At 41.9% G+C, this 72,089-nt stretch overlaps 1 protein-coding gene across 1 annotated transcript; it reads right to left on the bottom strand.

The window, feature by feature from the left end:
- Window positions 1–20,841: 20,841 nt before the first annotated feature.
- LOC132885962 (carcinoembryonic antigen-related cell adhesion molecule 1-like) lies at window positions 20,842–58,864 on the bottom strand. Its single transcript, XM_060920489.1, has 11 exons — window positions 58,671–58,864; window positions 57,994–58,308; window positions 56,800–57,078; window positions 56,402–56,668; window positions 45,721–45,996; window positions 45,382–45,636; window positions 43,287–43,413; window positions 42,512–42,549; window positions 42,058–42,077; window positions 33,389–33,487; window positions 20,842–22,371 (listed from the first exon to the last, which is right to left on the bottom strand). Exons 1-11 carry the CDS (start codon window positions 58,717–58,719, stop codon window positions 22,318–22,320), a joined length of 1,779 nt encoding a protein of 592 aa, XP_060776472.1. The 5' UTR covers window positions 58,720–58,864; the 3' UTR covers window positions 20,842–22,317.
- Window positions 58,865–72,089: the final 13,225 nt, after the last annotated feature.

Here is a 72,089-nt window from a genome sequence, read left to right as displayed (position 1 = left end):
TGTTGATGCCAGAGGTCAGAGGAGAATGGCCAGACTGGTTCGAGCTGATAGAAAGGCAACAGTGACTCAAATAACCACCCGTTACAACCAAGGTAGGCAGAAGAGCATCTCTGAACGCACAGTACGTCGAACTTTGAGGCAGATGGGCTACAGCAGCAGAAGACCACGCCGGGTGCCACTCCTTTCAGCTAAGAACAGGAAACTGAGGCTACAATTTGCACAAGCTCATCGAAATTGGACAATAGAAGATTGGAAAAACATTGCCTGGTCTGATGAGTCTCGATTTCTGCTGCGACATTCGAATGGTAGGGTCAGAATTTGGCGTCAACAACATGAAAGCATGGATCCATCCTGCCTTGTATCAACGGTTCAGGCTGGTGGTGGTGGTGTAATGGTGTGGGGAATATTTTCTTGGCACTCTTTGGGCCCCTTGGTACCAATTGAGCATCGTTGCAACGCCACAGCCTACCTGAGTATTGTTGCTGACCATGTCCATCCCTTTATGACCACAATGTACCCAACTTCTGATGGCTACTTTCAGCAGGATAATGCGCCATGTCATAAAGCTGGAATCATCTCAGACTGGTTTCTTGAACATGACAATGAGTTCACTGTACTCAAATGGCCTCCACAGTCACCAGATCTCAATCCAATAGAGCATCTTTGGGATGTGGTGGAACGGGAGATTCGCATCATGGATGTACAGCCGACAAATCTGCGCCAACTGTGTGATGCCATCATGTCAATATGGACCAAACTCTCTGAGGAATGCTTCCAGCACCTTGTTGAATCTATGCCACGAAGAATTGAGGCAGTTCTGAAGGCAAAAGGGGGTCCAACCCGTTACTAGCATGGTGTACCTAATAAAGTGGCCGGTGAGTGTATATTATACACACTACCGTTCAAAAGTTTGGGGTCACCCAGACAATTTTGTGTTTTCCATGAAAAGTCACACTTTTATTTACCACCATAAGTTGTAAAATGAATAGAAAATATAGTCAAGACATTTTTCTGGCCATTTTGAGCATTTAATCGACCCCACAAATGTGATGCTCCAGAAACTCAATCTGCTCAAAGGAAGGTCAGTTTTATAGCTTCTCTAAAGAGCTAAACTGTTTTCAGCTGTGCTAACATGATTGTACAAGGGTTTTCTAATCATCCATTAGCCTTCTGAGGCAATGAGCAAACACATTGTACCATTAGAACACTGGAGTGAGAGTTGCTGGAAATGGGCCTCTATACACCTATGGAGATATTGCACCAAAAACCAGACATTTGCAGCTAGAATAGTCATTTAGCACATTAGCAATGTATAGAGTGTATTTCTGATTAGTTTATTTTCTTTCAAAAATAAGGACATTTCAAAGTGACCCCAAACTTTTGAACGGTAGTGTGTGTATATATATATATATATATATATATATATATATATATATATATATATAATTTATTTAACTGATTTGGTGTTCAACTTTCACAGTTATAATAAAGCAGTGTATCTCTGTCACCTTCATAACCTCACTTGGCACAAAGCTAAATATGGCAATAAATAGGCACTTACACTGTCAGTGCTGCAGGAGTGGGTGGCGCATTGCGCCTTACGCATTGTGCACAGCGAGCGCGCAGCAGCTAGGAATTTGTTAGGATTCACCTCCAAAACTAAGTTGCTCATAAAACTACAACCTTTTCTGGTTCTAACAGTACCATTTAGTGCCATGTAGACAGAGGTGGAAAGAGTACTAAAATATTATACTCAAGTACAAGTACTGTTACTCTGATGAAATTTTACTTAAGTACAAGTAAAGTTACCAGACTGTGGCAGCGGGGGCGTGGTCAAGCACCGGTCTGTGACAGGAGGGCGGAGTCAGGGAAGGTAAGTGGCAGATTCACTTCACCTGAGAGCAATTAACGTGTTTGTGTGTCTTCCCAGGGACCGCGCCCTATTTAGGGAGGGAGAGCGAGAGCAGAGGAGATCTCTCCCGAACCAGACACCTGATGTGTGTGTGTGCGCGTGTGTCTGTGTTAAGCAGATTGTGTTCCCTGAAAAGTGGAAACAATAAAACGATTTGTTGAACCTGATCTCTGTCCTGCCGTCCTCTGTGCTCCACCCACACCTAGGGAAAGCTACAGTGGTGCCGAAACCCGGGAAATGGAGCACCAACCCAGCAGCCCCATGGAATCCTCCCCGTTCACCGACCTGGTCCACGCCCTCGCCACGGCTCAGCAAAGCCAGCACCAGGCGCTCGTCACACTCCGAAAGGAACAAGAGCGGCGCTTCGATGCCCTGGTGCTGGCCCAGCAAGAAGATCGCAAGGCGTTCCGGCGTCTCCTCGCGTCGGCGGGGCCCACCAGTGCTCCGGCCGCGGGCCCGTCTCCCCTCACCCTAACTAAGATGGGCCCGCAGGATGACCCCGAGGCTTTCTTCACGTTATTCGAGCAGGTCGCTGAAGCCTCGGGGTGGCCGATGGAGCAGCGCGCGGCGCGCCTCCTCCCCCTCCTGACGGGAGAGGCGCAGCTGGCTGCACTACAGCTCCCCGCCGATCGCCGGCTGGCCTACGCCGACCTTCGCCGGGCTGTCCTTCAGCGCGTGGGGCGCACGCCGGAGCAGCAGCGCCAGCGCTTCCGCGCGCTGCGGATGGAGGAAGTCGGCAGCCCGTTCGCGTTCGGCCAGCAGCTCCGGGACGCCTGCTGGCGGTGGCTGAGGGCCGAAGATCGCGACGCCGAGGGAATCGTCGATCAGGTGGTACTGGAACAGTTCATCGCCCGCTTACCAGCAGGAGCCGCAGAGTGGGTCCAGTGCCACCGCCCGGCGTCGCTGGATCAGGCAGTCGAGCTGGCGGAGGATCATCTGGCGGCTGTCTCGGCGGCAGGACAGCAGATGTCGACATCTCTTCTCTCCTCTTCCCTTTCTCTCTCTCTCTCTCCTCCTTCTGTGTCCCGTCCTCGCCCCATTCCCCCACCGCGGAGGCGGGGGCCGGCACCACCCCTGCCGGCCCGCCGCACCCGCGGTGCCCTCCCGTTTCTCCCTTCTGTGTCTGTCTCTCCCCCACCTCAGGTGAGTGAGCCCCAGAGCACCGGTGCAGAGGGGAAGCCCGGGCCGGTTTGCTGGCGCTGCGGGGAACCGGACCACCTTCAACAGCAGTGCACAGCAATGGAAGTGGGCGCGGTGGTTCGGATCCCCGACGCGCCAGAGGCCGCCCTCGATCGGGCCGGAGCGTATCGCATACCGGTGAGTATCCAAGGGGCTACATATCAGGCATTGGTGGATTCTGGTTGTAATCAGACCTCAATTCGCCAAAGCCTGGTTCAAAACGAGGCATTGGGGGGAGCACAAGGGGTGAAGGTTTTGTGTGTGCATGGGGATGTTCACAGCTACCCTTTGGTGTCGGTCCATATTATTTTCAGAGGGGAAAAATTTATAGTGAAGGCGGCGGTTAATCCTCGCCTTACCCACTCGTTAATTTTGGGGACTGATTGGCCGGGATTTCGGGGTTTAATGACGCGCCTAGTAGAGAGTGGGTCCTGCCAGTTGACAGGGGGAGGTCCCGGTGTCGTTTTGGCGGGAGCAGCTGTCGCAGAGCCGTCTACGTCATCTCCGCGTCAGAGTGAGGAGCCGCCGGCTCCTCCTCTCTCTATTGGGGAATCCCTCGCGGATTTCCCATTAGAGCAGTCGCGAGACGAGACTCTGCGGCATGCGTTTGACCAAGTGAGAGTAATCGATGGTCAAACGCTCCCGCCGAACGCCACCCCGTCCTTCCCCTACTTCGCGATTATGAAGGATAGGTTATACCGAGTGACGCAGGACACTCAAACTAAAGAGCGAGTCACGCAGCTTTTGATTCCAAAGAGCCGCCGGGAATTGGTATTCCAGGCGGCTCACTTTAATCCCATGGCTGGACACTTAGGGCAGGATAAAACACTAGCCCGAATAATGGCCCGATTCTATTGGCCGGGGATTCGCGGCGATGTCCGTAGGTGGTGTACGGCATGCCGCGAATGCCAGTTAGTAAATCCAGCGGCCATTCCAAAAGCGCCATTGCGCCCTCTACCGTTAATCGAGACCCCGTTTGAAAGAATTGGGATGGATCTCGTCGGGCCATTAGATCGGTCAGCACGAGGGTACCGCTTTATATTAGTTCTAGTGGACTATGCAACGCGGTACCCGGAAGCAGTGCCTCTGCGCAATATCTCAGCACGCAGTATTGCAGAGGCACTCTTCCGCGTCATCTCCCGAGTTGGAATCCCGAAAGAGATTCTGACTGATCAAGGCACTACGTTTATGTCACGAACACTACGCGAACTGTATGGGTTATTGGGGATTAAGCCGATCCGCACCAGTGTGTATCACCCACAAACGGACGGTTTAGTAGAACGGTTCAACCGCACCCTCAAAAATATCATTAAGAAATTCGTAAGTGAGGACGCACGTAATTGGGATAAGTGGCTCGAACCCTTGCTGTTCTCAGTGCGAGAGGTCCCTCAAGCCTCCACGGGGTTCTCCCCGTTCGAATTATTATATGGGCGTAAGCCGCGCGGCATCCTGGACGTGCTGCGGGAAAATTGGGAGGAGGGACCTTCACAAAGTAAGAATGAAATTCAGTACGTTATGGACCTGCGCGCAAAACTCCACACGCTCACCCACCTAACTCAGGAGAATTTGCGGCAGGCCCAGGAACGGCAAGCCCGCCTGTACAACAAGGGTACGCGCCTTAGAGAGTTCACACCGGGAGATAAAGTACTCGTACTCTTGCCCACGTCGAGCTCCAAATTAATCGGCAAGTGGCAAGGACCCTTTGAGGTCACACGGCGAGTCGGGGACGTCGACTATGAGGTGAGGCGAACAGACAGGGGTGGGGCGCTACAGATTTACCACCTCAATCTGCTCAAACTCTGGAACGAGGAGGTCCCCGTGGCGTTGGTGTCGGTAGTTCCGGAGAAGGCGGAGCTGGGGCCGGAGGTTCAAAAAGGGAATTTGGCATCACGTACCTCTCCGGTCCCCTGTGGAGACCACCTCTCCCCGACCCAACTCACGGAGGTCGCCCAGTTGCAGGCCGAGTTTTCGGATGTGTTCTCGCCCCTGCCCGGTCGCACGAACCTCATAGAACACCACATAGAGACACCCCCGGGGGTGGTAGTGCGTAGCCGCCCTTATAGACTACCCGAACACAAAAAAAAGGTGGTTCGGGAAGAACTTCAGGCCATGCTCGAAATGGGCATCGTCGAGGAGTCCCACAGCGACTGGAGCAGCCCGGTGGTCTTGGTTCCCAAGGCCGACGGCTCGGTCCGGTTCTGTGTGGACTATAGAAAAGTCAACGCGGTGTCTAAATTCGACGCGTACCCAATGCCTCGTATTGATGAGCTGCTCGATCGACTAGGCACGGCTCGCTTTTACTCGACACTGGATTTAACGAAGGGATATTGGCAGATCCCCTTGACTCCATTATCCCGGGAGAAAACGGCCTTTTCCACACCGTTCGGCTTACACCAGTTCGTCACACTTCCGTTTGGGCTGTTTGGGGCGCCCGCTACGTTTCAGCGGCTGATGGACCGGGTCCTCCGGCCCCACGCCACCTATGCGGCCGCCTACCTGGACGACATTATCGTTTATAGTAACGACTGGCAGCGGCACCTGCAACACCTGAGGGCCGTCCTTAGGTCGCTGAGACGGGCGGGACTCACGGCCAACCCAAAGAAGTGTGCGATTGGGCGGGTGGAAGTACGGTATCTGGGCTTCCACTTGGGCAACGGGCAGGTGCGTCCCCAAATTAATAAGACAGCAGCGATTGCGGCCTGCCCGAGGCCCAAGACCAAAAAGGGGGTGAGACAGTTCCTGGGGCTGGCTGGCTACTATCGTAGGTTTATACCTAATTATTCGGACGTCACCAGCCCGCTGACTGACCTCACTAAAAAGGGGGCGCCAGATCCGGTCCAGTGGACGGAGCAGTGCCAGCGGGCTTTCTCGGAGGTAAAGGCTGCACTGTGTGGGGGGCCACTTTTACACTCCCCTGACTTCTCTCTCCCTTTTATGTTACAGACGGATGCGTCGGACAGAGGGCTGGGGGCCGTTTTGTCCCAGCAGGTGGAGGGGGAGGATCGCCCGGTCCTATACATCAGCCGGAAGCTGTCAGTGCGTGAGGGGCGCTACAGCACGATTGAAAAGGAGTGCCTGGCGATCAAATGGGTGGTCCTCGCCCTCCGGTACTACCTGCTGGGGCGCTCTTTCACCCTCTGTTCGGACCACGCGCCCCTCCAGTGGCTCCACCGCATGAAAGATGCCAACGCGCGGATCACCCGTTGGTATCTGGCGCTCCAACCCTTTAATTTCAAGGTGGTCCACAGGCCGGGGGCGCAGATGGTCGTGGCGGACTTCCTCTCCCGTCAAGGGGGGGGGGAGTCGGCTGCGGGCCGGACGGCTGCCCGGCCTGAGTCGGGCGGTGGGGGTATGTGGCAGCGGGGGCGTGGTCAAGCACCGGTCTGTGACAGGAGGGCGGAGTCAGGGAAGGTAAGTGGCAGATTCACTTCACCTGAGAGCAATTAACGTGTTTGTGTGTCTTCCCAGGGACCGCGCCCTATTTAGGGAGGGAGAGCGAGAGCAGAGGAGATCTCTCCCGAACCAGACACCTGATGTGTGTGTGTGCGCGTGTGTCTGTGTTAAGCAGATTGTGTTCCCTGAAAAGTGGAAACAATAAAACGATTTGTTGAACCTGATCTCTGTCCTGCCGTCCTCTGTGCTCCACCCACACCTAGGGAAAGCTACACAGACAAAAAATCTACTCAAGTAAAAGTAAAAAGTAGATCATTTAAAATGTACTTTGAGTAAAAGTAAAACGTTACTTTTAACAATGGGTGTTTTCTGCCTCCATTGTGTTGTGCAAAAATGAAAAAGAAGAGGAAACAAGGATATATGTACATCTCAACCCAGATGTTTTATTTAAAGGAAGTGTATCAAATTGAATGCTTAGGATAATGCTGCATTAAAACTGAGACAAACAAAAAAGGTCAATACATACAGTCATGTCGTTTACATCTCCCTGACCACACACAAAGCATTGTACACGAAATATGAAAGTGAAATGTTGCACCGAAATCTCGTAGCTTGCCTGTGTGCACTGTGTGTTATTGAACAATTCAATTCAAACATTATTTGTTTTGCTTAGTATTCCTTTCTGGCCTGTTGGATGTAGAATGGGAGGAGGACTGATCATGTCAGGTTGGCGAGCTAACTTGCTTGCATGATTAGCCAACCGAATAACAGACTAGTTACCGTTATGTTACAGTACCAACAGGTTGCTACTTCAACATTAGCAATGCCATCCACTATTTTTGGAATATAACCAGCCTATTGTCGGTTTTACTATGGAAAGGAAACATTATGATCAGGGGCGCAGATATGTTTTTTGAACGGGGGGGGGGAACTGGGGGGGACAAAGCTGCCAGCAAACCAACCCCAACCCCGATATGCCTGTCAAACTTGTTGTGGGTAACCGTAGCAAGCAAGCTCGAGCTCGCAACCTGTGCAGTCTGCGCAGCGCAACCAACTGAATATCAGTCTTTGTTTTGTTTTATGTGAGTTGTTGCAACTATGTATGTACTGCTGTGCACCTCAATAAACCGAATGGTAATTAGTCTGTTGATTTTTCCGTGAGGTTTGCCTTATGCAAAGAAAGACAGCATAGACTTTTTTCCTCCCTATAAGTGGGGGGGACCGAACGAGGTGAATTAAATCTGGGTGGGACGAATCCCACCCATCCCACCCTCTATCTGCGCCCGTGATTATGATGCCAATGACAATACTTACCTCAACATGCTTGCGCAGATTAGACGTCGAATTTTTGTATGCCGCAATGGTTGTCTTCTTGGGCACACATAATCTGCATTGCATAATGAAACTGTCACCCCTTTTCTCTACGAAGCTGAAGTGATCACGTATGTAGGGCCAGGGGTGCACTTCATTACTGGAAGAAATTGCGTTTTCTGCAGGGTCGTCCACCACAAGTTCCTCGGTCTCCTCCATGTCCGCAGGGGCGCTTTATCAACACCCGTGGCCCAGGGGCTAGGCCCCTCATAGGCTACCTGTCAACCCTACCCTTACCGTTGGCCAGGAAAACACTCTTATTTTATTTGCAATACGTGTCAAGCATTTACAGTGTAAGCGCGTAATTAGCCTAGAAGCCTACAATAGGTTACGTTTGGCTCAGCGTAGCTGCGCAAGGCCCACGCTCACATCGCTCAACACATCCGACCACAGAGGGAGAGAAGAACGCGCGCATTATCATTACAGAGCCGGTTCTGATTATTACCACGGACAGGACAGTGATATTGCATAACTTTCACGCAGGGGCATGGCCAGAGATAACCACACAAGCGCGCGTGCGCTAATGTAGACCTATGTGTTGTAAACATAAAACACACACACCTACAGACAAGTCCTTTAAAAAAATAAAATACATAAAAATAGCTCGGCGGCATGAAAACAAACATTCACTGCAAGACAAAGTGCCCTAGAATCGCCATCAGTTTTTAATATCTATATGGACTTTGTTGTCAGGATTGCACAGCATGAGATATCAAAACTGTACCCAGATACAGGCTTCAAGTTCAGATATTGCATTCCAAATGAGGTATCCACAAGAGAAATGCGTACGAAAGCATGAGCATCAGGAGAGGGTTGCATAACAGAGATTCTATACGCAGATGATCAGGCCATACTCGCTGGATCCATCGAGGAGCTTCAGAATATTCTTCAGTTGTATGATAAGACCTACACCTGCTTTGGTTTACAAATATCATATGTCAAAACAGAAACAATGGCTTTTAATGTCAATGAGGATATCAAATGTAAACCAAGTATCATTTCCCTTGACGGCACTAATATTAAAAATGTCCGCACCTTTAAATATCTTGGTTATAATGTCAGCAACTGTGATGAATCCTCACACTTCCTGCATGCTAGGATAAGTGCTGCATTCATGAAATGGAATGAACTGAAACACGTTCTAACCGACCACCGAATACTACTAAAAACCCGTATAAAGTTCCTAGTGGCATGCGTTCGATCTCGCCTCATGTACAGCACACAGGCATGGCAACTATCATCCAGTGAAATTCACAAAATTGAGGTAGTGTGGCACGGCTTCCTAAGGAAAATGATTAAAGGTGGATATGAACAAAAGAATGCCCCTGACCAAAAGAACACTACAAATGAAGATATAGACTGGAGCTACAAGATGTCCAATGCTGACCTCCGGAAACTGACAGGAACCCAGGATATAAAACTATCCTGCTACATACAACAACTAAAATATATTGCTCACGTTTGCTGGATGGGCAATAACCAAGTGCAAAAGCAGCTCCTGTTTGACAAAAATGGTTACAAATGGACGAAATAGGAAAATCTGCTGGGCATAGACACCCAACAGATAAGACGTATGATGATGGACAAATCAAACTTTGAGCAACTGCTGCAACTGCTACAGCAGAAGCACCCCCAGAGAGTTTAACTTTTGACAGGGGAACATGATGATGATGATGAAGGTACTTGGCTCGGCGGCCACATGAAACATAAACACCATGGACAGCGGCCAAACTCATAACTCTACAGACCGAAATACACGAAACCGAGTCCTACTAGGGTCTATTTTACCAATCTATGTTCAAGCATCATGCAAGTCTTCCTTCTCCTTGAATAAGACCATGCATTCAACTGCCTTTTTGACATGACTGCATCGAAATACCACTCAACAATATTTCACGCACTCCATCAAGAAAAAAGTTAAACATGATGAACACGGGCATACTGTTTTGAGCATACGATTTTTTAAAAAGAAACTAGCTACATCAAAGTCCTTCAATAAACCCATCCTTTAGCGCAAATGAGCTTAACCCAGTTCAAAGCATGACGCTAGCAGTAGCTGCATAAGGCAAAATCATGTGGGCCTTTCGTCAACAACAAGCCACGGCGGGCAAACATTAATAATCAAGCGTCCTTACCTTAAAACATTGTCTTGACCACAGAACTTCTCAAGTATTTCACTTAAATCCACACGGGTTAACAACACACCCAACACAGCTAGCGAGAAATGTGGATATGCGCTAGCTTTGTATTGCTATTCCCCTCAGTATGCTTACTCTGTCTGCTGCCCGAACTGTGAACATTATAGCCTACAATCTTTTCATCAGTTTCTTCAGTAGATGCCGTTTTAGACATTTTATTATCCCCATCGAAATATGCTATTATACTAACAGGATTATAACTCAAATCACACGACACGTATTCAAATCACAACTGATTTATTTTACTGTTGGACAGATCATAGCACATCTAGCCTAGCTGCACATAGCCTAGCTGCTGGTAGGCTGATAACTGATAAGTAGCTGATATTCTGAACAGATTGGTGATCCTTACCTTAAAAAGTCTGTGACTTTAGGCAACGATTCTATCATTACCTGCATCTCTCTCTTTTTTTCCTTTTATGCGCCCCACTAACATGTGAACGGTTCATCTTTCAAAGCCTCTAAATTTGTGTCTCAGTAGTCTGCAGTTTTTGGCGCGCTTTCGTGCGTGACGTTACATTTTGTTACATTTTATTCTGGTACAGTTGTGGGTGTTCGTTTCGCGAACCACATCCACCATGTCTCTTACAGCAGGCTACTGTGCGCTCATTTATTTCTAACCTTATTTCTATCCATACATTAATGTAGGCCCACGATTCCGACAGTTTATTATTTTATTAATATTACAAGGCCCCTGATTGGCTGTGGCCCAGGGGCTTGAGCCCCCTGAAGCCCCCCCCAAATCGCCGGTGCATGTCCGCCATCGTCTGTGTGAGACTCGCGCGCGTGACAACTGTCCTTCCCGTGATTCATTTCCAGAACGCATTTCCCCTTCTCCGTTTTAGCCTTTTTTAAATTTATTTATTTATTTTTACTCAGTAACGGTTGTGATGTAAAATGCACTGAAGTACACTACTTAAAAGAAAACATACTTAAGTAAAAGTAAAAGTACACTCTTTAAAAATTACTTGAAAAAGTATAAGTACACAAAAAAGCTACTCAAGTACAGTAACGCGAGTAATGTAATTCGTTACTTTCCACCTCTGCATGTAGACCCTTTCTATTTTGTGCTACAACGTTAAGTAGAGGTGTGTGTGTGTGTGTGTGTGGGGGGGGGGGGGGGGGGGGGGGTGTCCAGCACACAATTACCTTTTTTTTTTTAAGTTCAAGTTTAGGTTTTTTATAAAGCCCTTTAAAAACAACAACAGTTGACCAAAGTGCTGTACAGTCCATCTGAGATAAGAGTAATTAAATAGATAAATAAATAAGTAAGAATGACGTGAATATACATAAAAATCATATATAAGACCTAAAAGCAGATAAAGGACAGAGACATAAGATCACACATAGACCCTAAAAGCAAATCATGGACAACAGAAATGGATCTTCACTATACCAAGTCACATAACATCACACCACTCAGAGAGTCAAACGCCAGGGAGAAAAAGTGTGTTTTCAGGCGGGACTTGAAGATGGGCACTGAGGGGGCAAGCCTTACATGCAGTGGGAGTTCATTCCATAGTTTGGGGCCTATAACTGCAAAAGCACAATCCCCCCTACTCTTTAATCTAGAGGGTGGGACAGTTAGCAGTAGTTGGTCAGAGGACCTCAGTGATCTCAAGAGTGTATGATGATGAAGGAGGTCTGCTATGTAGGATGGGACTAAATGTTTCAGAGACTTAAAAACAAACAACAGAATTTTAAAATGTATCCTGAAACGCACAGGGAGCCAATGGAGAGCCTTCAGAACAGGTGTGATGTGCTCACGCTTGCGTGTTCTGGTCAGGAACCGTGCCGCAGCATTCTGAACTAGTTGGAGCCTTGACAAGGAAAAGCAGCTAAGACCAGCATACAAAGCATTACAGTAATCAAGGCGGGACGTAATAAAAGCATGTATAGCAGTCTCCAAATTACTAGGAGATAGAAAAGGTTTGACCTTTGATAGGAGTCTTAAATGGAAGAAACTAGATTTGACAACAGTATTTATTTGTTTCTCCATTTTGAAGTCTGAGTCAAAAATTACACCTAGATTTCTTACTGAATCTTTGACAAAAAGACTCAGAGGGCCAAGGTCCAAGTTATTTTTGCAGGCCTTGCTGGGTTTACAGAGTAAAACCTCAGTTTTGTTTTCATTTACTAAAAACTTTTTTTTTACTAAAATCATCATATCTCTGCAACCATAAAATATATTTTTTTCAAAGTTCCAAAACCTATGATCTTCTAACAGTGTCCCTTTACAGAGAGCTGATTTAAGGTGAATTGAACCTGTTTGAAATTTTAAGGTAAAGTCCCTACATTAATCACAGAATTGGCATGAAGGAAAAGGCCACTGCAAGATTAATTTATAACCACTCTGTGATAAACTTCCCTGTGTACTTCTGAATCTTATCATTGCTTTTTTGTCCACTGAAACATGTGCGACGTTATATTACATCTAAAAACATAATTTCAATATGAAATGAATGGACACGCCATCCTGTTAGATCTCTGTCAACTAAATCATTGTTGTTTTTTTCTGTATTTATAGGCTTTGAAAGAGATTCTCTCACAACATGAAGAACATGTATGCTGTTCAATTAATACTATATCTTCAGGTACTAGTAACACATCATATCCATCAAATACTGCCTGTAAACAAAAACTGTAAACAACCACTCTCTTCTCCTTTCAGTATTTCATCTGAGTGTGCTATAGCCAAAACAGCCCAAGCATCTGTGTCTACTGTTGTACAAATAGCAGCTCCTCCTCCTTCAAATACTGCATCAGGAACAAACAGAAACAGCCTTTCCACCCTCTCGTTCAACTACGGCATCGGAATTTTAGTAAAAAATCAATAACGCTGATTGCACGCTGACCCCCCGCCACCACACACACATCCAGAGATGCCTACCCCAAATTTTGAATTTCAGTATTCTTGAAAACATTTTTCAGTATTTTGGAATGACTTTCAGTAACATTAATTTATGCGCATTTCCATTATAAGAGGTGTATATACCAATATGTTTAACATTTAAATTATTAAAAATTACTGTTTTGTGTGAATTGAATAAACAAAACACGAGCAGCCATCTCAATTGAATTTCCACTCAACAAATTTCTAGAGCATACAATATATCACATTTTTCTAAATACAATAGTGTTCCCTGTTTGCAGACATTACGGTTGACTACCAATCATTGGTATTGAATGTAACTCCTCAAAAGTATTATATTATATTGCCTGGCAAAATGTTCTACCTGTTAATGGATTCTAATGAAATTTTAAAAAATTCTTATTTCATGCCAAAGAGAGTCCGACATTGTTATCTTAATGTCCCAATATATAAATACTTCAGCATAATGCTTCAGAAGAGACGCTGAATAAAATGACATTTGTAATTGTATTTAAAACAGTGGAATGATCAATTTTTTGCCACAATCCCAACAGCACTAATCATAAAATTCTGTTTTTGATCATACTACATGTACATTTGTACTTGCAACACTGAAAAAACTTTGAATTAAAGCCAGTGTTTGATATTTCAGTGAATAAAAATCATACATGTAAAAAGAAACTGAATAAGTTTAACTCACATTTCATGGCACTAATTGGCAAGTTCAACTCCAAGCATAGGTCAACCATCACTGCTTCAGCACGTGTCACGTTCCGTGTCTTTTCATCCACAGATTTCGTAAAAAACTGCTGGATACCCCCAGATTTACTTTCCGCCTGACTCGCCATTTCAGCATACTCCATATGTTTTTTGTAGTTGACATGCCGCCTGCAGTCATCGCGACCACCATGTTAATGTCAGTTCTACACAGTTTGCAGTGCGCGTATCCATTGCCCTTTTGACTGGGTGTAATGCACGGCCATTCTACCGTATATCGTGGGAGGAACACCTGAGACCTGTGCTTCACTTGTCCTGATACTGAGCGTTTTATTTCCACTATTGAGAAGCAGCACCATGCGTGTGTGATGCCGAGCGAAAATAGCGCGAACAAATGTGCGGTATCTGCGCATGTCACGCACAGCATGTGCGGTTGTCATAAAAATAAATGGCCGTGAATCGCGCATGGATTGAAAAAGTCGCTTGGACATTTAAAAACAACTCACTGGAATTTTTTAAGACTTTATAATAATTCCGTACAGAATAACACTGTTTGCCGTAACATCGTATTTACGTAACTTTTCCGTACAAAATACGGCCAATCCGTACTAGTAGGCATCTCTGCACATCTCTACTTAACGTTGTAGCACAAAAGGGTCTACATGGTCCGAATTGGTACTGTTAGAACCAGAAAAGGTTGTAGTTTTATGAGCAACTTAGCTTTGGTTGTGAACCCTTATAGCTGCTGTGTGCTTGCTGCACACAATACATATGGCACAATGTGCCACCGCCTGCTCAAGCACTAAAAGTGAAACTACAGTAAGTGCCTAATTACTGCCATTATTTAGCCTTGTATAAAACTTCAAAACTGCTATCAGTTAAGCAGTCCCCCCAGGATTTCGCGGGCCTTTTTTGTGATTGTTGCGGGCTAAAATGTCTGATGTTGCGGGGTTTTTTTTCCAAAAAATTGCGATGAAAGTTGTGGTGTTTTTTAGGTTTTTGTTGCGATTACATTGCGGGAGGAAGTGAAAGTTGTGAGAAATTGTTGCGATTTTCTCTTTTTGTGATTAAAATTGATATGTTAAATATTAAGTTATTACTGAAAAACTATTGAAAAAACAAAGACACTGAGAAATGGTCCTATAAACAACTTTACCAATATAAAAGATTACCAGGACTACAAAAATGCAGAAAAATAGGCTTTACTTATCCAAATGCACCTGTTGGTTCAAAAGTTAAAGTGCATAGAACCTCACAGCACAACATGAAGTTACCTTAAAATATAATATAAATGCCTCAGCTTTCATGTAAGAAAAAAAAAACTATTAATAGTACTGTGTGCAGGCAGTCTCTCCTGAAGACTAAATTAAACAATAATTATAAACTAATAAAATAAATGGCTCAGGCTTCATAGAAGAAAAAAAACAATTTGAACAGAATCTCACAGTATGATGCTGAAGCTGCCTAAACAATGGAAAATAAAATGCCATTTTGGCAAAAATGTTGGCATCCATTAATTTCTTGTATTAAGTAAAAAAAAATAAAGTGCACACAGTCCTTCACTGTAAACATCACACACTTTCAGTAACAGAATTTAAGCCTATATAAACACTGACTCGCACATGCAGTGTTGCCAGATACTGCTGACGTTTTCCAGCCCAAAATATGTTCAAAGCCTGCCAAAATGCACTTAAAACCGCCCAATCTAGCAACACTGCGCGCATGCTGCTTCTCTTGAACGTATACACGGAAGTAAGGCGGAAGGTAGTTTGTTGACGTCACCTCAAGACGACGCCAACAATTGGTCAAATTTGCGGGAAAGTTGCGGTGATTGGATATAATTGCAACACCGCCCTGAATTCGCGGGGATTGGTTGAATTTGCGGTGAAGTTGCAAATCGCAACATCCTGGAGGGTCTGGTTAAAAGGATAAAAGACTAAGGACAACTAATAAATTCAAGCAACAGGCTAAACCCAAGCTTCACACTTCCTGTGCAGCGGTGAGATCTTTGGGATGGCGCTTCTGACTTTTGTTTTCAGATTCTAGGAACTGCTCCACATACCAGACGTCGCTCAAATCCTTCTATGTGTATCTGCCTCACAAATGTATCTTTTTCAAAATGTCTGGAGCAGACACCAAACCATCCTGTAGGCTTGAAGTTACCTCTCTTTGTCCGTACAAATTGAACCCAGTCATTCCGTAAGTGTCCTGCCGACTTTGGGCTACAAAGGATCGAAATTCCGCTTTTTTTAAATCGGCTATACTTGACCAGCCTTGAACGACACACCTCTTAGGAGGCATGCTTTGGTTTTAGTTTTGTTGTGGAATAAAAAAATAAAATAAAATTGTTAAAAACGTGCTACACTTTGCAAAGCAGACAAAGCCAGAAATGTTACAAACTTTCAAGTGTTGCACATATGACGTCACTTACAATTAACAATAACTCACCAGTTACGCATTTGTGTAATGGCGGACTCAAAGAGATAAACTTTACCGGCTAAATAGAACATGTTCCCGGTCTCGCATTAAAATACAATTTAGACAGTAAACTATTTAATGTGTCTAGTTTTATAAGGTATAATTTCCAGGGGTTGTGTCATTTTTCACAAGACTAGCTCTTTAATGATAAAAGTGACAACTGGAGTGTATTTATTATTGTCTCACATGGAAATGCTTCTACAGTTTATTATTTATAATTTTATTTTACAGAACAGAAAGATATCCATAAGACATACAGGCAGACAGATAAGTAGGTAGACAGACAGGTAGGAAGACAGACACACAAATAAGTAAGTAGACAGACACATCAACTCACTTGCAGTAATCACCTGCACAAGCCCTGAAATAAAACACAATTTCTTCATTAGTTTTTCCAGAATTAATGATTGAACAATACACTAATAAAAATAAAGTGCCAGATCTACTTAAAAAAAACTGAGGCAACTTTTGGCATAATTTATTTATGTAGATCACACCAGATTATTCTTTGTATAAACTACTCATTTGTTTTTGTACATGAAAAAAAATAATCTAAGTAATATGAACTTAATTTTGTTGTTTAGCTTCAACAAAGTTAGTCTTTGTATGAATTACTTATTTTTTATGTTATAAATGAAATTTGCAAATAAAACCAACTTGGTTTTATTATGTAGATCAAACAAAACTATTTTCTTTAAAAAAACTTCAATTTTTTGACATAGTTAATGACATTTGCATGTAAGATCAACTTTATTTTATGTACATCAAACATAATATTAAAAATATAAATTACTTTTTTATATTTAAAATAAAATCTGCAAGTTAACTGGTGTTTATTGTAGATACAGCTTAATTAGTTATATCAAGAACTTTCCTTACATATATGTGGGATATACCAGTTATTATTCAAACATGCTAGAGTTATTTTTAACTTACTATTTATGGTACATGTGCATTCCCATGCCAATAGCAATACCAGTGGACAAGCACAAAGCCATTACCTGGTGTTCCTGGGGCTGTGGATACTACAGCATAATAGTAAAAGTGGGGGGAAAAAAACTGTCAACGAGTCTCACTTTATGATGCACCACATCTTGCTTTATTATTTAGAAAAAAAATATGACAAAAACTGGCTTGGATACAAAATATGAGCGACCACTTCAAAGTTAAATTTAACTGAAAGCAAATAACAACAATAAATAAAAAATTAAAATTAAAATTTTTAAAATATCTTAACAGCATAGCCCAGCCAAAAATCAAACTTTATTAGCTGTTTCCTTCCTCTGATGGAACCGAATTAACAGGACCTTTTCACAACACTTCACTTGTGCAAAGTCCAATGCCTAAATGCATAGAACATAGAAACATACTAGTTTATACCGTCACACTCAATTACAATTATACAACAATAACTAGCCTACAATTAGAGACTATTTCATCATTTTTCTGTTGCTGATGTCTCTTACCTTTCCTTTTCTGCTTTGAATGGCAGGTCTATTTGCAGCTGTAACTAGTTTTTAATCTTGTTCTTTATCCAATTATTATCATATGATTATGTGTTTCCTGAAGAGTGACATCTCATGTCAAGTTGAACATTTTATTCGCATATTCATATGCTTAAAGGATATATGCAGAATCTTTATTTTTAAATAAATTTCTGAGTGGATAGTATCTCCATCCTTGACTCTTGTATGCTGCATAAATGGGAATTTAAAAAAATATATATTTCTGAGAGTTAAAATCGACCACAAAGCTGGCATTCGGGCTGCCCCGCTTAGCCAGCCAGCCCTGAGTGCGTGACGTCACAACAGGAACCGGTTTTAAGGCCAAGGCCTTTTACAGCTATAGACCAACGTCATATAAATAAAAATTTATGGTGAAAGTAAGAAATACCGTTACCGACTTGCTCAACTAAGACTGATTTGACTTCATTGATTGTGGGTTGTGTTAGGACTGGGACTGTTTTGGCCTCTAGAGGCCGCTGTTATGTTTATCTTGTCATGTTTGTTTTGGTCTCTAGAGGCCGCCACTGTGTTTGTCTTGATTGCCTGTTTCCTGCCCCGCCCTGTTCCTTAATTAGTTTGTGTATAAATACCCCTCTGTTTGTTCCCTTGTCACGAAGTCTTTGTGCTGTAATGCTTTTTGTTAGAACCTCTGTCCCGTGTCCTTGCTTTTGCCCTTGTGTTTTTGGCCTTTTGGTTTCTTGTTGGATTTTTCACTTAACCTTTGGTATCTTCTGAGTGTTTACATTTTTTGCCTTTTTCTTATTTGGTCATTGAACTTTTGGATTTTCTTTTTTTGATCTGAGTGTTTTGCATTTTGGATTATACTTTTTGTTTTTTGCCCCAGAACCTCTGGATTATACTTTTTATTTTTGCCCTGGATTGTAAATAGTGTATATAGTGTAAATAAACTGTTTTTGATACTCTACTTTCGCCTCACGCCTCTGCACTTGCATCATCCCCCTGGTGGCCTAGTGGGGGTTTGCTGGGTTAGTACACCAGCGAACCACGTTCGAATCCCAGCAAAACCCTAACAGGTTGACTCTCATTAAAACAGGATAGGTGTTATAACTTAAGCAATGTACATGCATACATTTTCACTGATAAAACATAAAAGGATAATTAAATAATCAAGTGAACTGAGAATCACATTCTGAAGCAAATTAAATAATCTTATACCGGTAACAAACACACAATACAAGTTACATGTATTAATCTAAATGCAGGTAAACGTGTTTTTTTTTTTAATCCAAATGAGAGTCAGAGCTTACCCGTCTGCGTTCTCGCTTCTTGAAGGCCGATCTTGTGGCTGATTGTTTGAAACAATCTGACTTTCAGTCGTTCCTTCAGTTCTCCGTTCATTCGCTTCTTCCATGTAAAGGCGAGATGGCAACAATATACAGTTCAGAAATAAGATGGCTGCTCCACTCTTTCCCCATTCTGTCCATTACGGAGTACTCCGCCATTACTGCTTGGCTCAGGCAATTACTAAAACCTGGGACAGAACAGGATGTCACCAGTTTTAGCAACAACTGTGGGGAGGTCACTGCTAGAGCGATATGTCCCGTCCCATTCCGTCCCGGGTTTTAGCAACAATCCTCAGCTCACTCCAGGAAAACTGGTGCAACTAAACTCACTTTCCTTTTAAAATAAATAAATACTTTCCTTTTCTTGTAGTTTTATTTAATTGTTGATACTGTACCCTCTTTCAATACAGGCTTATAGCAATGCTCCTCAACAGATCAGAGGTCTCGTACGAGTCTTCAGTAAAATGTGCAGAGGAGAGAACACTTCATAGGTGCCCAATGTGTCTGTGAACTTCTCACAAAACACATCCAAATCTTTGCAGTTTGAACATTCTTGGGTCATGAATGCAATGTAAATCCACCTTCTGTCGTGTTGCTGCACCCACCAGCAACACATCTACGTGGCATGGCGATAAATTAGCTCAAAATGGAGGATTGGAATTGCAGTCTGTTTTAGTATAGCAGAAATGGCGATGAGACCGATAGACTTCCTGCTGTGACGTTACGGACATCAAGGTCATTCACTCAGACTGCTACCTATATAAATCACTTTAATTGTAAAAATTACTATATTAGATTTATTGTTAGCGCTTAAAACTATTCCTGTGCCATTCTTGAGGTCTCAAGGCATTTATAAACGAAAGTGAGGCCATGGCTCTGCATATATGCTTTAAACTTTCACCACACTTTATTCAAACCTTTACAGAAGGCCCATTAATATATTTAATTCCAGAGTCACTCAGTTGCTCAGCTCTGTACTTTATACTGTATTACTGTTCTCTTAGCTAGCTCTTGAATTGCACAACGACTTCCTCCAGGAGATGGGTTTCCTTTTGCGCAAGAAATTACAAGACCAACACTTAAGCAACAGGTCATTAAAACAGTACAGTGTTCTTTTGTGAATATATTATGTTGCAATGACGTCTTATTGCAACTATGGAACTTCTCTAACAGGTAATACATTACAGCTAATACATGCGACACTCCCTAAAAAAATGTTAGAATCATCTCATAGCCATCAGCTCTGATTATCAGCACATGCCAGTTATCGTGTCCAAAAATGGCGTTGGCATCTGACATGGTTAAATAAAACAGTGGTTTTACTGAGATAATGCCCCATTATTGTCGACTTCATGATATTTCAAGGCATTTTTAGGATTTTGTTTGGGTTTAAGTACCACAGGCAACAATAAGGGTTTGGGATTGCATACTGCATTGTCTGGCAACATTCACTTTTTGGGGGGGTTTGCTTCTTTTGAATGAGTTATGAAAACAATGGTAGATTATAAAATACTAAATATTATTTTATGCATTTCAAAAACGTGATCAGTCATCAATATTATATCCTGTGACGCCAACATTTTACCATAAAAAAGAAAACATGACCTGCAACTGTTGTAGAACAGCACAATGGCAAGATACTTAAATATTTTTAAATGAGCGTAATTTTGAATTCATATTAAATATTTTCAGCAGAGGAATATAATGACAAAAATGACAGTTAGATTCTTGAAATTAAAATGATCTTTATTGATTTTCACAGTTTAGTCACAGTTATTTTATGAATAATAACCAGAAATGTCTAAATCATGAGAAATTAAATTGTATGAATTTATATAAACTGTGACCATTAACTTAGTCATTTAAATAAAAATGTATTTAAAAATGTAAACAATTATATTCAGACATTTTGGATAAAATTACATACACTACCGTTCAAAAGTTTGGGGTCACTTTGAAATTTCCTTATTTTTGAAAGAAAAGCACTGCTCTTTTCAATGAAGATCACTAAACTAATCAGAAATACACTCTATACATTGCTAATGTGGTAAATGACTATTCTAGCTGCAAATGTCTGTTTTTTGGTGCAATATCTCCATAGGTGTATAGAGGCCCATTTCCAGCAACTCTCACTCCAGTGTTCTAATGGTACAGTGTGTTTGCTCATTGCCTCAGAAGGCTAATGGATGATTAGAAAACCCTTGTACAATCATGTTAGCACAGCTGAAAACAGTTGAGCTCTTTAGAGAAGCTATAAAACTGACCTTCCTTTGAGCAGATTGAGTTTCTGGAGCATCACATTTGTGGGGTCGATTAAATGCTCAAAATGGCCAGAAAAATGTCTTGACTATATTTTCTATTCATTTTACAACTTATGGTGGGAAATAAAAGTGTGACTTTTCATGGAAAACACAAAATTGTCTGGGTGACCCCAAACTTTTGAACGGTAGTGTAGGTCTAGATGAAACACAAAAATACAGTAGGTTAACAAAAATGTTAGCTTTTTTTTTAATTAGTACAGAATGTTAAAGAAAAGTATCTGATGTTCATGAGACGGTTATATTGATTACAAATGATTATATGGTTTTATGTTTTTACCCATTGCACTTCTTTTAACTGAACATCCAGTAAATGTCAGTTTTATTACTTCCTCATTTTAGTTCCCTGAGTAACAAAGTAAAGCAGGTCCAAAGGTTAAAAACACAGTCTGGGTTTGTCTCTGAGAGGTTAGTCTCTGAGAGGTTCTAATACAGTTAACCAGCACAAATGTCTTATGACATTCTTTTGAAATGCCCTTTGCCCTAATACCAGTCATATTTAATAGACATATTTCTAATTAAAGGTTGTATAGAGGACATAAATGGCATTTTGATTCATGTATTGTAATTAACTTGTTACAGCCTGGGGAATTTGATTTCAGAGTTCTCAACCAATTATTTAGATTGCATCTAATATAATATATGAACTACTACTATTACATTTATACTGTATATATTTATACATTTTTCTTATATAATTTTTCAATTTAATGTCCAATATACAACATTGTTTGATGGGGAAATGCACATTCAATCTCATTGTACTTTGTTGTAATTTGTATTCATAAGTACTATCTTACGTTTTAATACATTTGTACTATATATAATATTAAGAGCAAGAAAATCTAAGGATTAAATACAGACATCACTGAAGGTCACATTGAAATAGCCAATGATACCTATTTCTATTCAAGCAGAATCTGCAGAGAAAACATTTAGTTACTTCAAGATCTTGGACTCATGATTTTCTCTTCCACAACAGGTTGATCAAATTCACAAATGTCTCTTGCAGAATTGCTTAATTGTCACGCTTGTTCAGTGTGGTCCACTTCTAATGCTGTTGCCTCACTCTATAACTTCCTCACATCAGAATAAATGGTTTGCATCCCAGGATTAGATGTTGTCTGGAAAAGATGAAATGTCAGTTATGCTGCAGGGTACAGTCCCACTAATCTTCTCACAAATTATTTGTGTGATTTAGGTTTATAAAAGCTATCTTTTTCAGCATATACCACCTTTACTTTCATCATTATGATCCTTTAAAGGTCATTCTTAACAATTATCTAGCTGAGGACATATGACTTTTGGATTTTCTCAGTACTGAAATTGAAATGTGCACGTACTCTTGTTTTTGGCATGTTCATGTGTGACTGGATTTAACAAACCATGAAATAGGTCGAAACTATTCAGTTAATAATTAAGCTACAATGTGTGAATCATACTGTGTGCACTGAAAAATCCTGCTTGATTTGCTGAGCTTCAAGCTGCTGTTGCTGTCAGTTGATAAATTATTTTCCAGCTTCATCACAAGTTGATCAATTTATTAAGATTTTCTAAGTGCCTTATTATTTTGTTATTTGTATAGGTAATTGTATGGGGCCGAGTAAAATTAAGGATCAATTTCACTCGTGATTTTGAAGTTTGCGACGAGGGCAATTTCAAAACTTCGAAATCACGAGTGAAATTGATCCTTAATTTTACGAGGACCCATACAATTACTTGTTTATAATATATAGGGCCAAATTCATACTTCAGAAGCCATTCAAGTTCACAACATTTGTCATTCATGCTTTCTGAACCAATCAGGGCGCAAGACTATCTTGCACGTTTGAATCAGTTTCTAAAGCGTCTTTCATCGTGACATGACACGAGGATTTTGAAAGTGGTTTACAAAATTTTATTGGAACTTCTTTACAAAAGCTGATTGCTAAATGAAAATTTGCTAATTTTTGTAACCGTAACCAAGCAATGAACTAGCCAATAGCATTTCAGAAACGCAGGCCCGTGTTAAGGAAAAAAGCCCTCCTTGATTGACCAATCAGAATTGAGTAATTTGGCCCTATGTATTATAATCATAGTAATACAGTCAGTCATTCAGAACACATTTCCTTTCCATACCAGAAAAGGATAAGCTTGACCTACTTCAATTTATTGAAAAAAGGCAATTAAAACAATTAAACAACAGCAATTGATCTGTCTGTCTGTCAAAAATATCCATAAGATCTGGTTTACTGTGCCATGAGTGCAACTGATTATCAACTTTTGTGTGGTTGGTGTGTGTTTAAGTCTTATTCTTAAGAGGCAGTGTTTTTCTCTATTTTGGCTTCATTCAGGACAGTTCCATTCTGGAAACATTTTTCTCTGCAGTTGCACTTTCATTTTTGTAATTTAATATTTTGATTTGCACTAGCTGCATAAAACACAAGCCATTGTACATGGGTGGAAAATACGTGAGTAATTTTTAAATGTACTTTATTACGATACACAAATATTATTTTGGAGTATTTATATTTAAGTATTTTAAATTGAATACTTGTACACTTAATTACATTTACAATTATTCTTACTCCATAGGTTATTTTGGCATACAAAGTACATTTTCAGATTTCAAAGGTCTCTTCTTTTCTCATTCAGCCAAAGGCTGTATGTTATAACATACAGTGCATCAGTGGAATGTGTTCAGTTGAGCATCCAATCATTTTGGTTGACAACCCCAATTCCAAAGAAAGTTGGGGCACTGGGTAAAACGTAAATAAAAACAGAATGCAATGATTTGCAAATCCTTTTCAACCTATATTCAACGGAATACAATACAAATACAAGATATTTAATGTTCAAACTGATACATTTTATTGTTTTTTGTAAATATACACTCATTCTGAATTTGATGCCTGCAACATGCTCCAAAAAAACTTGGGATGGGGAATGTTTACCACTGTATTACATCGCCTTTTCTTTTAACAACACTCAATAAGCATTTGGGAACTGAGGACACTAATTGTTAAAGTTGAACTATTCTTTTCCGTTCTTGCTTGATGTGTGACTTCAGTTGCTCAACAGTCTGGGGCCACATTTTCGATGGGAGACAAGTCTAGGCTGCAAGCAGGCCAGTTTAGTACCCAAACTTTTTTTACCAAGAAGCCACGCTGTTATAACATGTGCAGAATGTGACTTGGCATTGTCTTGCTGGAATAAGCAGGGATGTGCCTGAAAAAGATGTCAGCTGAACGGCAGCATATGTTGCTCCAAAACCTGTATGTACCTTTCTGGATTAAAAGTGCCTTTACAAATGTCTAAGTTACCCATATCATGGGCACTAACACACCCCCATACCATCACAGATGTTGGCTTTTGAACTTTGTGCTGGTAACAATCTGGATGGTCCTTTTAGCTTGGGTGACACAACGTCCATGATTCCCAAAAACAGTTTGAAATGTGGACTCGTCAGACCACAGCACCCTTTTCCACTTTGCATCAGTCCATCTCAGATTAACTCGGGTCCAGAGAAGGTGGCAGCATTTCTGGATGTTGTTGATATATGGCTTTCACTTTGCATGGTAGAGTCTTTACTTGTATTTGCAGGTGCAGCAATGAACTGTGTTTTTGTTTCTTTTAAACAACAACAACAAAAAAAACTTTTCTATATCGTGTTTCCAAGCCCATGTAGTAATGTCCTTTATACAATCATGCCATGTTTTTAATGCAGTGCTGCCTGAGCGATTGAACATCACAGGCATTCAGTGTTGGTGTGGCAGCAGGGTCTTGGCCAAGCAGCAGTCTGTGAATGGAGGGCGGGGTCGGGGAAGGTAAGTGGCTAAGTCATTCCACCTGCTGTCAATTAGTGTGTGTGTGTGTGTGTGTGTGTGTGTGTGTGTGTGTGTTACAGGGACGGAGCATAAAAGGAGGGGGAGAGCAGAGAAAAAGGGCTCCCTCCCGACCACAATGCATGCGTGTGTGTAGAGTGAGTAAGTGAAAGCTGAAAAGCTAGAAATAAGTGAAATAAAGAGTTTGTGTGTGACCATCAACTCTCGCCTGCCGTGCTTCTGTGCTCCACCCACATCAGGAACTGTTACAGTGGTGCCAAAACCTGGGACGCACAGAAGGGAACCACCCCATGGAGTCCTCCCCATTCAAAGAGCTCATCCTTGCCCTTGCTACTGCCCAGCAGAACCAGCTTCAAGTGCAGCACCCTTACGAAGATGGGCCTGCAGGACGATCCAGAAGCGTTCCTCGCCCTCTTTGAGCAAGCAGCCAAGGCGTGGGGGTGGCTGCTAGAGCAGGCCCTGCTGACAGCCTGGTGTATGCTGACCTGAGGAAAGCCATCCTGCAACGGGTTGGCCACTTCCCGGAACAACACCGCCAGCGCTACCAAACGCTGGCATTGGAGGAGGTCGGCCGGCTGTTTGCATTCGGCCAGCAACTCTGGGACGCCTGCTGGTGGTGGCTGAGGGCGGAAGACCACGACGTCGATGAGCTCGTCGATCTGGTGGCACTGGAACAGTTTATCTCTCGACGTCCGGAAGGAACGACGGAATGGGTCCAGTGTCCCCGCCCGGCGTCGCTGGAATGAGCCATCGAGCTGGCAGAGGATGATCTGGAGGTGGCTCCGACAGCAGGCAGACGAGGCGTCTCCCCTTGCTTCTCTCTCTCTCTCTCTCTCTTCCCCCATCTCTCGTTCCTCTCCCCACCCCGTTCCCCTGCCGCAGAGGCGGCGGCCAGCTCCTCCCCAGCCGGCCTATCGCACCTGTGGTGTCCTCCCCTCTTCTCTTCTGTCTCTGTGTTGTCTCCTCCTCAGGTGAGTGACACCCATAATACCAGTGCAGAGGGAAAGCCTGGGCCAGAGTGTTGGCACGGTGGAGAGTCGGAGCATCTCCAGAGTTGGAGCTCCACAAGGGAGGTGGGAGCTGTGATCCGGATCCCCGACGCGCCAGAAACCGCCCCCGATTAGGCCGGAACATATTGCATACCGGTAAGTGTTCAAGGGGATACATATCACACTTTGGTGGATTCCGGTTGTAATCAGACCTTAATTCACCAACGTCTGGTGCAAGGTGAGGCATTGGGGGGAGCACAAGCGGTGAAAGTGTTGTTTGTGTGTGCGCGCACAGGGATGTTCACAATTATCCCTTAGTGTCCATCCGTATTCTATTCTGGGGCCAAATGCATAGAGTAAAGGCGGCGGTTAGCCCTTCTCACCCACTCGTTGATTTTGGGTACTGATTGGCCAGTGTTTAAAAAGCTGATGGAATATTTAACATGTAGTGCGTCCTGCACTAGTAGGTCATGGGAAGATCCTGGTGTAGCGTTGACTGGAGAAGCTGTCACAGAGCCGTCTATGTCAACACCACGTCAGAGTGAGGAGCAGCCCGCTCCTCCTCCCTCTCTCGGGGATTCCCTTTGGGATTTCTTGTTAGAGCAGTTGCGAGACGAGACTCTGCGGCATGCGTTTGACCAAGTGAAAGTAATCGATGGTCAAACTCTTCAGCCAAGCGTGGCACTGACCTTCCCTTATTTTGCTGTTATTAAAGATAGATTGTACCAAGTGACGCAGGACACTCAAACTAGTGAACGAATAACCTAATTGTTAATCCCAAAGAGCCGCAGGGAACTCGTATTCCACGCGACTCACTTTAATCCCATGGCTGGACACTTAGGGCAAGATAAAACATTAGCCTGAATAATGGCCCGGTCCTATTGGCCAGGGATTCACGGGGATGTCCGTCAGTGGCGTGTAGCATGCCGTGAATGCCAATTAGTAAATCCCGCGGCCACTCCAAAAGCGCCGTTGCACCCTCTTCCTCTAATCGAGACCCAGTTTGAGCGAATTGGGATGGATCTTGTCGGGCCATTAAATTGGTCGACATGAGGGTATCGCTTCATTTTAGTTCTGGTGGACTATGCAACTCGATATCCGGAAGCAGTGCCTTTCCACAATATCTCAGCATGCAGTATTGCGGAAGCACTCTTCTGCTTTATCTCCTGGGTCAGGATTCCAAAAGAAATCCTGACAGACCAAGGCACTTCATTTATGTCACGCACATTGTGCGAGCTGTATGGGTTATTGGGGATTAAGTCTATCCGCGCCAGTGTCTATCACCCACAAACGGATGGCTTAGTAGAGCGATTTAACCAAACACTCAAGAACAATAAGTCGGAAATTCGTAAGTGAAGATGCACGTAATTGGGATAAGTGGATCGAGCCCCTGTTATTCACAATATGAGAGGTCCCACAAGCCTCCACAGGGTTTTCTCCATTTGAATTATATGGGCGTAAGCCGTGTGGCATTCTGGACGTGCTACGAGAAAATTGGGAGGAGGGACCTTCACCTAGCAAAAATAAAATCCAGTACATTTTTGACCTGCATGCAAAACTTCACACCCTCATGCACCTAACCCAGGAGAATTTGCGGCAGGCACAAGAACGTCAAATCCGGCTGTATGACAGGGGCAAGCGCCTTAGAGAGTTCACGCCGGGAGACAAAGTGCTCGTATTATTGCCCACGTCGAGCTCCAAATTAAATCGCCAAGTGGCAAGGGCCCTTCGAGGTCACACGGTGAGTCGGGGATGTCGACTATGAGGGGAGGCAAATGGATAGGGGCAGGGCATTGCAAATCTACCACCTCAACCTTTTAAAACGCTGGAATGAGGGGGTCCCCATGGCGTTGGCATTGGTAATACCAGAGAAGGTGGAGCTGGGGCCGGAGGTGAAAAAGATAACATCTCGGACCACTCCGGTCCCCTATGGAGACCACCTCTCACCGGCCCAACTCACGGAGGTGGCCAGGTTTTAAAATAAATTTTCCTATGTGTTCTCGCCCCTTCCTGATCATACCCACCTCATAGAACACCACATCGAAATGCCCCCAGGGGTGGTAGTGTGTAGCCATCCTTACCGCTTGCCTGAACACAAGAAAAAGGTGGTTCGGGATGAACTCAAGGCCATGCTTGAAATGGGCATAATCGAGGAGTCCCACAGTGACTGGAGCAGCCCAGTGGTCCTGGTTCCCAAGACCGACGGGTCGGTCCGGTTCTGTGTGGACTATAGAAAGGTCAACACGGTGTCTAAATTTGACACATACCCAGTGCCTGGCATTGATGAGTTGCTTGATTGGTTAGATGCTGTTCGCTTTTATTAGACACTGGATCTAACAAAGGGATATTGGCAGATCCCCTTGACTCCTCTATCCTGAGAGAAAATGGCCTTTTCCACACCGTTTGGATTATACTAATTTGTCACGCTCCCTTTTTGGTTATTTGGGGCATCCGCTATGTTTCAGCAGCTTATGGACAGGGTCCTCAGCCCTCATGCTGCCGCTTATCTGGACGATATAATAATCTACAGCCATGATTGGCCGCGGCACTTGGAACACCTGAGGGCCGTACTAAAGTCGCTGAGGCAAGTAGGCCTCACAGCTAACCTGAAAAAGTGTGCAATTGGGCGGGTGGAAGTATGGTATCTGGGGTTCCACTTGGGTCATGGGCAGGTGCGTCCACAAATTAACAAGACTGCAATGATTGCGGCTTGCCCGAGGCCCAAGACCAAAAAGGAAGTGAGACAGTTCCTAGGGCTGGCTGGCTATTATCGTAGGTTTATACCTAATTATTCGGACGTCACCAGCCCGCTAACCGATCTCACTAAAAAGGGGGCTCCAGATCCGGTCCAGTGGATGGAGCAGTGCCAACAGGCCTTCTCTGAGGTAAAAGCTGCACTGTGTGGGGGGCTACTTTTACACTCCCTGACTTCTCTCTCCCCTTTATTTTGCAGACTGATGCATCGGACAAAGGGCTGGGGGCGGTGTTGTCCCAGGAGGTGGAGGGCAAGGAGCGCCCCATGCTGTACATCAGCTGGAAGCTCTCGATACATGAAAGCAGGTACAGCATAATTGAGAGAGTGTCTTGCCATCAAGTGGGTGGTCCTCGCCCTCTGATACTACCTGCTGGGGTGCCCTTTCTCACACTGTTCGGACCACGCGCCCCTCCAGTGGCTCCACCGCATGAAGGATGTCAGTGCGCAGATCACCCATTGGTATCTCGCCCTCCAGCCATTTAAGTTCAAGGTGATCCAGAGGCCGGGGGCGCAGATGGTGGTGGCGGACTTCCTGTCCCATCGGGGGGGGAGTCAGCTTCAGGCTGGATTGCTCCCCGGCCTGAGTTGGGCGGTGGGGGTATGTGGCAGCGGGGGCGTGGCCAAGCAGCAGTCTGTGAATGGAGGGCGGGGTCAGGGAAGGTAAGTGGCTAAGTCATTCCACCTGCTGTCAATTTATATATATATATATATATATATATATATATATATATATATATATATATATATAAAATGTGTGTGTTTTACTGGGATGGAGCATAAAAGGAGGGGGAGAGCAGAGAAAAGGGGCTCCCTCCCGACCACAACGCATACGTGTGTGTGTGTGTGTGTGTGTGTGTGTCTCATCTCATTATCTCTAGCCGCTTTATCCTTCTACAGGGTCGTAGGCAAGCTGGATCCTATCCCAGCTGACTACGGGCGAAAGGCAGGGTACACCCTGGACAAGTCGCCTGGTCATCACAGGGCTGACACAGACAACCATTCTGTGTGTGTGTGTGTATATATATATATATATATATATATATATATATATATATATATATATATATAAAAAATTATTTTGAGTGAAAGCTGAAAAGCTAGAAATAAGTGAAATAAAGAGTGTGTGACCATCAACTCTCACCTGCCGTGCTTCTGTGCTCCACCCACATCAGGAACTGTTACAGTTGGATTCTGGGCTTGCCCGTTATGTGAAACTTTTGATATTAGGGATTGTAGATTGTGAAATCCCTATATTCCTTGCAATTATATGCTGAGACACATTGTTCTTAAACTGTTAGACTATTTGCCCATGCAGCTTGTCACAAAGTGGTGAACCTTGTCCCATCTATGCTTGTGAATAACTGAACTTTCAGAGGACGCCTGTTTAATACCCAATCGTGATACTATCACCTGTTATCAATTAACCTGTTTATCTGAGGAGTTCCCCCCCCCCCCGTTATTCTACAACTTTCCCAGGGTTTTGGAACATGTTACAGGCATCAAATTCAGAATAAGTGTATATTTACAAAAAAAAACAAAGTTTCAGTTTGAACATTACATTTCTTGTATTGTATTCAATTGGATATAGGTTGAAAATGATTTGCAAATCACTGCATTCTATTTTATTTATGGTTTACACAGTGCCACAGCTTTGTTTTTGGAATTGGGGTTGTAACATCCTGTCATGTAAAAAAAAAAAGAAACCCTGTAAGGAATCATGACAATTTGTCACCAGTCACGAAGGTCTCAAGCTATACATTGTTATTAGTGCTAAATCTGTTGGTTTGCATTTGAATATGGATAAACCACCTGGGCCTACCTACATGATATCCTTCAATATGCTGGACTAAAAAAAAAAGTCAGGTAGTATTAGCTAATTTGCAAAAGTATTCATTCCCCTTGGTGTTTATCCTGTTTTGTTGCATTACAAGCTGGAATTAAAATGGATTTTTTTTTTGGGAGGGGTTGGCACCATTTGATACACAACATGCCTACCACTTTAAGAGTGTGAATAATTGTTATTATTATTGTGACAAGCAATAATTAAGATGGGGGGGGGGGGAACAGAAATCTGGAGTGTGCATAGATATTCAATACCCCCCCCCCCCAAAAAAAAAAAGACAATACTTTGTAGAGCCACCTTTTGCTGCAATTACAGCTGCAAGTCTCTTGGGGTATGTCTCTATTACCTTAGCACATCTAGCCACTGGGATTTTTGCCCATTCCTCAAGGCAAAACTGCTCCAACTCTTTCAAGTTAGATTGTTTTTGGTGGTGTACAGCAATCTTCAAGTTATGCCACAGATTCTCAATTGGATTGCGGTCTGGGCTTTGATTAGGTCATTCCAAAACATTTAAGTGTTTCCCTTTAAACCATTCCAGTGTAGCTTTAGCAGTATGTTTAGGGTCATTGTCCTTCTGGAACTTGAACCTTCGTCCCAGTCTCAAACCTCTGGCTGACTCAAACAGGTTTTCCTCCAGAATTGCCCTGTATTTAGTGCCATCCATCTTTTCTTCAGTCCTGACCAGGTTTCCTGTCCATGCAGATGAAAAATATCCCCACAACATGATGTCACCACCATGCTTCACTGTAGGAATGATGTTCTCAGGGTGTTGGGTTTGTGACACACATGGCATTTCCCATGATGGCCAAAAAGATCAATTTTAGTCTCATTTGACCAAAGAATCTTCTTCCATGTGTTTGGGGAGTTTGCCACATGCTGTTGGGCAAACTCCAAATGTGTATTCTTAAGCAATGACTTTTTTTCTAGCCACTGTTCCATAAAGCCACACTCTGTGGAGGTATGGCTTAAAGTGGTCCTATGGACAGATACTCCCATCTCTGCTGTGGATCTTTGCAGCTCCTTTAGTGTGATCTTTGGTATTTTTGTTGCATCTCTAATTAATGCCCTCCTTGCCTGATCTGTGAGTTTTGGTGGGTGGCCTTCTCTCGTCAGGGTTTTTTTTTTTTTCTGTAGCCGCTTATTCTGTTCTACAGGGTTGCGGGCAAGCTGGAGCTGGAACCTATCCCAGCTGACCATGGGCAAAAGGCAGGGTACACCCTGGACAAGTCACCAGGTCGTCACAGGGCTGACACATAGACAACCATTCACACCTACGGTTTTTAGAGCCACCAATTCACCTAACCAGCATGTCTTTGGACTGTGGGGGAAACCAGAGCACCCAGAGGAAACCCATGTGCACACGAGGAGAATATGCAAACTCCACACAGAAAGGCCCTCACCGGCCACTGGGCTCGAACCCAGGACCTTCTTGCTGTGAGGCGACAGTGCTAACCACTACACCACTGTGCCACCTGTCAGGTTTGTAGTGGTGCCATATTATTTCCATTTTGCTATTATGGATTTAATAGTGCTCCCTGGGATATTCAAAGTTTGGGATATTTTTTATAACCCAACCCTGATCTATACTTCTTCACAACTTTGTCTCTGACCTGGTTGGAGCACTCCTTGGTTTTCATGTTTGCTTAGTCATGTTGCAGAGCCAGGGTCCTTCCAGAACAGGTTGATTTATACAGACATCATGTGACACTGATTGCACACAGGTGGCTCTTAATCAACTAATTATGTGACTTATGAAGTGAATTGGTTGGACCAGCTCTTATTGAGGGGTTTCATATGAAAGGGGGTGAATACCTATGACCGCTCCAGATTTCTGTGTTTCATCTTATTGTTTGTGTCACAATAAAAGAACAATTTGCACCTTTTAAAGTGGTAGACGTGTTGTGTAAATCAAATGGTGCTAACCCTCCAAAAATCCATTTTAATTCCAGCTTGTAATATGACAAAACAGGACAAACACCAAAGGGGATAAATAATTTTGCAAGACACTGTATATTTAATTAAGTTAGCCTGTTTTCTTAATGATGGCAGATGAGACTTGCATTGATTTCAGTTGGTAACATAATTGGCTAGTCAGTCAAAATAAAGCTAAAATGTAAATACTGCAAGATTTTACTTTCTTTAAAACAAAAATAATCTAACAGTTTTGGAAAAGTAAAAGTTACTTTTCACAACCTGATATTCACTTCATTTCATTAGTTCAAAACATTTCCTTTTTAAATACTTGCATACATTTAAAAGTAGCAACTTTTACTTGAGTATGGTATCTTGGCTGGATACATCCACTTTTAATTGAGTAAGATTTTTGACATTATCTATAATTCCACTTTAGTATAATGTCTCAGGATTCTTTGTCCACCCCTACCATCAGGCCCTTCTTAAGAATGTCATGTAGTTGCACGTGTATGTGAAGCATCTACTCTATAAAACCCATACAATCACACTTTGTACGGTACATGCTGTGAATGTAACTTCCTCCACTTTTATTTTGGTTATGTAGTACACTCTACTATTATTGTTCCTGCAGCTAGACACTGGTAAATCAGACTACCAGATGATTATGAAAAAAAGAAGACAGAAATGCAGACTTGTCCTGTGTATAGCTCTACTTCAAGCACTGAATGTCCCCAATGAATGAATGTCTATTATAACTGTGATAAAAAAAAAAAAATCTTGGGCCTTTAATTAAATTAAATACATAGAGCTGTTTACCTGTTTATACTGAACCGCATGAGAAGGTGTGTGAGCCTTTGCTACGGTTGGTGTTCCTGGCTGCCTTTGATGATATTGAAGATCTGCATAGTGCAACTCCTGTGACAAAAAGAGATTGTGTAAAGCAGCTAGCAGTACAAAATACATTCATTAAGCTATGCTTTCAGTCAGCATTCTAGTTAACCAGCTTTGTGGATGATACTGCATAAACTAGTGCATAATATCTCAAATATTTACTTGCATTAGACATGTAATGCAATGCCATTATCTGCATCTGTGTGTTTAGTGTTCAAAATATGAAAACAGAAGTTAATATGTTTGTATCAGCAAAACACGACTGCTTGAAAAAGAAGTCATTCTTCATTTACAAATTAAAACAACAAATAGCAAATTGCAGAAGATAACTTTATCCAATTCTCAAATAATCATCCAGTGGAAGTTTTGGACAAGCTTTCTATGTTCGATTCACATGACAGACTAAGCAAGCTAAATATGGTTCAAAGCTGTGCTAAATCAAGAAACTGTTATTTAGGCTCCCCCCTTCTGTTCCTCGCCCTATTCCCCCACCGCGGAGGCGGGGGCCGGCTCCACCCCAGCCGGCCCGCCGCACCCACGATGTCCTACCATTTCCTACTTCCATGTCTGCGTCCCCCCCCCCCCCAAGGTGACTGATCTCCGGAACACCGATGCAGAGAGAGAGCCTAGGCCAGTATGCTGGCGCTGCGGGGAACTGGGGCACCTCCAGCATCAGTGCTCGGCGATAGAGGTGGGAGCAGTGGTCCGGATCCCCGACACGCCAGGGACCGCCCTTGATCGGGCCGGAGCGTATTGCATACTGGTGATTATCCAAGGGGATATGTATCAGGCTTTGGTGGACTCTGGCTGTAATCAGACCTCAATCCACCAAAGCCTGGTGCAAGACGAGGCATTGGGAAGAGCACAGTTGGTGAAGGTGTTGTGTGTGCACGGGGATGTTCACAACTACCCTTTAGTGTCGGTCCACATTCTGTTTTGAGGGGAGAAATTTAGAGTAAAGGTGGAGGTTAATCCTCGCCTTACCCACTCGATAATTTTGGGGACTGATTGGCCGAGATTTCGGGAATTAATGACTCACTTAGTGAAGAGTGGGTCCTGCCATAGTTCAGCGGGGGGAGGTCCTGGAGTGGCATTGGCGGGAGCAGCTATCACAGAGCCGTCCATGTCATCATCACATCAGAGTGAGGAGCAGCAGGCTCCTCCTCCCTCTCTCGGGGATTCCCTCGCGGATTTCCTGTTAGAGCAGTCGCGAGACGAGACTCTGCGGCATGCGTTTGAACAAGTGAGAGTAATCGATGGTCAAACGCTCCAGCCAAACGCCACCCCGTCCTTCCCCTATTTTTCCATTATTAAGGATAGATTATACCGAGTGACGCAGGACACACAGACTAAGGAAAAAATAACCCAATTTTTAATCTCAAAGAGCCACCGGGAATTTATATTCCAGGCGGCTCACTTTAATCCCATGGCTGGACACTTAGGGCAGGACAAGACACTAGCCCGAATAATGGCCCGGTTCTATTGGCCAGGGATTTGCGGTGAAGTCCGTAGGTGGTGTACGGTGTGCCGCGAATGCCAGTTAGTAAATCCCGCGGCCATCCCAAAAGCACCTTTGCGCTCTCTGCCATTAATCGAGACCCCGTTCAAAAGAATTAGGATGGATCTCATCGGGCCATTAGATCGGTCAACACAAGGATATCGCTTTATTTTAGTTCTGGTGGACTATGCAACGCAATATCCGGAAGCAGTGCCTCTGCGCAATATCTCAACACGTAGTATTGCTAAAGCACTCTTCTGTGTCATCTCCCGGGTCGGAATCCTCAAAGAGATTCTGACTGATCAAGGCACTACGTTTACGTCACGTACACTGCGCGAACTGTATGGGTTACTGGGAATTAAGCCTATCCGCACCAGCGTTTATCACCCACAAACAGATGGCTTAGTTGAACGGTTTAATCGCACACTCAAAAACAATTAGAAAATTCGTAAGCGAGGACGCATGCAACTGGGATAAATGGCTCGAGCCCCTGTTATTCGCAGTGCGAGAGGTCCCACAAGCCTCCACAGGGTTCTCCCCGTTCGAATTACTGTACGGGCGTAAGCCGCGTGGCATTCTGGATGTGCTACGGGAAAATTGGGAGGAGGGACCTTCAACCAGTAAAACCAAAATTCAATACGTTATTGACCTGCGCGCCAAACTCCACACACTCACGCACCTAACCCTGGAGAATTTGTGGCAGGCCCAAGAACATTAAGTCCGTCTGTGCGATGGGGCATGTGCCTTAGGGAATTCACACTGGGAGATAAAGTACTCGTGTTGTTGCCCACGTCGAACTCTAAATTGATCGCCAGGTGGCAAGGACCCTTTGAGGTCACACGGCGAGTCGGGGACGTCGACTATGAGGTGAGGTGAACGGACAGGGGTGGGGCATTACAGATATACCACCTCAACCTACTAAAACTTTGGAATGAGGAGGTCCCTGTGGCGTTGGTGGTTCCGGAGAAGGCGGAGCTGGAGGTTCAAAAAGGGAAATTGATACCCGAAGAAGTGTGCGATTGGGCGGGTGGAAGTACAGTATCTGGGTTTCCACTTGGGCAATGGGCAGGTGCGTCCCCAAATTAATAAGACAGCAGAGATTGTGGCCTGCCCAAGGCCCAAGACCAAAAAGGGGGTGAGATAGTTCCTGGGGCTGGCTGACTACTATCGTAGGTTTATACCTAATTATTCGGACGTCACCAGCCCACTGACTGATCTCACTAAAAAGGGGGCACCAGATCCAGTTCAGTGGACGGAGCAATGCCAGCGGGCTTTCTCTAAGGTAAAGGCTGCACTGTGTGGGGGGGGCACTGTTACACTCCCCTGACTTTTCTCTCCCCTTTGTTTTGCAGACGGACGCATCGGACAGAGGGCTGGGGGCTGTTCTGTCCCAGGAGGTGGGGGGGGAGGACCACCCAGTGCTGTACATCAGCCGGAAGCTGTCGGTCTGTGAGGGCAGGTACAGCACGATCGAAAAGGAGTGCCTCGCCATTAAATGGGTGGTCCTCGCCCTCCGATACTACCTGCTGGGGCGCCCTTTCACCCTCTGTTTGGACCACATGCCCCTGCAGTGGCTCCACCACATGAAGGATGCCAACGCGCAGATCACCCGTTGGTATCTGGCACTCCAGCCGTTTAAGTTCAAGGTGGTCCACAGGCCGGGGGCGCAGATGGTTGTGGCGGATTTCCTCTCCCGTCGGGGGGGGGAGTCGGCTACAGGCCGCACAGCTCCCCGGCCTGAGTCGGGCGGTGGGGGTATGTGGCAGCGGGGGCGTGGCCAAGCTTCGGTCTGTGAATTGAGGGCAGAGTCAGGGAAGCCACACACAAATGGTTCATTGAGAACTCGGTTCTGGCCTGCCATGCTTCTGTGCTCCACCCACCTGGTCCAATACTTATATATATATATATATAAGTATTGGACCAGGTGGGTGGAGCACAGAAGCACGGGAGGCCAGAACTGAGTTTTATATATATCACACACACACAGTGGGGCAAAAAAGTATTTAGTCAGTCACCAATTGTGCAAGTTCTCCCACTTAAAAAGATGAGAGGCCTGTAATTTTCATCATAGGTATACCTCAACTATGAGAGACAAAATGAGAAAAAAAAAATCCAGAAAATCACATTGTCTGATTTTTAAAGAATTTATTTGCAAATTATGGTGGAAAATAAGTATTTGGTCAATAACAAAAGTTCCTCAATACTTTGTTATATACCCTTTGTTGGCAATGACAGAGGTCACACGTTTTCTGTAAAGGCCTCTGCATGCTCTTGCGACAAGGCTTTCGCAGATAGCTTTTCGCAGACAGTTGTAATTTATTGTTGAGCGGGGGAATAGGCGTGCGCGATGTTATTCACCGGCACAACGCAAGGGGGCGCGAAGTCGCTAGGAGTAGTTGGTGGGTGTGGTTAGTGGAGTGTTTATCCTCCGGTTACTTATAATGACTAGAACTTTTTTTTTTATAATGACTAGAACTGGAGTCGTATAGATGTACGTACTTCCTCACTTCCTCAATCAACCGCTCTTCGTGCTGCTCCATCTTTGCTCGTGTTTTTAAAAATGCCGGTCGTGAAAACAAAAACCGGGAAAGTAGGGAAGCGGAAGTGCGTGTACAGCGGGTAGAGTGGACCAATCAGAGCCCTCTTGTCTGCGGCGCTGTCTGCGAGGCTTCTGCAGTGGTCACAATTTTGGGGAGGTGCGCGCAGAGCGTCTGCGAAGGTGGGGGGGCTACGCAGACACTGTCTGCGAGGACTGGGTTGTCAGCATAAATTGGCCTTTAGTCTTCACAAGGTTCTCACACTGTTGCTGGTATTTTGGCCCATTCCTCCATGCAGATCTCCTCTAGAGCAGTGATGTTTTGGGGCTGTCGCTGGGCAACACGGACTTTCAACTCCCTCCAAAGATTTTTTATGGGGTTGAGATCTGGAGACTGGCTAGGCCACTCCAGGACCTTGAAATGCTTCTTACAAAGCCACTCCATTGCCCGGGTGGTGTGTTTGGGATCATTGTCATGCTGAAAGACCCAGCCATGTTTCATCTTCAATGCCCTTGCTGATGGAAGGAGGTTTCATTCAAAATCTCACGATACCTGGCCCCATTCATTCTTTCCTTTACACGGATCAGTCGTCCTGGTCCCTTTGCAGAAAAACAGCCCCAAAGCATGATGTTTCCACCCCCATGCTTCACAGTAGGTATGGTGTTCTTTGGATGCAACTCAGCATTCTTTCTCCTCCAAACACGACAAGTTGAGTTTTTACCAAAAAGTTCTATTTTGGTTTCATCTGACCATATGACATTCTCCCAATCCTCTTCTGGATCATCCAAATGCTCTCTAGCAAACTTCAGATGGGCCTGGACATGTACTGGCTTAAGCAGGGGGACATGTCTGGCACTGCAGGATTTGAGTCCATGGCGGCGTAGTGGGTTACTGATGGTAGCCTTTGCTACTTTGGTCCCAGCTCTCTGCAGGTCATTCACTAGGTCCCCCCATGTGGTTCTGGGATTTTTGCTCACCGTTCTTGTGATCATTTTGACCCCATGGGGTGAGATCTTGCGTGGAGCCCCAGATCGAGGGAGATTATCAGTGGTCTTGCATGTCTTCCATTTTCTAATAATTGCTCCCACAGTTGATTTTCTTCACACCAAGCTGCTTACCTATTGCAGATTCAGTCTTCCCAGCCTGGTGCAGGTCTACAATTTTGTTTCTGGTGTCCTTTGACAGCTCTTTGGTCTTGGCCATAGTGGAGTTTGGAGTGTGACTGTTTGAGGTTGTGGACAGGTGTCTTTTATACTGATAACGAGTTCAAACAGGTGCCATTAATACAGGTAATGAGTGGAGGACAGAGGAGCCTCTTAAAGAAGTTGTTACAGGTCTGTGAGAGCCAGAAATCTTGCTTGTTTGTAGGTGACCAAATACTTATTTTACCGAGGAATTTACCAATTAATTCATTAAAAATCCTACAATGAAAATCCTAAGAATCCTTTCCTGGAAAAAATCCTAAGAATCCTTTCCTGGATTCTTTCCCCCCATTCTGTCTCTCATAGTTGAAGTGTACCTATGATGAAAATTACAGGCCTCGCTCATCTTTTTTAGTGGGAGAACTTGCACAATTGGTGGCTGACTAAATACTTTTTTGCCCCACTGTGTGTGTGTGTGTGTGTGTGTGTATATATATATATATATATATATATATATATATATATATATATATATATATATATATATACACACACACACACACACACACACAAAACTAGAAAAATATTTAACAGTTATTTCAGGAAAATGAGTTGTACATGAGCTGACAGCCGATGAGGCGTGTGTGAGATATATATATATATATATATATATATATATATATATATCACAATTTTTTTTTTCTATCCACATTCACTGGATATGAGCAATCACATGCTCTGATTGGCTACTCTGCTACTAGGCTATCAGCTCATGTACCGTGAGTAGACAGAAACAAAATGGTGGCGCATGTTGCTGAACTGACCGAAGACAAAATAAAAACTCTACTCGAAAACAACCCCCCCCAAAAAAAAACAAAAGAAAAAGCAATAAAATATGAAATGAAAGTATTTGATGGTAAGAACATCTTTTTTTTTAATTTTTCAAGAATTATTATTATAGTATTTTTTTCACAAATTGCTACTGTCATTTCGCTGGTTTGTTTACATTCTAAGTGGAAATTATATTGTCGGACGTTTTGTATAAAAAGTTTTTATTTATCGAATTTGCAAAAAATAAAAATGGTCTGTTTCACAAAACCCAGTCAATGTGGATAGAATAAAACAGTTATTCCACTCAATCTCGTTGTGCATGGCTTATAGCCAACTCGGTGCTACACGCCTCATCGGCTATCAGCTCATGTACTGTACGACTCATTTTCATGGAATAACAAATATTTTTCTAGTTTTGTGTTCCCTCTGAGTAAAGCTACAAACAAACAAATAAATACAATTTGTAAATAAATACAATCTACATTATCTGCTCACTCAAGCCCCAATGATATATTTTCATTAGATTGCATCCCCAATTTGCAAACTTTGGGAGAAATTCTGAATTTTCCTGTTGCTGTTACTGAATTAGCTGATTTTGTTCATATCTGCATCAGTTAATGACACCTTTACATTCTTATAAGGTTCAGACTTGATCAGACTCATGCCTGTTAATTTATTGATATAAGATTATATGACCTGAATCAAATTTCCACTGCATGACCAAGGATATAATTTTAGACTCAGTTTTAAGGTGTAGCTCAATCAAATAGTGTGAAACGAATCCATAAAACTTAATTTTCTACAAAAAAATGTATTTAAAATGGACTTGATAGCGAACTATTGATCACATGCAACATATTTCCTCACACGATTTTAATCCTTGAATCATAATAAAATGAAAACAGCAGTGAGCATTTTCACTGATGTCAGTGACATGTCCCTGAGGTCACTAATGGCATGTTTGGCAGAATTGATGAGTGTAAAGGTATTAACATCTCTGTCAACATAGGTTTAAATCTCTAAAAAAAAAAAAAGTTTGGGAGAATTAAGATATTTTACTAAAGGTAGAAATACACAGTATATCCTTAACTACAGTTTTAATTACAGTTTACTAAAACTGCAGTATTTTTTCCTGATCAGAGCTATGTGAGCCAGCCTGATAATGACTAACAGTGGCATCGTCCCAGCAACATAAATTAACACAATGATAGTGGTGGAAATAGTTTATAGATGAAAAAAACCCCTGCAATCTGCAGCACTTTTTTACACAAACTGTGAGTCAAAATATTGCAGACTGTTATTCTGAGATATTTCTAATGACAGGGCACTTACGGCAAGCAGAACAAATAATGCAATAACATTGTATTTTGTGCATACTTGATTACTGCTGTGCCCTTTTCAGTCATCTTAAAAGATGTACTACTCACAGATCACACTGCAACTGGCGATGTGATGCTATGACAAACATTTATTTTGCTCATTTTTACAGTAAAACAGCACTGGAAAATAAACATGTATAAATGTAGATTTATGCAAATAAAAATATTTAAGTCCAAAACCGCAATAACTGCCACTATTCCTTGATTGCTTTATTTCAGTGGATAAGGTAACTGAAAGCACATAAAGTAGTTACAGTTTGGTTACAGAGATTTGGCAGTGAATCGGAGCACATAAGTCAAGTTTATTTGTATAGCGCTTTTAACAATAAACATTGTCGCAAAGCAGCTTTACAGAATTTGAATGACTTAAAATATGAGCTAATTTTATCCCTAATCTATCCCCAATGAGCACGCCTGTGGTGACGGTGGCAAGGAAAAACTCCCTCAGACAACATGAGGAAGAAATCTCGAGAGGAACCAGACTCAAAAGGGAACCCATCCTCATTTGGGCAACAACAGACAACATGACTATAACATTAACAGTCCTAACATAAAGTCAACTTCGTTGATGCTATAAACCCCCCACCGACGGAAACCCGAGCGCAAAACCGTTCACGACAACCGCAGTCCCAAAGTCAGCAAGTCAACTGCAGCCCTAAAGTCAGCAAGTCTTTAAGCATCTGTACGAGTTTCTGCTCATGAAAATGCAGTTTGTACCTGGAGAAAAGTTCCTTATTGTATTTCCATATATTATTGCCCATAGCTACCAGAGTGGAAAGTGAAAAACAGTGGTGCTTGAAAGTTTGTGAACCCTTTAGAATTTTCTATATTACTGCATAAATAGGACCTAAAAACATCAGATTTTCACACAAGTCCTAAAAGTAGATAAAGAGAACCCAGTTAAACAAATGAGACAAAATTATATTTGGTCATTTATTTATTGAGGAAAATGATCCGTGTGGTGTATGAGGTCAAAGTCCTAATTGGCTTACAGTAAGAGATAGCCATCCTGGAAGAGTCTGTCCATGCCTGGAAGAGTCTGTCATTTTAATTACTTCTGTATTATGAACAGTATCAAAGGTAATTTGGTGGTAAAGTAATAAACACAAAGTAACTGCCAACTATATGCTTCGAATAAAGTCTTGTCTTATATCTATGTTGTACTGTTTATGGACTGACTGGAAGATGGGAAATTTAAGTAACTCACATGTCCTTCATTTGCTGTTGCTGTGGGGGGACAAAAGCATTATCATCATTATTATACAATAGAAAATTAGAATTTTTTAGGTTATTGTTTTTTTCTTGTCACAATAAACTATGTCCACATGAAAAAAATTATATACCATATATACTGTCAATCTGATATTACTTTATTCTGCTGATCTAGTCAATATTATAGCAGTAGTAGTAGCAATTAGGTATTTCTGTCCTTACTAACAATTTCCCAAAATGTTTGCACATAGAAATAAATAAGTAACAATAAGGCATTCAGTTAAAAGGAAAGAACAAAAAAAAAAAAAAAAAAGACCAAAAAGGTGTACACTGAACCTTTAACTTATTACACCTACTCTAATCTGAAAATAATTAGTGTACTTTGTGATCACGTATACATCAGTTCATTCAGAACATATTTATAAATGACTGAAGTTAGTTACACATACCTCCATTCTGTTTATTTCCTCTGGAGCTTGTTTCCAGCCTGCAAGTTTAAGATGGTTAATTACAACAACTCAGATTTAAGAGGAATTGTTACAAAAGTATTTAGCAGTCACATGAGGTGAGTGTTTATGTGACTGTTCAAATATTTTTTTTGAAATAAAATCTATTATTATCAACAATAATTTTGCCCTAATCTTAACCTGAAATTTAGTTATAGATATAATCGAAACTAAAATTTGACTTTGTAAATAAATAACTAATTAGATTGTAAATAATTAACCAATGTCTGAAAAACTGGCAGATGCTTTCCACACTTTCAGAAGCTTGTGTTACAACTTAAGAAACCAAAGTTAAAAAAAACCAATAGCTTTTGTTTAACACAAGTTGAACATTTTGTTAAGAAGATAATTGTGTGTTCTGATTTATTAAGCTGTAACTCAACCCATTAAATGATGGAGGACAATAATACCCAGACAACAAAGGTATACTGCACTGGATTGGGTCCAAATTTAGCACTGTATTTGCTCCAGATTTACTGTACATTGCTTAGCAGGCACAACTTATTCTTGCACAGCCCAATACAAGAGCTGACCCATTTCCAGATCTGCACCAAAAAGATTTAGGCTGCTCATGTTAATAAAGAATATTATTGCATCTTGGCCTTAAGTTGGTGCAAGTTCAAATGTTAAATGTGGCCCAAATGTGACCCAGAGCCATTTCAGAAGTAGTGAAAAAAAATAGATAAAGAAAATCAAAGTTATGGTCTAATATGCTTACATTTCTTTGCCTTTCATGAAGTAGAAAATCAAACCCACAACTGCAGCAACACCTATTAAAACACCAATAACAATCCCAGCTATAGCTCCTGCAGACAGTCCACCTCCACCTCCACCCACAGCCTTTTCTATGAGAACACAAAGAGATTATCATATCAGAGCCATTCATTTTATCCGTACTCCATTACAGAGCAGACTTTGTGAAAACAACAACAAAAATACACAAAATATCACAACCCTGGAGAAGCAGAGTTTCTTGTAATAATTTGTTCTCACAGAAAGGCAAAATGTCAATCATTAACAAAAGTGTCATTAAATAAAAAGTTTCACACACTGACATTTTTAAAATCAGCCATTGACTAAAGATCCTCCTTCAAGAACAGACAAAGTGTACTGAATATATACTTTATCCCAGCAGGCCTGGAAAATACTTGAGAAATTGAACTTTGTTACTCCATTTAGGTATCATTTTGGTGTGCTTATGCTTTATTTGAGTTTTTTTTTATTGAATACCTATACCCTTTTTAATGACATTTCCAATATTTTTATTCCTTCCATTTCTATTTTATGTATAACATACTCATTATAAATCTTGAAGGTCTCTTCTCTCACCCAGCCAATAACTGGACACTATATACAGTATCAATCCAGTGTGATGAGTTTAACATCAAGAAATTTCAAATAAGTTTACTTTTTTAAATTTATATATATATATATATATATATATATATATATATATATATATATATATATATATATATATATATGAATGACAATTTCATCAGTTAAAAACCTTACTTTTTAATACTTGAGTACATTTTAAAGTACCAACATGTATACTTTCACATTTACAGGAATAACCCACAATTTAAAAATATAGGAGTTATAAATATATAAATAAAGTGGGTTATTTTATTTCCTGCTGTGGGACTTTTGTTGAAAGATGTGGGAATTTCTGTCAAATCTGGAATTGTGCACTATAATCACTGACACTCTGTAACCACATATGAATACATTATTCATACTGAGAATAATTTGCCAATTTACAATTTACAATTTTAGGAAGCAATAATTACACTTGACAGAATGCATTTATCTATTGCTTGTGTGTTTTAAATAAAGAAAAGGCCATGTTTGGATTCTTAAGAACACATCTCATTATCTCTAGCCGCTTTATCCTGCTCTACAGGGTCGCAGGCAAGCTGGAGCCTATCCCAGCTGACTACGGGCGAAAGGCGGGGTACACCCTGGACAAGTCGCCAGGTCATCACAGGCCTGACACATAGACAACCATTCACACTCACACCTACGGTCAATTTAGAGTCACCAGTTAACCTAACCTGCATGTCTTTGGACTGTGGGGGAAACCGGAGCACCCAGAAGAAACCCACGCGGACACGGGGAGAACATGCAAACTCCGCACAGAAAGGCCCTCGCCGGCCACGGGACTCGAACCCGGACCTTCTTGCTGTGAGGTGACAGCGCTAACCACTACACCACCGTGCCGCCTTAAGAACACATATTTCCTAATTTGTTTACACCACCCCTGTCAGAAAAGAGATCTAAATAAATATTTTATGTAAGGAATATGTGAAGTAAAAAAAGAAAGGAAGGTATCCTTGCTCTGAGCTTTTTTTTTGTATAGGAATTGGTGAATACCAAGATCAGTAACCTAAAAATCTGCATGTAAATAATCTAAAACACCAATTTTTCATTACATAATTTCTAGTATCTAAAACATCCATAAATACTCTGAAAAAAGTGAAAAATACAGAACCTAATCCAGATTAACAGCCAGCATGATTGCAGAAAACATCTTAGTGAGTCAGCAGATTAAAATCCTCATTAGATAATTAATGCGAGACTTTCTTCCATCTGAAGAAATATTTTTGTGAGGTGACCATGGTATACTAGATTATATAGATCAAAGAATCGTAAAAAAATACTGTCAATTAAAATGATCTAGGAATTATTAAGATCAAAATTATCTTCTTGGTCTCATTACATTACTTCAAAATCTCTCATATCTGATGTGTGATTTATTTCAAAGAGAAAAAAAAAAGTTTGTCTTCTATACAGAAAAAAAAAAATCTCACCTTTTACCACCAGACCATGGGATCCTGATGTGTTAAACCCTGTTACATTATTGGAGGCTGTGCAGCTGTAATTTCCAGTGTGTGTGAAGTCAGCATTCTTCACAGTATATTCAGTTGTATTCACTTTAGTTAAACTGCCATTAAACATCCATTTGTATGAGGCTTTTGGTGTAGATTCAGTATTACATATCAATTTAACAGTTTGTCCCACTTCCACTTCACTTGGTCCATTAATTGTCATATTATCTGGTCCAACTGTAACACACAGTACACAGTCACTGCCTGTCAAATTAAACTCAGTTCAAAGTAAATCAGTACCAGGGATATATTTGTACTTACAGTTAACAATCACTGTGTATGTTGCATTAACAGAGCTGATGGGGTTGCTGAGTGTACACTGGTATACACCACTGTCTGATCTCCTCACTGGACTGATCATTACCGATCTGTTTTTATTCGAGAATGTGATCCTGTCACTAGACAACAGTTTCTGATTATCTTTCATCCATTTAGCACTGTGGATGGATCCATTCGCTTTACAACTTAATGTAGCATTGGAAACACCTTCTATTAGCAAATCTGTTGTTCCAGTAACTGTTGCTCCAAGTATTTTTTCTGTAAAAGCATCACAGAGGAAACAAATAAACAGACAAGAACATTCATGAGATTTGAGATGGAATGTGAATTACTTATACCGTAGGTCCTGAGACTGTTAAACCATTTGTTCATAATCTGTAGGATATCAGCTCATATACCATGAGTAGAGAAAAACAAAATGGCAGCATGCATCAAGTCAGACATATCACTTTGTGATCAAGTATTTAAAAGAAACCAAAATAGCTAAAAGAATATAGACCCCCCCCCCCCAATATCTCCTGTTCCACACTCCAGCCAAGTTGGTGGCAGTAATGCACCTTTAAATTGGTTTTCCAACCACCAAAAAGCCCTAAAGAAGAAGAAAATGGCGGCCCATGTTACTGAACCAACCGAGGATGAAATGAAATCTCTACTTGAAAACAAAACCACAAAAAATACAAAACAAAAAGCAACAAAATATGGCATGAAAGCATCAGCGTCACCAGACCCATTTTACTGGGGCACATGCCCCAGTAAAAATTTCTGATCACATTTCAGAAACAGTAATGTCTTTGGCACTGCGGAATAACCGTATATGACTGATGCGTCGAAATTGCACCCATTCGTCTCTATTAAATTGCTGGTGGAAGACTCACACAATTAACACACCACGTGAAACCACATGACTTAGGCTTCCCAATGATGCTACCGACTAGTTGCTGTGCTAAACAGTTTGCAATAAAATTATCATCAATTAATTCACATCAGATTTAATCATATTCTGCATACAGCTCTGCATCCATCTCCACACCTGTTCTTGTTGGTGCAATACCTCACTAACTCTTGAGTTTACATGACAAACCATCAGAAATGGACAGAGATGGCTAAAGGGCGGCACGGTGGTGCAGTGGTGATCACTGTTGCCTCACAGCAAGAAGGTTCCGGGTTTGAACCTCGCAGCCGATAGGGGCCTTTCTGTGTGGAGTTTGTATGTTCTCTCTATGTCTGCGTGGGTTTCCTCCAGGTGCTCCGGTTTCCCACACAGTTCAAAGACATGCAGATTCGGTACAATGGAGCCACTGTAATTGCCGTAAGCTGTAGTGGTTTCCCAGCCATAATGTACTGCATGTACATACAGTATATATCTTGCTATGGCAAAGCTAATTAAATCAAAATACCCAACTTCATTACTTAAGTCAAAGTACAGATCCCACTGGTCAAATGTTACTCCAATACAAGTGAAAGTTGTGCAGTCAAATTTTTACTTAAGTTCAAGTACTGAAGTATTTGCTTTTAAAAATACTTAAGTATTAAAAGTACATTTTCTGTCAACACATTGTTGTATTATTGACATAACGCTTACAAAATCTAATGCCTCTGAAGCAACCAACTGGATTTACAGACTAACTTGTAGAACCTGTAGTATAAATGCCTGGTAGAATGTTACAAAATGAAACACAACTGAACTGAAAAAGAGACAGTCATTTTCATTTTTTTTTTTTAATTGTCACACTCCTCCCCACCCCCACAAAGCAGTATGGTAGTGTTCTGACCCAGCTCTGGCAGTGTGTGCACACATGTATGCTAATGTATATGTTAATCAGGAAGACAGTGGAATAGCTGTAAATGCAGCTTGCTCAGAAAATAAAAATGACAATCCATCCTGATTAAAGCGCATATCCTGGACCAATTTCGTTCTTTTTTTTTTAATATATGAAAATACCATATGTCCCTTGACACACTCATCGAGAAGGGTAATTTTGCACAAGGCCATCTGTCTGGAGCAGAAAAAAATTAAATAACAAAACGCGTCTGGAAAAATCCCAAGGGAGTCTGGAGCCAGATTCGTGACGTCACCTGCGGAACCGCCAGCAGGCTGTGAGAGCTTGCACGGTTTCAGTGCACAGTCTATGTAGACCAAGTTTAGCAGCTAGCAATTTTGCATTGAAATATGGAATTGTCACCTGAGTTCAATGTTACTTCACCTTTGGATGAAGAATATAATGAGATGTCAGAATTATTTCTTACCCTGGCAACAGTCAACTTGTGAATTGCCGATTTTCTTGGTCTTTTTCTCGGCTCTGCTTGGTCCTCGGCTTCGAGGGCCTCAGTGGATGCGGCACTTCGCCTCCTGTCAGGGGAGATGAACACGGCTGGCTCCTTTAGTGACGCTGACACAGATGGAGACGGTGTTGCTTTGGGCCTTCTGACAGATGGAACTGCGTCTTTTTTCGGATCAAGTTGCCTCGCAAAGCCCATTTCCCACTGCAAATAGTTCTCAAAGTCGTTGGGCCTTGTGAAGTGAGCACTGCAAATAATGCAGTAATCTGTAGCATGTAGCCAATTTTTCTGGGTGCCTCGCACGAAGCACTCCCATTTCTCTCTCATTGTCCAGTCTTTTGGACAATGATGAGTACTAATCCCATCAAGATTGGTGTTGCTACACCCTCCTACGATACCTCTGTTAACCATTTTAATAATTACGTGATAACGTTGAAGAAATTTCCAGAAAACCACCAGGTCATTTTCTCATAAACAAACCAGCGCTGACGTAGGATTCAGAAGGAGGTGTCCCACACGTGACGTCACAAAAATCAATGTTTGTCGGGAAATCCAAATGCCAAGTTTTTTCAGAGGCAGACGAATTCGCCTCAAATGGCTTGATTTCAACTGAATTTTTCTGGTATTGCGCAAGGTAAAAAAAATTGCACAAAATGCAAAATGTGACAGATATTTGACCAAAGTTTAATATAAAATAGGAGAATTACATTGATCTTGCTCCTGAATTTACCCATGATATGCACTTTAAAGCCCAGGTCCACACCTCGAGCTTAATAACTGCCCAACAGCAACACTGCTTTAATTAAGACAAAAAAAAAAAAATGCAAGACCATCATCTGACATCAAAACAAAAAAAATCCAGCAATTTGTTTTGACTGACTAGCACAATATTGTCCATTTCACAGGTCTCATGTGCGCACGTGTGTGCGCGTGCATGTGCAAGTGTATGTATTCATGCACATATGAATCTGCCTGTGGAATCACGGTGATTTAACATTAAGCTAGCTAGTCAGTGAAGCTCCACCTGACATGCTAGAAAATCTTTTCAAACTCAATCATATTGGGTAGCTAACGTTACTAGAAAAGAAAGATTTCTACATTCGGTTTATTTGGCAAGATTATGCTAAAACATTTCTGAAAGGACTTCAGATAAGTTAATGTTATTCATAGTAGCATAACTCTGTTTTTACATGCTAACTAATAGTGTCCAAATTAACTAGCTATGTGTTAACGTTAGCCGTGGACAAGGCTATGGCACCTTGGCAGGCAAATCCATAGAAAATCATTTGACTAACCAGACTGCATAGCTATTGCAATGCTATCGCTAGCTCTAAAAGCACAGACAACTTCACTGCAAGATTTCTCTTGGAATAAAACGTTTATATACCTCAATATGCTTCCGCAGGTTGGATGGCGAGCAGAGGTGGAAAGAGTACTAAAATATTATACTCAAGTACAAGTACTGTTACTCTGATGAAATTTTACTCTGATGAAATTTTACTTAAGTACAAGTTACCAGACAAAAAATCTACTCAAGTAAAAGTAAAAAGTAGATCATTTAAAATGTACTTTGAGTAAAAGTAAAACGTTACTTTTAACAATGGGTGTTTTCTGCCTCCATTGTGTTGTGCAAAAATGAAAAAGAAGAGGAAACAAGGATATATGTACATCTCAACCCAGATGTTTTATTTAAAGGAAGTGTATCAAATTGAATGCTTAGGATAATGCTGCATTAAAACTGAGACAAACAAAAAAGGTCAATACACACAGTCATGTCATTTACATCGCCCTGACCACACACAAAGCATTGTACACAAAATATGAAAGTGAAATGTTGCACCGAAATCTTGTAGCTTGCCTGTGTGCAGTGTGTTATTGAACAATTCAATTCAAACATTATTTGTTTTACTTAGTATTCCTTTCTTGCCTGTTGGATGTAGAATGGTAGGAGGACTGATCACGTCAGGTTGGCGAGCTAACTTGCTTGCATGATTAGCCAACCGAATAACAGACTAGTTACCGTTATGTTACAGTACCAGCAGGTTGCTACTTCAACATTAGCAATGCCATCCACTATTTTTGGAATATAACCAGCCTATTGTCGGTTTTACTATGGAAAGGAAACATTATGATCAGGGGCGCAGATACATTTTTTGAACTGGGGGGGACAAAAAACTGGGGGGGACAAAGCTGCCAGCAAACCAACCCCAATATGCCTGTCAAACTTGTTGTGGGTAACCATAGCAACCAAGCTCGAGCTCGCAACTTGTGCAGTCTGCGCAGCTCAACCAACCGAATATCAGTCTTTGTTTTGTTTTATGTGAGTTGTTGCAACTATGTATATACTGCTGTGGACCTCAACAAACCGAATGGTAATTAGTCTTTTGATTTTTCCGTGAGGTTTGCCTTATGCAAAGAAAGACAGCATAGACGTTTTTTCCTCCCTATAAGTGGGGGGGACCGAACGAGGTGAATTTAAATCTGGGTGGGACGAATCCCACCTGTCCCACCCTCTATCTGCGCCCGTGATTATGATGCCAATGACAATACTTACCTCAACATGCTTGCACAGATTAGATGTCGAATTTTTGTATGCCGCAATGGTTGTCTTCTTGGGCACACATAATCTGCATTGCATAATGAAACTGTCACCCCTTTTCTCTACGAAGCTGAAGTGATCACGTATGTAGGGCCAGGGGTGCACTTCATTACTGGAAGAAATTGCGTTTTCTGCAGGGTCGTCCACCACAGGTTCCTCGGTCTCCTCCATGTCCGCAGGGGCGCTTTATCAACACCCGTGGCCCAGGGGCTAGGCCCCTCATAGGCTACCTGTCAACCCTACCCTTACCGTTGGCCAGGAAAACGCTCTTATTTTATTTGCAATACGTGTCAAGCATTTACAGTGTAAGCGCGTAATTAGCCTAGAAGCCTACGATAGGTTACGTTTGGCTCAGCGTAGCTGCGCAAGGCCCACGCTCACATCGCTCAACACATCCGGCCACAGAGGGAGAGAAGAACGCGCGCATTATCATTACAGAGCCGGTTCTGATTATTACCACGGACAGGACAGTGATACTGCGTAACTTTCACACAGGGGCATGGCCAGAGACAACCACACAAGCGCGCGTGCGCTAATGTAGACCTATGTGTTGTAAACATAAAACACACACACCTACAGACAAGTCTCATCTCATCTCATTATCTCTAGCTGCTTTATCCTGTTCTACAGGGTCGCAGGAAAGCTGGAGCCTATCCCAGCTGACTACGGGCGAAAGGCGGGGTACACCCTGGACAAGTCGCCAGGTCATCACAGGGCCCTACAGACAAGTCCTTTTAAAAAATAAAATACATAAAAATAGCTCGGCGGCATGAAAACAAACATTCACTGCAAGACAAGGTGCCCTAGAATCGCCATCAGTTTTTAATATCTATATGGACTTTGTTGTCAGGATTGCACAGCATGAGATATCAAAACTGTACCCAGATACAGGCTTCAAGTTCAGATATTGCATTCCAAATGAGGTATCCACAAGAGAAATGCGTACGAAAGCACGAGCATCAGGAGAGGGTTGCATAACAGAGATTCTATACGCAGATGATCAGGCCATACTCGCTGGATCTATCGAGGAGCTTCAGAATATTCTTCAGTTGTATGATAAGACCTACACCCGCTTTGGTTTACAAATATCATATGTCAAAACAGAAACAATGGCTTTTAATGTCAATGAGGATATCAAATGTAAACCAAGTATCATTTCCCTTGGCGGCACTAATATTAAAAATGCCCGCACCTTTAAATATCTTGGTTATAATGTCAGCAACTGTGATGAATCCTCACACTTCCTGCATGCTAGGATAAGTGCTGCATTCATGAAATGGAATGAACTGAAACACGTTCTAACCGACCACCGAATGCTACTAAAAACCCGTATAAAGTTCCTAGTGGCATGCATTTGATCTCGTCTCCTGTACAGCACACAGGCATGGCAACTATCATCCAGTGAAATTCACAAAATTGAGGTAGTGTGGCACGGCTTCCTAAGGAAAATGATTAAAGGTGGATATAAACGAAAGAATGCCCCTGACCAAAAGAACACTACAAATGAAGATATAGACTGGAGCTACAAGATGTCCAATGCTGACCTCTGGAAACTGACAGGAACCCAGGATATAAAACTATCCTGCTACGTACAACTAAAATATATTGCTCACGTTTGCCGGATGGGCAATAACCAAGTGCAAAAGCAGCTCCTGTTTGACAAAAATGGTTACAAATGGACGAAATGGGAAAATCTGCTGGGCATAGACACCCAACAGATAAGACATATGATGATGGACAAATCAAACTTTGAGCAACTGCTACAGCAGACGCATCCCTAGAGAGTTTAACTTTTGACAGGGGAACATGATGATGATGAAGGTACTTGGCTCGGCGGCCACATGAAACGTAAACACCATGGACAGCGGCCAAACTCATAACTCTACAGACCGAAATACACGAAACCAAGTCCTACTAGGGTCTATTTTACCGATCTATGTTCAAGCATCATGCAAGTCTTCCTTCTCCTTGAATAAGACCGTGCATTCAACTGCCTTTTTGACATGACTGCATCAAAATACCACTTGCAACAATATTTCACGCACTCCATCAAGAAAAAAGTTAAACATGATGAACACGGGCATACTGTTTTGAGCATACGATTTTTTAAAAAGAAACTAGCTACATCAAAGTCCTTCAATAAACCCATCCTTTAGCGCAAATGAGCTTAACCTAGTTCAAAGCATGATGCTAGCAGTAGCTGCATAAGGCAAAATCATGTGGGCCTTTCGTCAACAACAAGCCACGGCGGGCAAACATTAATAATCAAGTGTCCTTACCTTAAAACATTGTCTTGACCACAGAACTTCTCAAGTATTTCACTTAAATCCACACGGGTTAACAACACACCCAACACAGCTAGCAAGAAATGTGGATATGTGCTAGCTTTGTATTGCTATTCCCCTCAGTATGCTTACTCTGTCTGCTGCCCGAACTGTGAAAATTATAGGCTACAATCTTTTCATCAATTTCTTCAGTAGATGCCGTTTTAGACATTTTATTATCCCCATCGAAATATGCTATTATACTAACAGGATTATAACTCAAATCACACGACACGTATTCAAATCACAACTGATTTATTTTACTGTTGGACAGATCATAGCATATCTAGCCTAGCTGCACATAGCCTAGCTGCTGGTAGGCTGATAACTGATAAGTAGCTGATATTCTGAACAGATTGGTGATCCTTACCTTAAAAAAGTCTGTGACTTTAGGCAACGATTCTATCATTACCTGCATCTCTCTCTTTTTTCCTTTTATGCGCCCCGCTAACATGTGAACGCTTCATCTTTCAAAGCCTCTAAATTTGTGTCTCTGTAGTCTGCAGTCTTTGGCGCGCTTTCGTGCGTGACGTTACATTTTGTTACATTTTATTCTGGTACAGTTGTGGGTGTTCGTTTCGCGAACCACGTCCACCATGTCTCTTACAGCAGGCTACTGTGCACTCATTTATTTCTAACCTTATTTCTATCCGTACATTAATGTAGGCCCACGATTCCGACAGTTTATTATTTTATTAATATTACAAGGCCCCTGATTGGCTGTGGCCCAGGGGCTTGAGCCCCCCGAAGCCCCCCCCCCCTTAAAGCGTCGGTGCATGTCCGCCATAGTCTGTGTGAGACTCGCGCGCGCGACAACTGTCCTTCCTGTGATTCATTTCCAGAACGCATTTCCCCTTCTCCGTTTTAGCCTTTTTTTAATTATTTATTTATTTATTTATTTATTTTTACTCAGTAACGGTTGTGATGTAAAATGTACCGAAGTACACTACTTAAAAGAAAACATACTTAAGTAAAAGTACACTCTTTAAAAATTACTTGAAAAAGTATAAGTACACAAAAAAGCTACTCAAGTACAGTAATGCGAGTAATGTGATTCATTACTTTCCACCTCTGATGGCGAGTTTTTGTAGGCTGTGATGTGGTTCATTTTAGGCAGACATTTAAAACAAAATTAATCTTTAATCCTTTCAGAAAACTGAAACATGGGTTCTAGCTATAGCCATGAGTGCGTGCATTTGCCAGAAGAACTGCCTCATTCCATTCTGCCATCAACTGATCATGTTAAATAATGTTGCTGAGAAATAAGTGAACTTGATTTTATCCAGTCTATGGACGTGACGTGACCCTAGTGATTACTGACAGTCTGTGTCAGTGTCACCTGCAAAAAAAACAACCATGTTTTAGAAAAGAAAAAAAACCCATCCACTTTCAGAGCCACTTCATAGTAACAAGTAACGAGGAGCTTGACAGAAATGTAGTGGAGTGAAAAGTATGATATTTGTCTTTCAAATGTAGTAAAGTTAAAGTCATAAGTTGCCAAAAAAATTGATACTCAAGTAAAGTACAGATACTCAAAAAGTGTACTTAAGTACAGTACTTAAGTAAATGTACTTCGTTATTGTCCACCTCTGCAAACCATACATCAAAATAAACAGCAGTCCCTACCATTTTGAATAGTATAAAGTATTCATCTGTGCCTTTTGCCTTTTTCAAGCAATGTGGTTTTTAAATTACAGAAATTGAAAAAACAGAGATTGCAGCAACAATTTGTCTCCAACTTCGGACTGATATTCTAATGTAGCTTACAGTACATAGTTGTCAGTACATTATATATTTTTACAAATTATTGCTAAGACATACAGTAGGCTATCCCACTATCATGATATTTATGTTGCCAGATTCCAGACAATCCACACAAGTACGAAAATATGTTTCGATTGCCATGCTTCCTATAGTGGCATACATTCAAGAACATGGAAAATTCATAAACGCAAAATTTTTTCCTTGATAGAAAAGCCTGATGTAAATATGCGAATATTATCATAACCTAGACTGTCCTGAAGAAAAAACAAAACAAAACATAGATTATATAATTATACCATGTAGATGGATGGCCCTTATAATGACCATGATCTTAAAAGTACCCTGAAAATGGCTTATGGTTAATTTAGATTGATAATATCAGGAATAGAGTGGATGTTTTTCTACTTCAAGGTGCATCAACATAGGCAATTTTCTGTCCTTAAATATAAGGCACACATTCTGTGCATCTGTGCACCTCCATGTGGATGTTGGGAAGGTGCATGCAGCCAAGCGCGTGAAATTGGAGAAGGAAGGTACAGTGACGCCACACAAGATCACGCAGCAAAAGTATTTATTTTTAAGTGAAGCTGTATGTCCTATTTCACTAAACATTACTGAATTACCTCTGCAGATGGACATCAGGAAATTCTTCATCCAAAACAGAGGCAGAGACAGGGAAGCAGTAAGGAAAGTATATATATATATATATAGGTATGGGGGGGCTGTGCCGCAGTAGAGCTTCATGTCTAGCAACACCCCTGAATGAAAGTATTTGATGGTAAGAATGTCTCATCTCATTATCTGTAGCTGCTTTATCCTGTTCTACAGGGTCGCAGGCAAGCTGGAGCCTATCCCAGCTGACTACGGGCGAAAGGCGGGGTACACCCTGGACAAGTCGCCAGGTCATCACAGGACTGACACACAGACAACCATTCACACTCACACCTACAGTCAATTTAGAGTCACCAGTTAACCTAACCTGCATGTCTTTGGACTGTGGGGGAAACCGGAGCACCCAGAGGAAACCCACGTGGACACGGGGAGAACATGCAAACTCCACACAGAAAGGTCCTCACTGGCCACAGGGCTCGAACCCGGACCTTCTTGCTGTGAGGCGACAGCGCTAACCACTACACCACCATGCCGCCTGGTAAGAACGTATCTTTTTTCATTGTTCAATAATTATTATTATTATAAAATTTTCCACAAATTGCTACTGTCATTTAGCCGGTTTGTTTACATTCTCAGCGGAAATGATTTTGTTGGACGTTTTGTGCAAAGTTTTTATTTATTGAATTTGCAAAAAAAAAAAACTTCTCTGTTTCTCAAAATCCAGTGAATGTGGATAGAATAAAACAGTTATTCCACTCAATCTCGTCGTTCACTGCAAGTTAAATGCAACAATTCTGCTCCTTTGTGAATCCAATATATTATCAATTTTTAAACACAAACAATTTAATTCCTCAATTTACCTGTAAGTTATTTAATTTTACTTGAGTTAAAATATCTCAGTGTGTCATTGTCTACTTTTTGTGGCCATATTTTGCAGGTGGATAAAGTTTGCAAAAGAAAAATCTGCCCAACAAACAGCAATGAAAAATCTGTACATTTCTGGAAGAGCTGCTTTGGCTTAATTTAGTGCTTTGCTCATTTTTGTTGCACATTAATTCAAAAACTAAACTACAGTCAAACCCACCGAATACAGTGATGCTGAAGGGTTCAGACGTGGAGTATCTCAGGGTCTGTTTGTTATGTGCGATGCAGGTGTAATTGCCACTCTGACTGCTCTGAATGTTGTTCAGTCTGAGCTCTTGGCCCATTTCACCAAGCTCTGCTCCATTCACAGCCCACTGAAACTCAGCAGCAGGGCTGGACTCAGCTGAGCAGATGAGTTTGACATTAGACCCAGGGCTGTAGAAACCTCCCACTGGATCTGCTTCAACAACAACATTTTCGGGACCATCTGCAATGGAACAGTCCATATTTAAATCAGCTTTAGAGCCAGCATGGTCTTGTGAAGACCAGAAATAAAATGCATGTTTGTTAGATAAATCTCATGACTGTCAACAAGACGCATGATATGAAATAACTCACGGTAAATGGTGAGGCTCAATTTAGAACTTATTGCTTTGTTGATGGCGTTGGATGCTTCACATTGGTATGGGCCTGTGTCACCTCTGATCACACTGGTGATGGTCAGACTGCTGTTGTTGTCTGTTAGCTGAACTCGCCCCCCTGCTGTTACCTCAGAGCTGCCATTCAGCCAAATAAATGAAAGCAAGGAGCCAGATGCAGAGCAGACGATGTTCACAGTGCTGTTGAATTCAATCAGCTCTGTGTTACTTGGTACTATTGTAACGCTGGAGACGGGAACTGGGGGTTTAAAAGTAATACAGGGCTCAGGTGGGCGCCAATATAATTAATATTTGAATACTACATTATCATCAAAACAAAAAAAAAAAGTGTATTCACTGTACCAACACAATTATTATCTAAAACCCTGAGCACTAATCAATGTTTCTTTGTTTCAGCCACACTGACTGAGAAAAAAAAATGCAGAGTAAAAATGAGCTATGACTAAAATGAGGAACGTACTCTTTGCCAACTTATTTTTAGTCCAATAAATCTGCCATTATAGAACTACACAGGCACCAGCCACCAATCTTCAGCACCCTGTCATGAAGCTCTCAAAAGAGGACATTTTGCTGTAATGTGGCAGCAGAAGTTAAACTGGCACAAACAGAGTGGACAATGACACAACTATTCTAGCTTAGTGGTCGTGTAGCATATTATTTACAGGATGATCATTACAGAAATCTGTTAACAAAAAATGGTTCTACACACTGTAGTTCCTGTATTTTGTATAGTTCAATATTTTACGATAAAATTAATGTTCTGAATGTGAGACATTCGAGTCAGACTTGACAATATTCTGTCTCTAATTCAAATACATGTTCTATCAAATGAAACAACGAAACTAATAAAGTTTTGCAGGTTTTGCATGAGCAAGAACATCCAATGCATGTTGAGTCATCTAATGCAAGATTAATATGATAAAAAATGTTTTACAGTTTGAAAGATGTGTATTCAGATTCAGCTGTGAAGATGTAATGCAGTAGAAACCTGTGAACTTTTAATCCTTACACCCCTGTACAAAACCAGATTATAGTTACCTATTAGCTGTAAAAACTTTTCCTTGTATTTACAAAAAGGAGGACTAAAAGATTAAAGGGGGGAAAAAACTCTTAGTCGAGTTGTGTTAAAAAGAAATGTTAATTAATTACTCACCAAGCACCTGTAGTGAGGTGGCATTTCTGAATGGAGTTGGAGTGTTTACAGTCAGAGAATATTCTCCAGTATCACTCTCAGCCAGGTTCCTGAGCTCCAGAGCTAAAGTGCTGCTGTTCAGACTGACTCTGCCTGTGTACGGTGGCAGTACTGTAATTCCATCAGGAGGTCCAGTGAGAATGGTGTTCACATTAAACATCCAGCTGATGATGTAGTGTGGTGGATCAGGAATACGGATTGGGGTAATCACTACATTCTCCCCAACCGCTTTATCCATTTTCTCAGGTAATAACAGCTGTTGGGCAAAACATGCTCCTGTGGGAAGAAAAAGATATGCTAAACCACCAGAGTTTACTGTATAAAATATAACCAGAAAAAGATTAACCATGGTTAATTACACGGCATTGTATCAGATGCGCACAGGCTTCACTATTCGAGATATATAAGAAAGAAAGAAAGAAAGAAAGAAAGAAAGAAAGAAAGAAAGAAAGAAAGCGTAAAGTTTCTAGAGAAACAGGACGTTTCAGATGAAGCCCCTCTGAGGCTGTAGAAGATAAATTGTATCTCGGTGACTGCACTGCGCTGTAAAGTTTAACTTTTCTCTTACGAAGGAAGCCACACTGCAGTTATACACACAGTATTCTTCTTCATCAATATACGAATAATATATAGTTCACCTGTCCATGTCAGCAGAAGCAGAGTGCAGCACACAGCGTGTAAATCCATCAGGAGAGATCCGGAGCTCCAGCGCTGCTTCTCAGTAAGAGTCTGTACAGAGGGATCGGTGCTGATTAATCCCCCGCTGTGACGCCAAATAAACCGATTAGTTAGAACGCAAACCTCCGGAGAAGTGAGCAGAATCAACAGGCGAGACAGCGGGTCTGTAATAAGTGTCATTAAAATACACATGCAGGAGTGAACAGTCTACAGGGAACCTATCAGAGTAATCCTCCACCCATTTCTCCCAGACCGTCAGTCAGGTTCCGCCTTTATCATAGCAGTCATTTCCCACTCACTAATCAACAAGATATAAGCATCCATTTATTCTAATTGTAATATACATCATATACAATAGACAGCAACAACAACAACAACAATAATAACTAGACCGGACAATTCCCCGGGGGAAATTGTGAGAGGATGCAGTGCGCGAAGCAATTCGCTCACGCATGTTCGCTGGCCGTGAATGTGTGACCCGCAATGATGTTTCAATGCAATGATTGTGTGTGTGCTCTAGACAGCAGCCATCATGAAGAAGAGCGATTCAAGAGCATGAACAAAGTGACTACAGGCGGAAATTAGCATGTACTGCTATAACCTGGGACAGACATCTGTCCTTACCACAAGGATAATGTTTAATTTGTGCACTGTCCCTTTTAAAAATAAAATAAACTCTAAACACTAAGAAGAGTGTTTGTAGTATGTATGTACGAACAGAAGTGTTCCTAATAAAGTGGGCGGCTAAGGTGAGGCTGACACACAAGGGCTGGAGTTTTCTACTGTTTTTTTATGAAGGACCAGGCCTCGAACAATGACAAATAACTCGACAACGGAAGCAGCTATTCACAAAATTCTTTCACAGTGAGCGCTAGAAGGGTCTCCTGAATAAAATGATGTATTTTTTTGTTTGTATTGTTAAAAATGAGGACGCTACAGGGAGTTAAAAACGAGTGACTTTTCAGCAACGTTTATACTGGGAGTCAATGAGGCCGCTCACCTGTGCTCTCCTCGCTTTGAGGCTTGTCATTCAAAAACCGTAAATCCTACCGTTTAGGTAGACACATTGTGTGAATCAGGACAAGTTTTCCTACTACTTTTGAGAAAATCATGTCTGTAGAGTGAAATTTGTGGCTGAAAACAGAGTTTAAGCGAGAAAGTTTGACCTTTTTTTTCAAACTGTCTACACTCTAAGATAATGACCTTCACTGGTGTGTAACGCAATAGACACCCATTCAAAAGCCGGATTTTCTCCCAGAAACCACATGGCGGTTGAGCCGGGACTGATCCGAAAGTGTAGAACCTAGCAGAAAAGTTTAATGCCAGATCCACAGAGGAGAAGTTTTCCTACGTTTTAGAGGTTGAATCACGTCTCTAGGTGAAAGCATGCCAGAGCAGCGGATGTTTGAAAAACGTTGAAAAAGTGCTTTTTTTTCAATTAATTCCATAGAAATGAATGGGGTTTTTTTGGGACAAGTGTGACTACTACTTTTGAGAAAATTATGTCTGTAGTGTGAAATTTGTGGCTGAAAACAGTTTAAGTTTGAAATTTTGAGCATGATGTGTGTGTTCTTGAGACAGCTTTTCCCTCTGCCCCGTCACTGGCCCCAATTGGCATGGTGATGGGCCTGAACAGGAGAGTTAAGAAACACACACAAGATTATGTCAGGTGTCTGCTGTAAATTGCTATGGACCAGGCCTCGAACAATGACAAATAACTCGACAACGGAAGCAGCTATTCACAAAATTCTTTCACAGTGAGCGCTAGAAGGGTCTCCTGAATAAAATGATGTATTTTTTTGTTTGTATTGTTAAAAATGAGGACGCTACAGGGAGTTAAAAACGAGTGACTTTTCAGCAACGTTTATACTGGGAGTCAATGAGGCCGCTCACCTGTGCTCTCCTCACTTTGAGGCTTGTCATTCAAAAACCGTAAATCCTATCGTTTAGGTAGACACATTGTGTGAATCATGACAAGTTTTCCTACTACTTTTGAGAAAATCATGTCTGTAGAGTGAAATTTGTGGCGGAAAACACGGTTTAAGCGAGAAAGTTTGAGCTTTTTTTTGAAGCCGCCTACACTCTAAGCGTAACGACCCTCACTGGTGTGTAACGCAATAGACACCCATTCAAAAGCCGGATTTTCTCCCAGAAACCACATGGCGTTTGAACCGGGCCTGATCCGAAAGTGTAAAACCTAGCAGAAAAGTTGAATGCCAGATCCACAGAGGAGAAGTTTTCCTACGTTTTAGAGTTTGAATCATGTCTCTAGGTGAAAGCATGCCAGAGCAGCGGATGTTTGAAAAACGTTGAAAAAGTGCTTTTTTTCCAATTAATTCCATAGAAATGAATGGGGTTTTTTTGGGCGATTTTTTCGCGACTACGTCGCGAAAAAATCGTAATCTGTAGAGAAAACTAATAGCATAGCGAGTCCGATCGATCCGCACGTTTTGATATATTGTTTGTCTGTGTGCGACGTACGGTTGTGTGACCTGCTATGAAGCTACAATGCCATGATTGATGTGTGTGCTTGAGACAGCTGCCCCCCTCCCCTCTGTGCTCGCTTACTGAAGCCAGTAAGCATGGTGACATGCCTGAGCAGGCTAAGAAACACAAGATTTTATCAGGTGTCTGCTGTTTTGCTAAGGAGTAGGCCTCGAACAATCACAAATAACTCGACAACGAAAGCAGCTATTCACAAAATTCTTTCACAGTGAGCGCTAGAAGGGTCTCCTGAATAAAATGATGTATTTTTTTGTTTGTATTGTTAAAAATGAGGACGCTACAGGGAGTTAAAAACGAGTGACTTTTCAGCAACGTTTATACTGGGAGTCAATGAGGCCGCTCACCTGTGCTCTCCTCACTTTGAGGCTTGTCATTCAAAAACCGTAAATCCTATCGTTTAGGTAGACACATTGTGTGAATCAGGACAAGTTTTCCTACTACTTTTGAGAAAATCATGTCTGTAGAGTGAAATTTGTGGCTGAAAACAGAGTTTAAGCGAGAAAGTTTGACCTTTTTTTTTAACCACTCTCCACTCTAAGATGAACGACCCTCACTGGTGTGTAACGCAATAGACACCCATTCAAAAGCCGGATTTTCTCCCAGAAACCACATGGCGTTTGAACCGGGCCTGATCCGAAAGTGTAAAACCTAGCAGAAAAGTTGAATGCCAGATCCACAGAGGAGAAGTTTTCCTACGTTTTAGAGTTTGAATCATGTCTCTAGGTGAAAGCATGCCAGAGCAGTGGATGTTTGAAAAACATTGAAAAAGTCCTTTTTTTTCAATTAATTCCATAGAAATGAATGGGGTTTTTTGGGGCGATTTTTTCGCGACTACGTCGCGAAAAAATCGTATTCTATAGAGAAAAGTAATAGCATAGCGAGTCCGATCGAGCCGCACGTTTTGATATATTGTTTGTCTGTGTGCGACGTACGGTTATTGAGTTATTCGAAATCAAAATTTGCGTAGGATTAATAATAATAAGAAGAAACACGTAGAAGAACAATAGTTGCAGTGCTTTGCACTGCAACCTATGGGCTCCCCTAGGGGAGCCCATAGGTTGCTGTGCTGCAGCACTGCATCCTAACTAGACCGGACAATTCCCCGGGGGAAATTGTGAGAGGATGCAGTGCGCGAAGCAATTCGCTCACGCATGTTTGCTGGCCGTGAACGTGTGACCCGCAATGATGTTTCAATGCAATGATTGTGTGTGTGCTTGAGACAGCAGCCGTCATGAAGAAGAGCTATTCAAGAGCATGAACAAAGTGACTACAGGTGGAAATTAGCATGTACTGCTATAACCTGGGACAGACATCTGTCCTTAACACAAGGATAATGTTTAATTTGTGCACTGTCCCTTTTAAAAATAAAATAAACTCTAAGAAGAGTGTTTGTAGGTTGTATGTACGAACAGAAGTGTTCCTAATAAAGTGGGCGGCTAAGGTGAGGCTAAGACACACAAGGGCTGGAGTTTTCTACTGTTTTTTTTATGAAGGACCAGGCCTCGAACAATGACAAATAACTCGACAACGGAAGCAGCTATTCACAAAATTCTTTCACAGTGAGCGCTAGAAGGGTCTCCTGAATAAAATTATGTATTTTTTTGTTTGTACTCTTAAAAATAACGACACTAGAGCGATTTAAAAACGAGTGACTTTTCTCTCACGTTTACAATGGGTTTCAATGAAGCCTGTCAGCTGCCCTGTCCTCAGTTTGACGCTTGTCATTCAAAAACCGTAAATCCTATCTTTTAGCTAGACACATTGTGTGAATCAGGACAAGTTTTCCTACTACTTTTGAGAAAATCATGTCTGTAGAGTGAAATTTGTGGCTGAAAACAGAGTTTAAGCGAGAAAGTTTGACCTTTTTTTTTAACCACTCTCCACTCTGAGGTTAACGAGGTCCACTGGCGTGTAACGCAATAGACACCCATTCAAAAGCCAGATTTTCTCCCAGAACCCACATGGTGTTTGAGCTGGGACTGATCCGAAAGTGTAGAACCTAGCAGAAAAGTTGAATGCCAGATCCACAGAGGAGAAGTTTTCCTACGTTTTAGAGTTTGAATCACGTCTCTAGGTGAAAGCATGCCAGAGCAGCGGATGTTTGAAAAACATTGAAAAAGTGCTTTTTTTCAAATTAATTCCTTAGAAATGAATGGGGTTTTTTTGGACGATTTTTTCGCGACTACGTCGCGAAAAAATCGTAATCTGTAGAGAAAAGTAATAGCATAGCGAGTCCGATTGAGCCGCACGTTTTGATATATTGTTTGTCTGTGTGCGACGTACGGTTATTGTGTTACTCGAAATCAAAATTTGTGTAGGAAGAGTAACAAATATAACACTAGACCGGACAATTCCCCGGGGGAAATTGTGAGAGGATGCAGTGCGCGAAGCAATTCGCTCACGCATGTTTGCTGGCCGTGAACGTGTGACCCGCAATGATGTTTCAATGCAATGATCGTGTGTGTGCTCGAGACAGCAGCCATCATGAAGAAGACCTATTCAAGAGTATGACCAAAGTGACTACAGGCGGAAATTAGCATGTACTGCTATAACCTGGGACAGACATCTGTCCTTAACACAAGGATAATGTTTAATTTGTGCACTGTCACTTTTAAAAATAAAATAAACTCTAAACTCTAAGAAGAGTGTTTGTAGTTTGTATGTACGAACAGAAGTGTTCCTAATAAAGTGGGCGGCTAAGGTGAGGCTGACACACAAGGGCTGGAGTTTTCTACTGTTTTTTTTATGAAGGACCAGGCCTCGAACAATGACAAATAACTCGACAACGGAAGCAGCTATTCACAAAATTCTTTCACAGTGAGCGCTAGAAAGGTCTCCTGAATAAAATGATGTAATTTTTTGTTTGTACTCTTAAAAATAACGACACTAGAGCGATTTAAATACGAGTGACTTTTCACTCACGTTTATAATGTGAGTCAATGAGCTAAGAAACACAAGGTCTTGAATATTGTGCTGTGTTTTACTACGGACCAGACCTCGAACAATGACAAATAACTCGACAACGGAAGCAGCTATTCACAAAATTCTTTCACACTGAGCGCTAGAAGGGTCTCCTGAATAAAATGATGTATTTTTTTGTTTGTACTCTTTAAAATAACGACACTAGAGCGATTTAAAAACGAGTGACTTTTCACTCATGTTTATAATGTGTGTCAATGACCTAAGACACACAAGGTCTTGAATATTGTGCTGTGTTTTACTACGGACCAGACCTCGAACAATGACAAATAACTCGACAACGGAAGCAGCTATTCACAAAATTCTTTCACACTGAGCGCTAGAAGGGTCTCCTGAATAAAATGATGTATTTTTTTGTTTGTACTCTTAAAAATAACGACACTAGAGCGATTTAAAAACGAGTGACTTTTCACTCACGTTTATAATGTGAGTCAATGAGCTAAGAAACACAAGGTCTTGAATATTGTGCTGTGTTTTACTACAGACCAGACCTCGAACAATGACAAATAACTCGACAACGGAAGCAGCTATTCACAAAATTCTTTCACAGTGAGCGCTAGAAGGGTCTCCTGAATAAAATTATGTATTTTTTTGTTTGTACTCTTAAAAATAACGACACTAGAGCGATTTAAAAACGAGTGACTTTTCTATCCCGTTTATAATGCATGTCAATGAGCTAAAACACACAAGGTCTTGAATTTTGGGCTGTGTTTTACTACAGACCAGACCTCGAACAATGACAAATAACTCGACAACGGAAGCAGCTATTCACAAAATTCTTTCACAGTGAGCGCTAGAAGGGTCTCCTGAATAAAATGATGTATTTTTTTGTTTGTATTGTTAAAAATGAGGACGCTACAGGGAGTTAAAAACGAGTGACTTTTCAGCAACGTTTATACTGGGAGTCAATGAGGCCGCTCACCTGTGCTCTCCTCACTTTGAGGCTTGTCATTCAAAAACCGTAAATCCTATCGTTTAGGTAGACACATTGTGTGAATCAGGACAAGTTTTCCTACTACTTTTGAGAAAATCATGTCTGTAGAGTGAAATTTGTGGCTGAAAACAGAGTTTAAGCGAGAAAGTTTGACCTTTTTTTTCAAACTGTCTACACTCTAAGATAATGACCTTCACTGGTGTGTAACGCAATAGACACCCATTCAAAAGCCGGATTTTCTCCCAGAAACCACATGGCGGTTGAGCCGGGACTGATCCGAAAGTGTAGAACCTAGCAGAAAAGTTTAATGCCAGATCCACAGAGGAGAAGTTTTCCTACGTTTTAGAGTTTGAATCACGTCTCTAGGTGAAAGCATGCCAGAGCAGCGGATGTTTGAAAAACGTTGAAAAAGTGCTTTTTTTTCAATTAATTCCATAGAAATGAATGGGGTTTTTTTGGGCGATTTTTTCGCGACTACGTCGCGAAAAAATCGCAATCTATAGAGAAAAGTAATAGCATAGCGAGTCCGATCGAGCCGCACGTTTTGATATATTGTTTGTCTGTGTGCGACGTACGGTTATTGAGTTATTCGAAATCAAAATTTGCGTAGGAATAATAAAAATAAAAATAAAAATAACTAGACCGGACAATTCCCCGGGGGAAATTGTGAGAGGATGCAGTGCGCGAAGCAATTCGGTCACGCATGTTCGCTGGCCGTGAATGTGTGACCCGCAATGATGTTTCAATGCAATGATCGTGTGTGTGCTCGAGACAGCAGCCATCATGAAGAAGACCTATTCAAGAGTATGACCAAAGTGACTACAGGCGGAAATTAGCATGTACTGCTATAACCTGGGACAGACATCTGTCCTTAACACAAGGATAATGTTTAATTTGTGCACTGTCCCTTTTAAAAATAAAATAAACTCTAAACTCTAAGAAGAGTGTTTGTAGTTTGTATGTACGAACAGAAGTGTTCCTAATAAAGTGGGCGGCTAAGGTGAGGCTGACACACAAGGGCTGGAGTTTTCTACTGTTTTTTTTATGAAGGACCAGGCCTCGAACAATGACAAATAACTCGACAACGGAAGCAGCTATTCACAAAATTCTTTCACAGTGAGCGCTAGAAGGGTCTCCTGAATAAAATGATGTATTTTTTTGTTTGTATTGTTAAAAATGAGGACGCTACAGGGAGTTAAAAACGAGTGACTTTTCAGCAACGTTTATACTGGGAGTCAATGAGGCCGCTCACCTGTGCTCTCCTCACTTTGAGGCTTGTCATTCAAAAACCGTAAATCCTATCGTTTAGGTAGACACATTGTGTGAATCAGGACAAGTTTTCCTACTACTTTTGAGAAAATCATGTCTGTAGAGTGAAATTTGTGGCTGAGAACACAGTTTAAGCGAGAAAGTTTGAGCTTTTTTTTCAAACTGTCTACACTCTGAGCTTAACGAGATTCACTGGTGTGTAACGCAATAGACACCCATTCAAAAGCCGGATTTTCTCCCGGAACCCACATGGCGTTTGAGCCGGGCCTGATCCGAAAGTGTAGAACCTAGCAGAAAAGTTGCATGACAGATCCACAGAGGAGAAGTTTTCCTACGTTTTAGAGTTTGAATCACGTCTCTAGGTGAAAGCATGCCAGAGCAGCAGACGTTTGAAAAACGTTGAAAAAGTGCTTTTTTTCAATTAATTCCATAGAAATGAATGGGGTTTTTTTGTGACGATTTTTTCGCGACTACGTCGCGAAAAAATGGTATTCTGTAGAGAAAAGGAATAGCATAGCGAGTCCGATCGAGCCGCACGTTTTGATATATTGTTTGTCTGTGTGCAACGAACGGTTATTGAGTTAATCGAAATCGAAATTTGCGTAGGATGAGTAACAAATATAACACTAGACCGGACAATTCCCCGGGGGAAATTGTGAGAGGATGCAGTGCGCGAAGCAATTCGCTCACGCATGTTCGCTGGCCGTGAATGTGTGACCCGCAATGATGTTTCAATGCAATGATCGTGTGTGTGCTCGAGACAGCAGCCATCATGAAGAAGACCTATTCAAGAGTATGACCAAAGTGACTACAGGCGGAAATTAGCATGTACTGCTATAACCTGGGACAGACATCTGTCCTTAACACAAGGATAATGTTTAATTTGTGCACTGTCCCTTTTAAAAATAAAATAAACTCTAAACTCTAAGAAGAGTGTTTGTAGTTTGTATGTACGAACAGAAGTGTTCCTAATAAAGTGGGCGGCTAAGGTGAGGCTGACACACAAGGGCTGGAGTTTTCTACTGTTTTTTTTATGAAGGACCAGGCCTCGAACAATGACAAATAACTCGACAACGGAAGCAGCTATTCACAAAATTCTTTCACAGTGAGCGCTAGAAGGGTCTCCTGAATAAAATGATGTATTTTTTTGTTTGTATTGTTAAAAATGAGGACGCTACAGGGAGTTAAAAACGAGTGACTTTTCAGCAACGTTTATACTGGGAGTCAATGAGGCCGCTCACCTGTGCTCTCCTCACTTTGAGGCTTGTCATTCAAAAACCGTAAATCCTATCGTTTAGGTAGACACATTGTGTGAATCAGGACAAGTTTTCCCACTACTTTTGAGAAAATCATGTCTGTAGAGGTAAATTTGTGGCTGAAAACAGAGTTTAAGCGAGAAAGTTTGACCTTTTTTTTGAACCTCTCTCCACTCTGACCTTAACGAGGTCCACTGGTGTGTAACGCAATAGACACCCATTCAAAAGCCGGATTTTCTCCCAGAAACCACATGGCGTTTGACCCGGGACTGATCCGAAAGTGTAGAACCTAGCAGAAAAGTTGAATGCCAGATCCACAGAGGAGAAGTTTTCCTACGTTTTAGAGTTTGAATCACGTCTCTAGGTGAAAGCATGCCAGAGCAGCGGACGTTTGAAAAACGTTGAAAAAGTGCTTTTTTTTCAATTAATTCCATAGAAATGAATGGGGTTTTTTTGGACGATTTTTTCGCGACTACGTCGCGAAAAAATCGTATTCTATAGAGAAAAGTAATAGCATAGCGAGTCCGATCAAGCCGCACGTTTTGATACATTGTTTGTCTGTGTGCGACGTACGGTTATTGTGTTACTCGAAATCAAAATTTGTGTAGGAAGAGTAACAAATATAACACTAGACCGGACAATTCCCCGGGGGAAATTGTGAGAGGATGCAGTGCGCGAAGCAATTCGCTCACGCATGTTCGCTGGCCGTGAACGCGTGACCCGCAATGATGTTTCAATGCAATGATCGTGTGTGTGCTCGAGACAGCAGCCATCATGAAGAAGACCTATTCAAGAGTATGACCAAAGTGACTACAGGCGGAAATTAGCATGTACTGCTATAACCTGGGACAGACATCTGTCCTTAACACAAGGATAATGTTTAATTTGTGCACTGTCCCTTTTAAAAATAAAATAAACTCTAAACTCTAAGAAGAGTGTTTGTAGTTTGTATGTACGAACAGAAGTGTTCCTAATAAAGTGGGCGGCTAAGGTGAGGCTGACACACAAGGGCTGGAGTTTTCTACTGTTTTTTTATGAAGGACCAGGCCTCGAACAATGACAAATAACTCGACAACGGAAGCAGCTATTCACAAAATTCTTTCACAGTGAGCGCTAGAAGGGTCTCCTGAATAAAATGATGTATTTTTTTGTTTGTATTGTTAAAAATGAGGACGCTACAGGGAGTTAAAAACGAGTGACTTTTCAGCAACGTTTATACTGGGAGTCAATGAGGCCGCTCACCTGTGCTCTCCTCACTTTGAGGCTTGTCATTCAAAAACCGTAAATCCTATCGTTTAGGTAGACACATTGTGTGAATCAGGACAAGTTTTCCTACTACTTTTGAGAAAATCATGTCTGTAGAGTGAAATTTGTGGCTGAAAACAGAGTTTAAGCGAGAAAGTTTGACCTTTTTTTTGAAGCCGCCTACACTCTAAGTTTAACGACCCTCACTGGTGTGTAACGCAATAGACACCCATTCAAAAGCCGGATTTTCTCCCAGAAACCACATGGCGTTTGAACCGGGCCTGATCCGAAAGTGTAAAACCTAGCAGAAAAGTTGAATGCCAGATCCACAGAGGAGAAGTTTTCCTACGTTTTAGAGTTTGAATCATGTCTCTAGGTGAAAGCATGCCAGAGCAGCGGATGTTTGAAAAACATTGAAAAAGTGCTTTTTTTCAATTAATTCCATAGAAATGAATGGGGTTTTTTGGGGCGATTTTTTCGCGACTACGTCGCGAAAAAATCGTATTCTATAGAGAAAAGTAATAGCATAGCGAGTCCGATCGAGCCGCACGTTTTGATATATTGTTTGTCTGTGTGCGACGTACGGTTGTGTGACCTGCTATGAAGCTACAATGCCATGATTTGTGTGCTTGAGACAGCCGGCCCCTCCCCTCTGTGCTCGCTTACTGAAGCCAGTAAACATGGTGACAGGCCTGAGCAGGTTATGAAACACACACAAGATTTTATCAGGTGTCTGCTGTAAATTGCTATGGACCAGGCCTCGAACAATGACAAATAACTCGACAACGGAAGCAGCTATTCACAAAATTCTTTCACAGTGAGCGCTAGAAGGGTCTCCTGAATAAAATGATGTATTTTTTTGTTTGTATTGTTAAAAATGAGGACGCTACAGGGAGTTAAAAACGAGTGACTTTTCAGCAACGTTTATACTGGGAGTCAATGAGGCCGCTCACCTGTGCTCTCCTCGCTTTGAGGCTTGTCATTCAAAAACCGTAAATCCTACCGTTTAGGTAGACACATTGTGTGAATCAGGACAAGTTTTCCTACTACTTTTGAGAAAATCATGTCTGTAGAGTGAAATTTGTGGATGAAAACACAGTTTAAGTGAGAAATTTTGAGCTTTTTTTTGAAGCCACCTACACTCTGAGTTAATGAGGCGCACTGGTGTGTAACGCAATAGACACCCATTCAAAAGCCGGATTTTCTCCCAGAAACCACATGGCGTTTGAACCGGGCCTGATCCGAAAGTGTAAAACCTAGCAGAAAAGTTGAATGCCAGATCCACAGAGGAGAAGTTTTCCTACGTTTTAGAGTTTGAATCATGTCTCTAGGTGAAAGCATGCCAGAGCAGTGGATGTTTGAAAAACATTGAAAAAGTGCTTTTTTTTCAATTAATTCCATAGAAATGAATGGGGTTTTTTGGGGCGATTTTTTCGCGACTACGTCGCGACAAAATCGTATTCTATAGAGAAAAGTAATAGCATAGCGAGTCCGATCGAGCCGCACGTTTTGATATATTGTTTGTCTGTGTGCGACGTACGGTTATTGAGTTAATCGAAATCAAAATTTGCGTAGGAATAATAAATACTAGACCGGACAATTCCCCGGGGGAAATTGTGAGAGGATGCAGTGCGCGAAGCAATTCGCTCACGCATGTTCGCTGGCCGTGAACGCGTGACCCGCAATGATGTTTCAATGCAATGATCGTGTGTGTGCTCGAGACAGCAGCCATCATGAAGAAGACCTATTCAAGAGTATGACCAAAGTGACTACAGGCGGAAATTAGCATGTACTGCTATAACCTGGGACAGACATCTGTCCTTAACACAAGGATAATGTTTAATTTGTGCACTGTCCCTTTTAAAAATAAAATAAACTCTAAACTCTAAGAAGAGTGTTTGTAGTTTGTATGTACGAACAGAAGTGTTCCTAATAAAGTGGGCGGCTAAGGTGAGGCTGACACACAAGGGCTGGAGTTTTCTACTGTTTTTTTCATGAAGGACCAGGCCTCGAACAATGACAAATAACTCGACAACGGAAGCAGCTATTCACAAAATTCTTTCACCGTGAGCGCTAGAAGGGTCTCCTGAATAAAATGATGTATTTTTTTGTTTGTATTGTTAAAAATGAGGACGCTACAGGGAGTTAAAAACGAGTGACTTTTCAGCAACGTTTATACTGGGAGTCAATGAGGCCGCTCACCTGTGCTCTCCTCACTTTGAGGCTTGTCATTCAAAAACCGTAAATCCTATCGTTTAGGTAGACACATTGTGTGAATCAGGACAAGTTTTCCTACTACTTTTGAGAAAATCATGTCTGTAGAGTGAAATTTGTGGCGGAAAACACGGTTTAAGCGAGAAAGTTTGAGCTTTTTTTTGAAGCCGCCTACACTCTAAGCGTAACGACCCTCACTGGTGTGTAACGCAATAGACACCCATTCAAAAGCCGGATTTTCTCCCAGAAACCACATGGCGTTTGAACCGGGACTGATCCGAAAGTGTAAAACCTAGCAGAAAAGTTGAATGCCAGATCCACAGAGGAGAAGTTTTCCTACGTTTTAGAGTTTGAATCATGTCTCTAGGTGAAAGCATGCCAGAGCAACGGATGTTTGAAAAACGTTGAAAAAGTGCTTTTTTTTCAATTAATTCCATAGAAATGAATGGGGTTTTTTGGGGCGATTTTTTCACGACTACGTCGCGAAAAAATCGTATTCTATAGAGAAAAGTAATGTACTGTTTGTTTGCATGTACTGCTATAACCTGGGACAGACATCTGTCCTTAACACAAGGATAATGTTTAATTTGTGCACTGTCCCTTTTAAAAATAAAATAAACTCTAAACTCTAAGAAGAGTGTTTGTAGTTTGTATGTACGAACAGAAGTGTTCCTAATAAAGTGGGCGGCTAAGGTGAGGCTGACACATCAAGGGCTGGAGTTTTCTACTGTTTTTTTATGAAGGACCAGGCCTCGAACAATGACAAATAACTCGACAACGGAAGCAGCTATTCACAAAATTCTTTCACAGTGAGCGCTAGAAGGGTCTCCTGAATAAAATGATGTATTTTTTTGTTTGTATTGTTAAAAATGAGGACGCTACAGGGAGTTAAAAACGAGTGACTTTTCAGCAACATTTATACTGGGAGTCAATGAGGCCGCTCACCTGTGCTCTCCTCACTTTGAGGCTTGTCATTC

The sequence above is a fragment of the Neoarius graeffei genome, chromosome 5 (assembly GCF_027579695.1).
Source record: "Neoarius graeffei isolate fNeoGra1 chromosome 5, fNeoGra1.pri, whole genome shotgun sequence".
In the NCBI taxonomy this organism is placed as follows: domain Eukaryota; kingdom Metazoa; phylum Chordata; class Actinopteri; order Siluriformes; family Ariidae; genus Neoarius; species Neoarius graeffei.
Note: the sequence above shows the minus strand (reverse complement) of the source record. Positions and strands in the feature narration are given on the sequence as shown.

What these genes read in the sequence shown, in the direction of transcription:
- LOC132885962 (XM_060920489.1), bottom strand. Translation starts at nt 58,719, where the DNA reads ATGGATTTACACGCTGTGTGCTGCACTCTGCTTCTGCTGACATGGACA. An exon ending in GCTTCTGCTGACATGGACAG is followed by an intron (nt 58,309 to 58,670) that starts GTGAACTATATA and finishes TTCTTCCCACAG; the next exon opens with GAGCATGTTTTGCCCAACAG. An exon ending in ATGCGGTTCAGTATAAACAG is followed by an intron (nt 22,372 to 33,388) that starts GTAAACAGCTCT and finishes CATCTTTTCCAG; the next exon opens with ACAACATCTAATCCTGGGAT.